At 45.8% G+C, this 72,089-nt stretch overlaps 4 long non-coding RNA genes across 4 annotated transcripts; 2 read left to right on the forward strand and 2 right to left on the reverse strand.

The window, feature by feature from the left end:
• The first annotated feature begins 13,278 nt into the window (after positions 1-13,278).
• LOC142923158 (uncharacterized) lies at positions 13,279-15,556 on the forward strand. Its single transcript, XR_012940565.1, has 2 exons — positions 13,279-13,412; positions 15,471-15,556. It is a non-coding gene; the product is annotated as an uncharacterized LOC142923158 (long non-coding RNA).
• A 58-nt stretch (positions 15,557-15,614) lies between these two features.
• On the forward strand, positions 15,615-21,947 carry LOC142923157 (uncharacterized). Its single transcript, XR_012940564.1, has 2 exons — positions 15,615-16,183; positions 21,351-21,947. It is a non-coding gene; the product is annotated as an uncharacterized LOC142923157 (long non-coding RNA).
• An 11,826-nt stretch (positions 21,948-33,773) lies between these two features.
• Positions 33,774-39,447, reverse strand: LOC142923168 (uncharacterized). The gene is made up of 2 exons (XR_012940569.1): positions 38,789-39,447; positions 33,774-36,565 (listed from the first exon to the last, which is right to left on the reverse strand). It is a non-coding gene; the product is annotated as an uncharacterized LOC142923168 (long non-coding RNA).
• Positions 39,448-47,643: 8,196 nt separating this feature from the next.
• Positions 47,644-51,403, reverse strand: LOC142923175 (uncharacterized). The gene is made up of 3 exons (XR_012940573.1): positions 51,314-51,403; positions 48,949-49,041; positions 47,644-48,084 (listed from the first exon to the last, which is right to left on the reverse strand). It is a non-coding gene; the product is annotated as an uncharacterized LOC142923175 (long non-coding RNA).
• Between the last annotated feature and the right edge of the window lie 20,686 nt (positions 51,404-72,089).

Genomic DNA, 72,089 nt, shown 5'->3' on the forward strand with positions numbered 1-72,089 from the left:
GGCAGTTGATGAAACGTTGGCCGCCAATATTATCTCACCGTCCACCAGCCCGTGGGGAGCCCCGATTGCTCTTGTTAAAAAGCAGGATGGTAGTTTGCACTTCTGTGTTGACTTCCGTAAGCTTAATAAGATCTCTGTAGCTGACCCGTACCCTCTTCCTCGGATGGACGATTCCCTGGACGCTCTCGCAGGGGCATATTATTTTTCGACTATTGACCTATCTTGATTTTCGCAGTTGCCCTTGAATGAATCCTCTAAACCTAAGACAGCTTTTTGCACATCAGAAGGCTTATTTGAATTAAATCAGCTTCCGATGGGTCTTCACTCCACTCGGCTACGTTCCAGCGATTGACGGAACTAGTTCTGGCAGGCCTTCAGTGGGACTCATGCCTAATATATCTGGACGATGTTATCATTTTTAGCCGTACGTTTAAAAAACATCTGGAATGGTTACGTGCTGTCTTTCTTAAAATGCCTGCGGCGAATCTCAAATTTAAACTGCAGAAGTTTCAACCTGCTCTAAAACTGGGTTCGGTATCTTGGCCACATAGTCAGTAAATCAGGGATAGCGATGGACCTGAACAAAACCACATGTGTCCGTACTTGGCTGACCCCCACGTCGGTGGGGAAGGAGGTGCAGAGTTTCAATGGATTTGCATCCTATTACCGCCGTTTTGTCACCGGGTTTGCCACGATCGCCAAACCTCTCCACGCCCTGACGGCAAAAGGTCAGAAGTTCCATTGGGGGGAGTAGGAGGAGGGCACATTTGTTGTGCTCTGGGATGGCTTGGTGAACGCCTCTCCCCTCCACTACCCCGACTTTTCCTTGCGGTTCATCCTTGATACGTATGCTAGCAACTCCGGAATTGGCGCTGTTCTGTCTCAAGTCGTTATGGCATGGAAAGTGTTGTAGTATATGGCAGCAGAGTGATGTCTCCGGCGGAACTTTTGGCAACTGTTTTTTTTATGCAACAGTATCGCGCCTATCTTTATGGCAGACGCTTTAAGATGCTCTCTGACCATGCAGCGCTACAGTACGCGCTGCATATTGAGCAACCATCTGACCAATTTTCATGTTGGTTGGAAGTCCTCCAGGACTATTCCTTTACTGTTTCCTTTTGTAAAGGTACCCAACACACGAACGCGGATGCCCTGTCGCGATTACCAACGAGCGACGGGTGAACGTGTTTCTCGGGCTGGGGCGCTGTAAGGCACCTGCTGAGGACTCGCCTCATCCCCTTCCGGCATTGGCTGAGGTTGACATCTCTGAGGAAAGCCGACGGTCCTGTGGCGCATGACGCCGTTATTGGCATGAACCATGCAGACTTCGGACCCCTTCAGGTGGAAGACGCTTCCCTGTTCAAGTTACAACGCCGTGTCAAGGAGGTGGACGGGGGTTGGAATCGATGGGGTGTAGCCTCTGTCATCCTCAGAGGCAGATTGCTCATGCATTGGAATGGAGGGTTGACACGTTACAACATTGTCGTGCCTACTGCCCTACGGAGTAAAGTCATCTGGGCTGTGCATGAGCGACTGTTGCACCTTGGGGTGCATAAGATGCTAGCCACACTTAAGCTCGACTTTTTCTCGCCTGGCATGGTGGAAGATGTCGCTATTGTATTCAAGGGGTGTGTGCAGTGTGCACGGCGGAAACCCCCGTCCAAACTCTGCTGTCCACCATTGCAATCCATTCAGGTTTCCCGCATAAATGAGCTGGTCGCTCTTGTTATCCTTGGTCCATTTCCTACCACCCCTCGTGGCAATAAGTATTTACTGGTGGGCATCGAATATTTTGGCCGATGGCTTGGCCGCCGCCCAACCAATCGGATGTGGCCATCACCGAGGCATTCCTTGATTGCTATGTGATGGACAAGGGGGGCCCTGAGCATCTTCTGACCGATCAGGGCAATGAATTTTCTTCAAAATTGCTGCGGGAGGTGTATGACTTGTTGGGAACAAATAAAATACGAACGTCACCATACCACCCTCAGACGGATGGAATGGTGGAGCGGCTGCAGAGGACTCTGACCTCCATGTTGAGCCATCAAGTCAGCGAGTCCCGGCTTGACTGGGACTTGCATGTTACCGGGGTCCTGGCTGCCTATAGAATGGCCCCTCACCCATCCACCGGCTTCCCACCATTTTTTTAATGTATGGAAGAGAACACGACCCCCAGATTTATGTCCAATTATGAGCCGAGCTAAACAAGGCTAAATATTAAAAATTTCGGAGTCCATGCGCTTTACTCTTCAGAGGCTTTCAGAAGCACGCGAGGCTTCCAGAGAAAATTCCAATTCATGCGAATTGTCAAATGAGCAGCTGAGGGGTCTCCATCTTTCCGGACATGAGTGGGCTTCAGGCGACAGAGCCTGGCTGCACTGTCCCCACATACTGGTGGGTACATCACCGAAATTGTTTAAACCCTGGAGGGGGCCGTTTGGCGTGATTTGGGTCGTTTGGCTCCAGTGTGAAAAAAATTTGCTTGGGTCGGCGGAGTTGGTTTGTACATCCCTCTCGCCTCAAGCCTTTCATCACGCTGCGTGAATTCATCCCATCTACACTACACAGGGGCCAAGTGTCATATGTGTCTGGCGAGCTGAGGTGTGTACCCACTGAGGTTGGTCCTCAGGGGAGTCATGTGATCCCATCCTCAGATGCCGCACGTTTAACATCCCCCAAGCCGCCACCTGCGCCGTCTTAACAAGCTTCGGGAGCGGAAGGCTCGTCTGCCCGGCCGACTGCTCTTTGCTCGATGGGACATTTTGAAATTCCCCCTGCGACCCGCGAGGAGAGTACGCCCACCTCTCCTGGGAGCCTGGCCACAAGGACTCGATAAAAGACTCATCGGTTTTTGTATATATTGTATATATTGTATAGATGGGTTGAAGTATTTATTTGTTGGTGCACACTAACGGGTTGTTTGTTTTGTTCTTTTATTTAAGGGCGAGTTGACAAAGGGGCCCCAAGTGAGGGCTAGGGAAGTCACGTGGTTGGGATCCAGATCCTGCTCGAGGATTCTGGAAGGTGGTCATGGCCAAGGGTGGAGGCAGCCACGCCACAGAGAATATAAGCCGGGTCCCGAGAGGGACCAGGGTTGTTGTTGTTGTTGTTGTTCATCCTGGAAGAAACATTCGTCGACGGTCTACGTTCTATGATCTACGTTCTCCGTTCAACGAGTCTCCAACACGTGTACCTGGACCCGAGCTGTTGGTCCCGGTCTGTAGTAGCTAGTTACGTTGTAATTAGTGTAGTTAGCCTGGTGGTCACCGCCATAGGTTGTTATTCTAAGGGGAAGTTACCCTGTGTGTTGGAGTTAAATAAATGTGTTGCCTCCAAGTCTACGTCTGCGACTCAGTTGAACTCACTACACATTTACAACTTAGAGCATTATTACTACGGCTATCAGTCAGCCCTGATGGTTTCCACCTTATCACTCCACAATTAGTTTGTCCCAATCTCGTCCACCTTGTTCTTTGTGCATCCCCGGGCAAGTGCGGAGATCGCGGGCCTCGCTCCCCTAATATACCCCCTTGGCCCCGCCCCTATCAGACAGTGCCCCCACTCCACTGTGGCAAGTGTATTGTTTATTGGATAATTTATCATCATCAATACAGTACCTTCCGGCCACCTGTTTCTAATTATCTCAACGTGTACGCTCTAGAACTTTCTCTTTACAGTCCCCTATACAAATACAATGTCACTGCTTATAGTCAACACATCTTCTATCCTCTCACATATATTCCTTCTGCATTCTCCAATCCGTACTCACCAGCAAGGTGAATTATGATGAAAAAGCAACAATCGACAACACACTTGGCATTGAAAAACCCTCTCCCAGCCTTGTTGTGATAAATTATTTCCCTGATCCTGTTCAGGTAATGCTATGAACAATTGTATATTTCTCTGTGCACTTGCACCATCCTGGATCCATGGTACCACCGTCAAATAATCATTGCAAATTCATCACCTTAATACAGCAGTGACATTTTTCCTACGGTGTTGAAGTAGACAGTGCCTCCAACTGATGAAGCAATTACATTCTGAGTATTCCAGATGTTGGCTCTACAGATATCCATAGATTATCAGACGTTCGGATTACGGAATTTCGCGTTCATGCAATTGACAAATGATGGACATTTTTCTATTTACGAAATCGAATTTCCATGTTAACGAAATTTTACACGGCACACGCAATGAAAGCATCAAAGAAGAAGCACCCAGGAGGATGCGTCATCCATCCGCGACACTGTCACAGTATATCCCTACAGCTCACCAGTAACGCCTCACATTGCCTTTCTAGGCATTCCAACATGCAGATCGTTTGGTGAGTTCCCTTAAAAGTATGTATCCTTGCAGTCGCGAAAGCTTGAAATCTAGAATTAATTATTCGTCTTAAATTAGTTATTATTCAATCTTATTAACATTTATGTACTTTCTTATTATTTCTGATTTGTCAATATGTGAACAATTTTTGGTTAGGAGTGGGGTGGAATGATTGCCTGAAATTCATCACTAATTTTTTGTATTGAATATAATGGGAAAAGATTTTCCGATAAAAAAATTGTGTTTGACTCAAGAACTCATCCATTTCTTAATTCGACGGATGCCAGTACTATGCATGGTGTTCTCAGGCTCATGTCTAATCTGACATTATCATGTTGGAGGACTTCTGACATCCGACTGACGACGTTCATGATGGTCATGGCCTTTCTTTTAGTGAACAGAAAAACACATTGTATCAGTTCAATACTGTAAAATACAGTAATTGAGAAAAAAAGGCAATCGGAGGGGTAACCATCTCGTAAATATTAAAAATGAAATATCTTTGTTTAAAAGAGCCTGCGGCAGTGGCACCAGGTCAATGGCAATTATGAATGCCTATCATAGTTGGCACTTTCCAAGGAATAGCTCATGTTAATGTCCCACAAAGAGGTACTCATCAACTCCAGAGGGATGAAAGGATGATTCAGTACCTTATCGAGATATTATCTTATGATCTTTAATGCTAGCTTTCTGTCTTATTGGACCCCTCACCCTCCAAAAACTATTGACAATGGCCATCAAAATCATTTGGAACAATATGACATGGTTCAAACGAATAACTGCCCACTGGAAGCATTTCTGAAGACAACAGATGAATAATTTAGAGAATGCAGAAATCTCGTGTCAACCTTAATTCACTGTGTTCCACTAAATCTTCTCATCTCAACTATTTTTTTTCATCTGCTTCCTTTTTCCCTTCCAGAATTTGGCCACCATTGCATTGTTAATGTTGACCTTACATCTGATGTGCTAGATAATCACCTGCCAACTCTAGTTGGCAGGTGATTATCTAGCTATATACAATTATCTCCTATATACAAAACTAGCTAGATAATCACCTGCCAACTCTAGTTGGCAGGTGATTATCTAGCTAGTTTTGTATATAGGATTTTTTACTGAAAAAACTTTTTTTGCCGTTGGTCAGTTCAATTCTTTGTCCAATTTTAGCTCAAAAGAGAATGCGTCTTGCCTTGAATCTCGTTGAAAATTTCACGCACAACGAGGCTGCTACAGAGAGCAATGCACATTATACCATCGGCAAGCCAATGTTTTATTCGTATATGTGACATTTAGTAAGATCAAGTGCAGATGCAAATGTAATTTCATTATTTGTGCAGTCATTGATGACCTGGCTGAGGCCATGAAATATCTGCACTAGAAAAGTCGCTCAATAACAGGAAGCTGTCTTGATTCAGATGAAGGATATTGGCAGTACCAGCATCACGCTCTGCCCTTGGAGCTGCCTGGCTACTGTTTTCATGCCTTCTTTACTGAGTGCATGACTGAAATATTAATGGGGATGATATACCGCTCTAACGTTGTTCACGTCTCACAGCCGGAATACTGCCGACTGCTTCGCTCCTGACAAAGCGCTGATACACCGCTGGATCGAGTAGGATGGTCCTTGTGGCGAGGCTCTCAAAGTGGAAGATACCAAATCAGCTTCAACCCAATGGTGGTGTTTAGGAGAGCATTTATCTATGAGTATATATAGGCTGGCTGACAGATATGAAGTTATTCCTTCGGTGGTAATAAACAACAATAATAATAATAATTGTTACCCTTTGTCATACCACTTATGGGTGAAGTCTTTCCATACTGGATAAGTCGTGGAGATTGTTTGACCATACTCCATCATGCTTGTCAACGTGGGTTGATGACGAGAAGGCGCAAAGGCCAGTTTGCTTGATGGTAACTATGACTGAGAATCAAACTAAAGTGGTCTGATTCATATTGCAATGGCCAACAATTGTGCCACCGTTACACTCGTATGCATAAGTTAACAGGGAAAAAAAACTATACCATTTTTCTTACTGTGAATAAAATGACAAAATAACATTGCCACTTTGGTCAACTCGTCGTCTTGAAATTACGGAATGTACAAATCTAAAGTCTTAGGTATAATTGAGAGAAGGGTTTTGCTAGTTGGGCGATCTCAGAATGGGTAGCAGGTGGCAATCCTAATCAAATGCCATTTTTCATATTTCGTGTGTTTAGGTCTGTTGTAGACAAAAAACGGCCTGCGATGAAACATGTCCTCTATTCCGACATGTGTAAAGAAGCTCATTCGCAGGGTACATTTTCATGATGATTTATTTCACGATAACATATTTACAGGCGAGAGTACGACTCACACGTTCCACAAGGCTATAACTACCGCAGTCCTGGTGGTTTCTAATAGAGTAATATCGAACAGTCTTTGTTAATGGTTTCCACCATGTAGATCTCCAACAGTCGGCCCCGATGTCGTCCACCTGCAGTTTTTCTTCAGTCCCCAAGGAATCAACCCATTTGCGGGCCTCGCTCCCCCTTATATACCCCTACGGCCACGCCCTGGTAACTTCCAGCACTTGCCACCGGTAGATTCTATCAGCAAACTCTATCGTCATCTGCTTCCCTTCTCTTCGATGGCAAAGGTTATAGTGGCGTCAGTGTTGATGGGTGGAGACAGGTACAGGGTACTTTACGGGGGAAGGCTCGTAAAAGTCGTATTCCTGCGTTGTAAATACTTTATCGTGAAATAAATCATCAAGAAATTGGAACCTGCAAAGGAGCTTCTTTACACATGTGAGTGTAAGCCTGAGTACAATCTCACGTGTTGTTGCTGTAGAGTATTTTCATTTTACCAGTGGGTCAATGAGATAAGGGGATGGTGATTAAGGTACTGAGTGATAGGATGGGTGGGTCATTCTTGAGAGCATGAAAAAGTGCGTGAATGAGGTTGACACAGTGAATGATCAGGTGATTGTGTGAATGATCAGGTAAATATATGACTCATGAGGAGGGAGAAGGAGCATTTATGTGGGTGAGTTCATAATGAGTTCATAATGGAGTGAGTGAGTACCAGTTTATTGAGTTGAACAAGGCGAGAACTAAAGCGACCAGGATGAGTCTCATTTGCAAGAGAGACCTGGATCACCCAAATGACCAAAGTTAAATAAAAACACAGAGTTACAGTAATGAAAACAAATATAAATAATACAAAACAACTGATGCGTCACATGGGAAATCGACGTAATGGAGTTAAGGGATGATAGAATATGTGAGTAAGGTGCGACACGGATGTCCTTTGGCCCTTTCACGACTTAACATTTTTTTTTGACTACGTAGTTTGAGACGATTTCCATGGATGTACCAGTACAATTTATATCTGGTATAGATATAATGGGAGGCTGATCGATGCCCCAGTCCGGTCATGGTATGGCTCTCTATTGTTAAACCATATTATGAATGCGGATGATCTGGTGATTACTTCCCACTCTAAGGAGAAGTTGGAGACACTACAGCTAAACATGGAGCATGCTCCTAAATTATGGGCCGTTACCATCAGCCTCACAAAAACAAATCACCTCCCTGGGTATTTTACTTCATCAAAATGCTCCCCTCCCTCAATTCCCCATGTATTTTGGGGCAGTTGTGGAGAGAGTGGAGATATTTCCGTACTTGGGCAGTGTGCTGATGACCAACTTTGTTTCAGTAGCCGAGGTCTCACTTCGAATCATTCGAGCGGCATTATATTTTCATCAGCTGCTGAACACTGTGTGGAAGCTACCTGGCATGTCACTCCATACAAACCTTCATGTCTTCTGGACCGCAGTTATGCCCTCCCGTATCTCTCTCGAAAGGAACATCTGCGCTGGTTTGAAACATTTTGGTTAGCCCACGATCTATCCAGGGTTTAACCAGACTGGACTCTGTGAGGAGCTCAGATTCCTGGAATATCTGGACAAATGCCCATCTGTGGGGCTCCTCCAGCAAGCGAGGCTGCGTTGGTTGTGTCATGCAGTCCGTATGCACAGCCACGGCATCCCCAAGCAGCTTCAATTTGGCTGGATAGATGGTGCTAAATGGGCGTGGTACGGGCTAGAGAAGAGATGGACTGATGTGGTACAGAAGGATGTGGAGCTGATTGGACTTATTGATGACTGGTATCAGCAGTGTCACGATCGGCTTCTGTGGAGGAGGTTCATGAAAAGCGCTTCCTGGGAGGTGGAGGCAGTTGCCCTCCAGCTACAGCATAGGGCAGAGGAGCGAGGCTCAAAACAACGAGCAGAGCGCCAAACAACTGACACAAATAAAGTTGGCACAGTGGGGAGCACGGCTGTTGCATCTGCCGATCATTTTCCTAAGTCAATCCATGGCACCTGTGTCTATTACATGACCTCCTGCCAGCCAGCCTTCGACACTTCACGTGGCCTCCAAATGCACCGAGCATGGCACAAGTGCTGTGGTGACACTCTTTGGTTCTATTGGATAAAGTCACGTAGGCAAAAAATAAAATAACAAAAATCACGACGTTTCGGCCACAACACAAGCGGCCTTCATCAGGTGAAGGGACGAGACTGTCTGGAGGACAGCGAAAGCTTTAAATCTGCTGTGGTGATGTCACCGCCACTTAGGGGTGAACGACAGTTGTTGCGTTGTTGTTGTGCGTGTGTGCACGGACGCATGTACGCCTGTGAGTATCGTGTATGGAGAGAGAAAGAGAGGCAGCCGTGCGTTGTGTTGGCCAGTGTGCCATTCTGAGCTTCATAGACGCTGCTCGCTAACAGCACTTGCCCCAACATTCTGGTAAGGCTATACGGCAAATGATTGTCGCTGTTGTGTGTGTGTGTGTATGGACGTTCACCCCCCTCCCACCGCCCCCGTGTGTGCAGTTTTAGGGACTCATTATGCCCCCTCCCGACAAGCAGGCCAGCATCCGAACTAAAGGTGACAATAAAAACAGATTTTTTTTCCATTTAAGTAACTTTGTTTTGCTCACAATACAGTATTTATTACATTGTTGCATGCAAATGTACGATATTTTGTCTTACATATGACTTTGACAATGTTTCTATGTTTTGCTGAACCGTGATAACATCTTAAAAAACTTACAGTATGTGGATTTCAATACAGTACACTATTGTATTCAGACTTATGAACCGTTCGACTTACGGACAGTTCTCAGGAATGGAACCGATAAGTTGTATTATTCGCTAACAGCACCTTCCATTGGTATGGTTGACTACATACGATGCAAAGAAAGTTAAATATAGATACATATATATTGTACAGCACTTTCCCCAATAGTATGTTGATGTTCTATGGGGTATGTTTGTCTTTCTGAGTAATGTTTTAATTGGGGCGGTGTCATTTTCACAATTTCCCCAATGTTTTTACATTGGCCGACTTGCGTGTCAGCAATTTTCGCACCCAATGGATAAATCTCTTCTTCTTCTTCTTGGGCTTGGTGGCGGTGGTGGCAGAAGTGGTGGTGGAAGCTGTGGCAGCGGCGGTGGAAGGGGCATCGGTGGCATCATGGTACATTTGAGACACGGTGCATTTCAATTCTTTCAGCTGGCTACTGAGATGAAGGTTCTCTTCATGCAGCCTCTTTTCCCCATGCCACATGTCCTCGTGACGCACCAGCTTCCCGCGTAGCCTAAACTGTTCCTGGCCTCTCTGCGGATCCAGGAATGTCAACTCCGTCAGGTGGGCGTGCAGCGACCTCCGGAGATCTTTGTTTTCACAGCGCAGCGACATTTGCCGCTGTGCTGCATTGCAGTCTCGGAGAAAATCCGCATGGAGAGACTTGCTCTCCCTGCAAGGCACTCTCGTGGACTCCAGCTCCAACTGGCACTCTTTAAGCTGTTGAACCAGGCTCCTGTTCTCTCTCTGGAGAGTCTCTCGGTTCTCCATGAACTCCTCCAGCTGATGCTGTAGCTCCAGACGGAGCATCTTGTTCTTCTGACAGAGCTCCACATTCTGCAGGCTCATCCTCTCCGTTTGCAGCGTCATGGTCTCGCGGTAAAAGTCTGAGATGGAAAGCGTAAAACGACGATAAATGAAGATCTCCATCCCAAGCATGGCCAAGACCAGAACGCCAACGATCAGCAGCACCATGCTCAGCTCGTGTTGACGGCACGCGGGACGGAAGGAAGTGTGAGACACGTCACGAAGGGGCGTGATATTTATACCAACGTCAATACCGGATGTGACGTACACTATGACGTAACAGCCATCCCTGCCCACTTATTGTCAATCATTGCTCACCACGTGTCTCCACGGCACCGCCCCTAACCGTGCAGCTCCTCCCCCATACTCCCCTTCCGCCTTCCCCACGTGACGCGAAGCGAGCCAATCACGCGAGAGGCGGCGCGCGGTCGGCCCCGCGTCCGCTTCCCGCCATTCTTGCAATGGGCGGCGGGGCCGCGCAGGGTGGGGGGCGGAGGGAGGCGGGGGGGAGGGGCCAGGATGGACGAGGGGGAGGGGCCAGGAGGGACGAGGGGGAGGGGCCAGGAGGGACGAGGGGGAGGGGCCAGGAGGGACGAGGGGGAGGGGCCAGGGGCAGGAGGGGGGGAGCCGTGGCGCCACTCTTGGGCCGCGAGGCCTCCCCCTGGGCCCGCGGTGCCACGCGGAGACCGCGACAGCAGCAGCAGGAGGTGGTGGTGGTGGTGGTGTTTGTGGTTGTAGGCACGGGAGAGGTGGTGGTGGTGTTTGTGGTTGTAGGCACGGGAGAGGTGGTGGTGGTGTTTGTGGTTGTAGGCACGGGAGAGGTGGTGGTGGTGTTTGTGGTTGTAGGCACGGGAGAGGTGGTGGTGGTGTTTGTGGTTGTAGGCACGGGAGAGGTGGTCACGGACAGGCGGTGAGTGCCGGGTGATGGAGGGGGGGTGAGGGAGTGGATTGCAGGGTGAGTGAGTTAATGAGGAGAATTAATAGGTGAGGAGGGTGAGTGAGTTGAAGGGTGAGGTGAGTGAGTGGGTGAGTGGTGAGTTCACGACAGGGAGATTGGGGCTGAGTGAGTGAACGCAGCGCACGGTAAAGATCCCCTGAGAGCATTCGCAAGAGTTGGACATTGAGTGCCGCTGTCAGGGTCCACACGCAAATTACTCACTTGGCATGATATACAAATTAACCATTTTAAACGATTATAACTTTTATAAAACGTACGCTATTTGCCAGAACTAATGCGATGTGCGTTTAGCATATTTGTAGCACGTTAACCAACGTCAACATCGTCATTTAGAGTAACCATTAGTCCATACGTGTCACTTGCTAATAGTCCCCGGGTCAATCACAACTTTGCCGTGCGTGCAGGCTTTGTCTCTGGCTGCTCGCTAGGGCTGCGATGCCTTTCCATGCCACAAGATGACGTTCATTGCTCCTTCCACACCGCGACAATATTTACTGCAGTGTTCTATAACGCGGTAGTTGCGTTGCTGAATAACACCGCGTTGTGTAAACTCCCTCGTTACAATGACTAATACAGGGTAAAGCACAGTCCGTGATAACAGCGTGAGATGCGTGTGTCGGCTGAACAAAGACTGAGGCGCGTGGGGAGCATCAGGAAGCATCCAGCAGCATCCCAATGCCTCGTGTGACGCTGTGCCCAGGCAGCCGAACAACCGCACATTCCTACTCGCGCGACGTGGTTCTGTTGACTCAATCGCGTTATATCCACTTAGCATCCGCGTTATAAAACGTGTTCCCTATTACATCCATCGTGCCATATCCAAATGGCGTTATGAAAACACGCGTTGAGGCAGAACGAACTCCATAAACTATTTTTATTTTACCAGGTGAGACCCACTGAGCTATGTGGCTGTTTTTCAGAAGCGACCTTTCCACAAATGATAGATCAGCGAAATGGCTAATCACATAGAAATGTGTAGCACCAGCCACAAATACTCTAGACATGGGATCCGCTTTGACAGGGTCAGTGTCTACTTAGATTCACTCACTCCGCCTATTGTCATGTGGCGTGTGCAGCTGCGTCGTGACACTTGGTAGAGTGCTGTCTTTGAGGCAGAGAACTTTAAAACCGTGTGCAGTGGTTAATTTGCTTAACAGCTTTACACTGAACTCCTTGCTTGTGGTAAAACATGTTTACGACTTTGCTGATCGAGAACTATGCAGATTTAGATTCATAGTAACATGTACTTGGTGTGAGATGAACTTCCAAACAATTTCCTTTGCTCAACATCTTGGAATTAATGTCTTTTTAAATGGTCAGCTTAAGTGATTCCGTGATGTTTATGTAACTTGACCATTAAGATAATCTATGAAGCACAATTATTTCAATATTATTTGTCATAATTAAACTTTAAAATGAACCCATATGTGATATTATATTGCCTGATTATTTTATTTTTTAACGTAGTCTACATGCTCTTCTGGGGATATTACCCCACATTTACCATTCATTGATGTTCCCTTTGACATTGGTAATTGGCATTGTCATACCATAGTAATTCATGGGCAATTATGTTATTCTCTCTGTGTCTATCTGTCTCTGCATCTGTCTGTGTGGGTGTCTCTCTCTGCCGGTGTGTTTTTCTCTATATGCATCTCTCGTGTGTCTCTTTGTGTGTGCCTCTCTCTGTGTGTGGATCTCTCGGTGTCTGTGTCTCTCTTTCCTTTTCCACGATGTGGTGTTGTATTTACATGCAAATTCTACCTCTAGCCCCGCCCACTTACCCTTGGGCTGAGCTTATCTCAAGCCAATATAACTTCGTGTTTCAGCAGCTTTCTCGCTATATTTTTTCACCTGATGATGGTTGCTTGTGTTGCGATCGAAACGTCGTGATCTATTATTTTTTTCTACCTACGTGACTTTACCGAAAGAACCAAAGAGTATTGTGGTTGTGATTTTGATAGTGATCGTTGTGGTGGAGGTGGTGATATTGATGGTGGTGTTAATGATAGCGGTGATTTTGGTGGTTGTAATGGTGGTATTGATGGTGGTAATGGTGGTTGACTATTACCCCTCTCGTGTCCTTACTTCCACCACCAGGTTTAAGAATCTGCCGGTGTCTGTGCTGGAGGTGGACGTCTGGATATCTGTGCGGTCTGGAGCGGTGGACAATAGACTCCTGCAGCTCAACCAGGTGGACGCACTGGGCAGGGAGCAAGATGGTGGTGGCCTTAGAGACCCACTTACTCCCACAGAGAGCCATAGACTCACTCAGAGAGAGCACTCACACAGAGAGCCAAAGTCTCACTGACACAGAGCCATAGACTGACTCACATGGAGACACATAGACTCACTCAAACAGAGAACCATTGATTAACCCACACAGAGAACCACAGAGTCACTCGCACAGACTCACACAGAGAGACATAGACTCACTGATGTAGAGGACTATATGCAGTACATCCTCGTCTTTTATGTAATGTGTTTCGCTTAGCGCACACCACACCCACTATAACTCGAGTAGCACATGACGGACTGCTCTTATGAGTGGTGTGGGTGTTGGCAGCGTTGTTCTGTATTGCTGGGAGCTGTTGCTGTACCGGTGCGCACTGTGTTACGTGGCGTGTCATCCTCTTCCTCAGCCTTTGTTCCAGCATCTGTGTGTAGTGTCATCTCACTCACTCCCTTATAGTTTTTACTCATCATATCTCCATTTCATGTCCTTTGTATGTATATTGATGAATGTAACATTTTTTTATTATTATTTGGCTGCTATAAATTTCCACGTCATAAGCTACTTCATTCATCTATAATTTGTGGCAAGTTCGCTTCTGAAATAGAAGCTAATAGCTTAGAGGGCTTTACTAGGTAAGATAAAAATAGTTTATTTTTATTTTTTTGTGATTTGCTTACCTTTCCTATACTTTTCACTTCTATTGTGTTTTTGCATCGTTTGTTCTTGTAACTTTCTGTACCACCCCAACTGGAAATCTGTGAAAAAGGGCTTTTTAGATTCCTCCAGTATAAATAAAGATTATAATATAGATCTTCTACATATACACAACACATTTAAAATAAACATAGAAAACAGTGTACTGTACTCTCAATTAAAAATAATAATAAAAGTTATATTGTGCTAAAACGGAGTCTCCCCCTTTACCGTTTTTCCTTGTAGAAAAGTTTTCTGCTTGACGTAAAATAGCTTTAAGCAGCAATTTTCGACAACGCAACCCCCGCGTTAAGCAAGGATATGTTGTACTCACTTACACAGAGAGACATAGTCTCCAACTTGATTTGGCACTTTCGTGACTGCAGGAATTACTCTTTGGTTATTTCGGTAAAGTCACGTAGACATAGACTCGCACAGAAAGCCACAAACTCACTCGAACAGAGAGACTTGGAGTCAATCACACAGAGCCATCGACTCATTCAAACACAGATGATGATAACAGATACCCATGAACTCACATTGAGACCCATGGACTCACACAGAGACCAGTAAACTTACCAGACCCGTAGACTCACAGAGACGCATAGACTTACAGAGAGGTATAGACTTACACAGAGACCCATAGACTTACAGAGAGGTAAAGACTTACACAGAGACCCATAGACTGGTGAACGAGATTTGAACTCGGATCACCAGATTTGTAGCACAGCACATTCGCCGATACACTACCGTTCACCTTACACACTCACACACGCACTCACATGCTCACTCATTCACGCAACCAGACGCTCACTTACACATTCAATCAATCACTCAATCACTCACACACTCGCGTTTTATTGCATGTAGCAATATCTTCAGGAGCTAAATGTCAATTATTGAGGTCTGTTAAGATAAGCGAGTGTGTGGGTGTGTGGATGACATAGCAATAGTGGGTGAGTAGGTGAGTGAAGAGGTGAGCTCAGTAGCATGTTGCAGGTCTTCCCCAGGACAAGGCGGGTCATATTTAGGGTGTGTAACATGTTGATTGACTGGGTTGAGTGTTGTGTTTGTGAGCGAGTAGGTGAGCTCACTCGAATGTCGCAGGTCTCGCCCAGCGTTTTCCAATCAAAGATTAAACAGATGAATGAGTGTTGGGATTTTTGTTATTGTTTTCAGGTGAGCAGCACCACCTTAACACAAATATCTGTATTACACCTTCATCCATGTAATAGCTGTGTCCGTCTTACACCTCCATTTTCTTAGAAGCCTCTGGATTTGACATAGGGCATCTTTTTCTGTGTGTGTGTCTGTGTGACCCAGTCCTGAACCTTCCCTCGGTCGACTCACCCTCTAAAGAGTACCTGGTGCAGTGTCTATAATAAACATCAGCAATTTGGAGAGACAAAGGTGGCCGCGTGCATGGTGTTGGCCACATCACATTCCCACAGCGAATTTTGTCGAACCATCGAACAAAGGCGGTCGCTGCATCGCACTTTCAGAAGCGCTTCTGCGGCCGTCTCGAACGCTCTTCCTTCTGATATTAGAAGCCACTGGAGCTGTGCACTTTTACATCTAGATTGACAACTCATTTCTTTAGAACTACTTTTTGTGCTTACTTTGTTGCCCTTCCCCTGCACCTCCGATTAGCACGGTTGGCTACGTACCGTGCAAAAGAAGTTCAACATACAAAATACATACCACCCCCTCGTGTGTTCCACAGCACAAGGCTCCACAACTTGCCCTAACATGTCTATTGAGGCTACTTTGGTGACCTGTGTGTGTGTGCATAATTAATTATCATTATTTTATTAAATGGCCTTCATCAACAAAGGACATGAGTCCATTGAGGGACGGGGACAGCGTGGGACCCTTCGTGGAGCCGATTCTCGCAATGGCGGAGGAAGAGTTGGAGGGATGCAGCAGAGGAGGGGGTGGCACCGCACGATGTTCGTGCTGAGAGTGAACGTGGCACTGGGGGAGGCTCCGGAGTTGGGCCTCTTCAGGGCGACTGGCGATAGAGTGGAGAAGTCGAGGTGAGAGTGACTCGGGGAATGGGGGTGAGGTGAGTGGAGGGGTGACTCGGGGAGTGAGATTAGTGGAGGGGTGACTAGGGGAGTGGACGTGCACCTGATTATGCACGAATGTGAGTGGACTGCCCATGCATTCATTATCATTATGGGCATCATCACCAGTGGTAAATCCACTGTTTGATGAAGGCCTCCCCAAACCAACGTCACTTCTCGTGACGCCTGCGCTGTGACAATCGGCCCCAGCACCTCCTGTGCATGAGCTTCCCACCTCCTCCCCTCCAAGTTACTCTTGATCATCAGCCATCGTCACTTCCAGAAACGTTTTCATCTGCGTGTTGCTCTTTCCTTCTCATCATGGTCAACATGAGGAGGGATCCTACCTCTGTGTATGTTCTCTCATCTGCGCGTTCCTCTGTCTTGGTGTGATTTCGAGCACGCGTCTCTGCATGCTTCTCTGCGCAGGGTTTGTTCTGTACGTGTTTTTTGAGCTGGTGGCCGCGTCTGAACCGTGTCGTACCCGTCAGGATGCCACTCAATACAAAACAAATGGAAGGAGTGAAATTATCTTGGGACCACAGCCTTGTCTCAATTCTTCACCCCTGGTGTACAAGTCAGCAGCTGGGACCATCACTGCTATCCATTAACATGTACGGGCTGCTAAGGATTCTCTTCATCTCTGGGTCTCTACCTCTAAATGATGACTCTGAGTATTGACCGCAGTGCGTTTCTCAGCTCTATCGAGTACCCGGTAAGATCGAGAAACTCTCAGCTCACACGGTGGCTTCGGGTGATCAGCCAATGAATACATCAGGATGTGCACCCTCATGAATAACAAACGTGCATTGCGGAAGGTGCCGACTGACTGCCATGCTGCATACTGCTGTATAAATAACCCACCCACACATGCACAAGCCTGTGTGGGTATGCGTATTATCCGGTAATTGTATAGTGTTTCGCGTATTGCGCGATGAACTTGGCAACACCAGTACCGATGAACTAAAGTGGTTTTGGGCTAACCCGATGTCGACTCAGCCTCCAATGAGTACCTGGTGCGGTGTGTAAACATCACTACTCGGGAGATAAAGGCGGCCAGGCATGGTGCTGGCCACCCTCCCCATTGTGTACCATGCTGGCTTTCATAGTTGCTCGCTAAAAGCACTTGCCTCAAGAGTCCGTTGAGGTTATACAGACAACCTTTGTGTTTGTGTTTAATGTTTTAATTGGTGGCGGTGTAATTTTAAATGTAAATTTTTTTCATGGCCGACTTGCACTTTGGCCACTTCCAGACCCAACAAATAAATCTGTTCCTTTTCTTGGTGGCGGTGGTGACGGTGGTGGCGGTGGTGGCTTTGGTGTATATTTATAGAGTGCCTTCTCTCTTGACATAACAAGCACAAGGCGGTGACAGAATGGAATGATTTAGATGGCAGGGGTGTACAAAGTTTGAGGAATAAGTGACAGCGATAGACAGTAATGGGATCGGAGAAGAGTAGGGACGAGAAGGAGTGGAGGCTTAAGGGGAGAGAAGAGGTAGAGAATGGGCAATGGAGAGGAGGTGGGGCTTTATGGGAGGAATGGAAGAAGGTTAAGTAGAGGGACCATAAATGAGGTTTGGCACAAAGAGGAGGGACAGAGACAGAAGATTGGGAACAAAGAGGACGAGAGAGGACATGGAAGGAGATGAAAGAGGCAAAATTATGTAGGGCAAGTCCATGGAGAGGTTTAAAGACCAGCGACAGGTATTTTAAAAGACAGCGGTAGTGAACGAGAAGCCATTGGAGTTGAAGGAGGAGAGGCAAAGTGTGAGAATTAAAGGGGAGATTGAAAATAACTCGTGCAGAATAATTTTTTATTTGGTGGAGGGGAATGAGGGCAGATGCGGGGAAATCAAGAAGAAAATTACATTTGTAATTAGAGGTAGCTCTGTTATATCAACTTCTGTGGGTGACTGTCTAATACATATGTGGTTCATAAAGCAGTGCACCAACCACAAATAACTCTGTCCGCGTGTGATTTTTTCTCACAATTTAAAGGATTTCAACTGCACGGCAGTGCGTACAGCTATAGACCCCTAAGTCGTATGCGCTGTGCAACTTTTAGGCCTTGTAAATATTCCCACACACATCTTCTTAATGCGATGTTTTTTTCAATTGTAGAGGATTATCATCGTTAAAATGTTTACTCAGGCACGTGTATATGCATAAACACGATTTGATCAAGACTTGTCACACTAGACTTTCGCGACTACAAAGTAGAGCAGTAATGCATGGTGCTGTTTTTGTTTTATTTTAATTACTTAGATTCACTCGGGGAGGGTACATGCGGAGTGTTTTTGTATCTGAACGTGTAAACGTGACTTTACCGTAAAAAAAAAGTATACTATTTTCACTGATACCATTGTGAAATCTATTGTTTCCAGCCTGCATAATTTATATTTGTTGTGATTGGTTTTCTCATCATTTACAGATTTGATTACTGTTACCTTTAGACAACTGTGTATGGGGTCACCATAGTGTAAAGGTCATCTCCATATATGGGGCTGCCAGAGGCATATGGCAAGAGAAAGTATTGATTACCGTCCTGCACTAATGAGTCCTAATTAGACGAAACCGGTCCACAGTTGTCTTTGTCTCACTGCTGCCTGTTGCTGGGATGGCCACGTGTTCTCAACGCTTTGAGTCTGTGGTCTAAACCAGGGGTCCCCAACCCCCGGGCCGCGGACCGGTACCGGTCAGTGGCCTGTTAGGAACCGGGCCGCACAGCAGGAGGCGAGCGGTGGGTGAGCGAGTGAAGCTTCATCTGTATTTACAGCCGCTCCCCATCGCTTGCATTACCGTCTGAGATCCGCCTCCTGTCAGATCAGCGGCGGCATTAGATTCTCATAGGAGCGCGAACCCTACTGTCAACTGCGCATGCCAGGGATCTAGGTTGCGCGCTCCTTATGAGAAGTCGGAATCCGTAACTTATTTTAGTCTGCGCGTGGCCTGCCCATTATTGTATTTACCACTTCCGTCCGCGCCTTTTTCCCGCACTGCGCACTTGTCTCAGTCACAGTTTTGGTATAAAGCCCACAAGCTAACCCTCGCCAAAATGAGCAAAAAAGAAACGTCGCTGGAGAGCTTCTTTGAAAAGGGGGAAAGGCCCAATGATGACCACCCCCCCAGTCCGTGAAAAAAATGTCTTCCACGAAACTGGTCCCTGGTGCCAAAAAGGTTGGGGACCGCCGGTCTAAACGACAACTTGGTCACAAATTCAGTTTTTCTGAGCTGTTGGTCTAGATAAGTTGGAGAGGGTGGGTGCATGCATGCTGCACACCTATGTATGGTTTTTCATCTAAGATGACTCCCTGTCCCTTCAAATGCCGTGAATCCTACACGTGGAGGGTGATGGTGGTAACGATGGTGTGGGTGGTGACGTTGGTTACGGTGGTAATGATGGTGAAAGTGGTGACGGTGGTAACAATGGTGTGGGTGGTGATGATAGTGACGGTGGTGACGATGGTGACGGTGGTGATGGTGGTGACGGTGGTGACAGCGCTGACACTGGGACGCCTGCACGGCGCGACTGCCTCTCAAGGGCAAAGCTGGGCCACGTGGTTTGCGAGGAATGCAATCCCCTTTGCACTTCTAAAGGGCACCCCCAGTGGCAACTTTTTTTTAACAATAAGAGGGCGACTCAGCATTTCACCTGCAAGCGGCTTTGCTCTGTACGTAGGGGTGCTGATTGCTCGATGTAAAATACAATTGAGTAATGTCCGATTATCACGGTTGGCTAAGCACGGTGCAACAGAAGGTCGACATACATACAAGGATCTTATTGCAGCCTCGTAATTTAATAACACACTGATCCACATTCGCGCACTTAGCCACAAACACACGCGCAGTTGAGCACACCCACAGCTAGACGATAACGCGTGCTTCTCTCGTTATCTGCTGTCATCTGGCTCTCGTGATCGCCGGCCTTGCCTCGCCACAGCTGCTGTGGAGTCGCCTTTGTGCAGAATATAAATTACAACGTAGAAACGCATACAGCCCCTGTCTACTGATCTATTTTATCATCTGTAAAACAAGTAATCCTGATTTGTTTACAGATGTTTTACTAACTAAAAGTCTATCCTCCCTTGAGCGGGTGAGTGAGCAGATGGGTGTGGGTGGGTGAGCGGATGAATGTGTGGATGGGTGAGCGGGTGAATGTGTGGATGGATGGGTGGGTGAGCAGGTGGGTGTGGGTGGGTGGTGAGTGGGTGGGTGGTGAGTGGGTGGATGAATGGGTGGGTGGTGAGTGGTTGGGTGGATGTGTGAGTGAGTGGGTGAGCGAATGGGTGAGTGGGTGGGTGGTTGAGCAGGTGGCAGGTGTGTGAGTGGGTGGGTGAGTGAGCAGGTGGGTGGTTGAGCACTTGGGTTGGTGAGCGGGTATGGTTGGTGAGTGGGTGGGCGGGTGGGCAGGAGGGTGGTGAGTGAGTGGGTAAGCGATTGGGTGAGTGGATGGGTGGGTAAGCAGATGGTGGGTGTGTGAGTAGGTGAATGAGTGAGTGAGCGGGTGGGTGGACGAGCGGGTGGGTGGGTGGATAAGCAGATGGCAGGTGTGTGAATGGGTGAGTGAGCGGGTAAGTGAGCGGGTGGGTGGGTGAGTGGGTGGGTAGGTGAGCGGGTGGGTTGGTGAGTGGATGGGCGGGTGAGTAGGTGGTTGGTGAGTGTGTGAAGGAATGGGTGGATGGTGAGTGAGTGGTTGAGAGCGTGGGTGAGCGAGTGAGTGGGTGGACGAGTTGGTGGACGAGTGAGTGGTGAGCAAATCGGCGAGCGAGTTGGTGAACCGGTGGTGAGTGGGTGAGCGAGCAAGCGGGTAGGTGTATGAGTGGTGGATGGGTTAGGAGGTGAGCGGCTGGGTGAGCGAGTGGGTGAGCAGGCGGTTTGAGTGGGTGGGTGGTGAAGGGGTAGGTGAATTGCTGGATGGTGAATGGGTAACTGGCTGGTGGGTGAGTGGGAGGGTGAGTGAGTGGGTGAGCGAGTTGTGAGCGAGTGGCAGCGCTGCTCGTGAAGCTGTGAGTCTGTGTGAGTCTCTGTTTAAGCCTCCGTGTCTCTGTGCGAGTCTGTGAATCATGAGGTGAGTTTATTTGCGAGTCTTAGCGTGCGTCTTTGTGCGAGTTCATGAGTCTCCGTGTCTCTCTCAGGACCCCCTGGATGCGTTGAGGCAGCTCTGATCGCGTAACTGTGAATCTCTCAAGGCGGAGTTCTCCAGTGGAGAGTCTCGCGTCTTGTCCTGGACTCGCACCCAGGAGTCCTTCGCCCAGGAGCGCCTGGATCTGCTCCACTGCCAGGACCACTGCGTGCATCTCCACGGCAACCGCCGTAGCAATCGCGGCAACCAACATCACCACGATGGTCACCGTAGAGACCGCCATGATTATAGCAACTTCCATCGCCATAGCAGCAACCACCATCACCACAGTAATCACCGTAGTTACCACCATCACTGTCAGCAACCATAGCGTAGCAACCACAATCAGTCTAGCAACAACCACCATCACCACAGCCACCAATATGGCAACGACAACACAGCAATCACCATCAACATAGTTGCAATCACAGCATAGAAACCACATTCACTCTAGCAGCAAACCACCATCACTACAGCAATCATCGTAGTAACCACCGTCACCAAAGCAACCACCATAACTGGAACCCAATAGGAATGAGTCATTATGTTGATGATGTTGACGATGATGTTTTTGTTGCTGCAAGTTGCAAATCAACTTGTTTCCAAAGTCCGTGTCTCCGCGATCTCTCTCCCTGCTATACTAAGGTTTTTAATTTTTGCCCCCCTGATTCTGCTGAAGATTTCCTCTTCATACTTCCTCGTCTCCTTGTTCTCGAGTGCCTCCTCCTCTTCTCATTGTGTTCTGGATGTCCGTTTTAGTTTTAGTCGTAGGTTGCATAGTACCAACCACTGAGGCATGGACAGTCCTAAACATGGGATTGGAAACTGCAAAACAGGGAGTGGCTCTTCTTTTGAATAAAACAATGAATGCGGTGTGGGAAGCTGCGAATCTCAAGTAACGGTGGGCTCACCTCCCCATTATCGGGAGTCAGGTAATGGTGGCTTGGTCACAGGAAGATGCGCTTGAGAGTCTTCCACTCTGGTGGTGGGTGTCCATCTCGGACCCCATTAAAACCGACAGTGGCCTGGTTTCAGCCAGCTGATGAAAGTTGTAATAAATAATTTAATAATCACTTGCAGTTGGGGTTGGCATCGCCCCCCTCTCCTACTTATGCCCATCCATCCTTGGTTTAACCAGGCTGGATTGTGAGCTCACATCACGTGAGCTCTTCCGACGGGCAATGCTTGAGTTGACTGGGTCATCTAGCCAACATACCCAGCCACCACATGCTCAAGTAGCTTATGTTGGGGCAGATAGAGGGTTATAAACGGACATCACACAGGCTGGAAAAGAGATGGACTGATGCAGTAAAGGAGAATGTGGAGCCGAGTGTATTTGCTGAAGACGGCGCTCAGGGGAGAGCTGCATTTTGGGGACATGGGTGTTACGAGATAAGAAATAGGCTGAGCCATTGTCCCAAAGAGCACTTGACTCTAGAGCCTGTATGGCTATTAGGGGTTCTTTGTCTTAGCTTTTTGTGTGGAGGAGAGGGAAAGAGTGCTCCTAGCATAGAGAGAGGGAGAATTACAAATATAATGATAATAACAATGTTGTCCATCTATCTACGAAAACATCACCGGCATCCCAAAACTAATTTTTTAAGAAATTCCTGCCCTGGGACGGCTGACCATTTCCATGAAACAGGTGTTTGGCTTTGTGTGGGAGGGAACCAGAGTACCGGGAGAAACTCCACGTTGCACATGAGAGGATAACACAGTTCTGCAACAGATGGAATTCACAGACCCGCTTGCTGTACTGTTGGATAAAGGCCTTCCTACATATTATCTGTAGTAATGCTTTCTTGCTATATTTCACCATTACGCCCATTATGGGTTGGTGAAGCGAGGGGGGCAGGACCGATTCTTCTGTCACTCGACTGATTTCAGGCCATGGGTTTCTAGTGCCGGTGCTCTAAGCACTGCAGCTGCTCCACCCGATATTCCTGTGCAACGTTGCACGTAAGATATTCTATCGCAATGGATTTTCCAGATGAAATATTTTCTGAAATGAAAAATGCAATGCAGGAAAAATAGAAAAACTGCCACGACACGGTGGGCAGGTGTGAGATAGAATGGATTAAAATGATCACGACTGAACACCCATCCCGAGCACACCGTAGTGGTGTTCACTTCATCTGGTGGCGAGATGTTAACGAACACCTTGTGAAAGGCCCAAGGCAGATCCCTGGGTTTGATCTTCCAAGAAGCTCATGGTCCACCCTAAACCGCATCCACTGCACAAACCATGGCAGATGCAGATACCTGATGCACAAATGGAAAATTAAAAACTCTCCAGTGTTCAACTGTGGTCATCCAGAACAGACCAATCAACATACAATGAAGCAATGTCCGATCCACATGACAATGACACACTGCGCTACTCTTGACGTGGTTATCTGGCTTGACCACCTGAATGTGAAATTGTAGTTGTTACTCTGCATCTACATCAGCCATCTGAAAACAGAAGACAAAATGATAGGGGAGGTAGAGAATGGGAAATGGAGAAGCGGTGAGGCTTTAAGAGAGGAACAGAATGAGGTTAAGGAGGGGGACTACTTAATGTGCTGGGGAAGATTATTCCAGTGTAGGTGTGCAGGGAGAAGATTTGGACGCAGGGAGATGGAGGAACAGAGAATATTGGGAACGGAGAGGACGAGAGGGGACATGGAAGGAGATGAGAGGCAAGAGAAGGTGGGGCAAGGCCATAGAGAGATTTGAAGATGAGCATCAGACATTTGAAAAGACAATGGTCGTGAACGGGAAGCCAGTAAAGTTGATGGAGGAGAGGCAAAGTGTGAGAATAAATGGGAGATTGAAAATAACTTGTGGGAAGTCTTTTTTATTTGTTGGAGGGGAGTGAGGGCTGATGCAGGGAGACCAAGACGACGAGAATTGGTGGTCCAGACGGTTAAAAATGAGAAAATGAACTAGCAGTGGGATAATAGTGGGAGGTATTAGTGATATAGTGGACGTGGCAAGTTATTAATTTGGCGGATCTAAATGGTAGTGGGCTGGGTTAGTGGTGGAGTGGGGGCTACGACTGGAGTGGGCAAGGCTAGTGGTGAAGTGGGTTGGACTAATTGAGGAAGTGGGCGGGCCTCGTCGCGGAGTGTGCGGGTCTAGTCGGGAATGGGCATCTCTAGTGGTAGAGTGGCCGGGGCTAGTGGGGGAGTGGCTCTGTGTACGAGTCTGGACGTTTTCGTGAGTCTGTAGCTTTGAGTTGATATACGAGCCTCTTTGTGAGTGTGTTTGTCGAAGCGAGACTGTCTGTGTGCCTCTGTGCGAGTCTATACACATGGCCTGGCACAAGCGTCGTGGTGATGTCACCGCCACTTAGTGGCGAATGGCGGTTGTTATTGAGTCTATGCAACCCTGTACGTCTAGCTCAGTGGGAGTACATTTCGCTGTTTGTCTTTTTCTATCAACATGCGTCTTTATATATCAATGTGAGTGTGTGGATCTCTGTGAGTTTATGGGTCTGTCTGAAACTGAGTGTCAGTGGAAGGCATTTGACTGGTAAGCCCTGTGATATCCACTTTTGTGGGCCACTTTCTAACACAAATGCTTGCACTGCATCATGAGATATCCAAACAGATTATATTATTAGTCTCGTGACACCATTAGTAGGTCGATGAAAGTATTGGGTACAATATCAAAAATATGCAATAATATTGAAACCTTTAAATGGCAACGCCGCATGAGTAAACAGGAGAGTCCTCTTGTGAGTTACACCGAGTTTGTATTCTCCAGCACGTAGTCCATGCGAGAAGTTTGAATGCTTGACAAGCAAGAGAAGGAAGTGGAGTGAGCCATATGGAAATTTACTAAACCTCCTGCTCCAAAAGCTCAATGCGCTGAAACTGAGAGCGCAGGAGTGGGGGTCACTGGGAGTCTCTTCTCTGTTTCCGTGTTTCATCATCACCACCTACATCACGGCTACCCCCAGACACAAATACAACACAAATCCCCCATATACGGTACACACACACAAGGAAACCATACACAGATCCCTCATGTAGTCTACACAGGCTGTTGGGGAAAGTGCAGTTAGTGAGCACCTATTTAGGCTGACATGGCACACGAGGGTGTGGTGTGGCCAGTGCCATGCTCGGCCACCTTTGTCTCCGCACTGCTGATGTTTACACACTGCGATGGGTACTCGGTTAAGGCTGAATATACAAATACAAATCTACACCGAATAGCAGAATCTGAATATTTATACTGGAGTAATCCAATGAGTGGAGTCAAGACAGGACAGGAAGTTACAACAACCAATATAAATACGATAAGAGTGCAAACTATAGTAAAGGTGAACAAATCACTTAAAAATATGGAAACAAAATAAACTCTGTTTTATCATACCAGGTAAGGCCCAGAGCTATTATCTTGTTTTTCAGAAGCGACCTAGCCACATATAATAGCTCGAGGAAGTGGATTACCACTTGAAAATTTATAGTAGCAAAATAATCTAAACGGATGTTTCTAAATGTGGAGGGAAAAACTGGAGGACCCAGAGAAAATCTCCATGTGTCCACGGAGAGAACTTGAACACTCCACATGTACAGCAGGTATCAGGGTCGGACCCCCAAACTCCTGCATACCAGCCGAGGAAGATAGCATCACACCACCGTGGCGTCACTTAATAATACATAATAGCATGCAAGTTCAAATTACATCAGATCCCAAGCTTTGGAAAGGCAGTAAAACAACAGCAATACACATTTCCAGACCACACCGAGACAATGACAGTCTCCCAATAAAATTGTACATTTAAATTTAATTATTGATACATTTTCTGGGTTCTTTCGGTAAAGTCACGTAGAATGGAAATAAAAAAATAAACATAAAACAATAAAATAAAATTCTCCCTCAACGTTTCGGCCACAACACAAGTAGCCTTCTTCAGGTGAAGAAACAGAACTGTCGGGACAACAGCGCTTCAATGAACACTGCTAAGCTTGGCAGCGTCTTTAGGAAAGCTACCCATATGGATGCTTACTTAAAACCGGATTCCCACCACCATCCATCCCAGAAGAATTCCCTCATCAAGACTCTATACCATGAAGCCCAATGCATTTCCGACCAGGAACACATTGCCAGTGAACGAGCACGTACACCAAGCTCTCAAGACTAATGGTTACTCCGACTACACAATCCACAAAGCCATCACTCCAACCAAGAAGAAGGATCCTCTTGAGGAGCCATTCAAAACCATCACCTTACCCTACATTGCGGGGGTCACAAAAAAGATCTCCAAAATCCTGAATAAACACAAGATCCAGGTCCGATTCAACACAGTACATAAAATCCGTGATCTGGTTCCATCTGTAAAAGATGTGGTTCCAGACATACGGTACCCGGGCGTCTACTAAGTTGCCTCTGTGGTAGCAGCTACATTGGAGAAACCAAACGACATATCTCGGACCGCATTCGTGAACATAAAGCAGACTTGAAGCACGGTAGGACGAATACCTCAGCCGTGGCAGATCACTGTTATAATTCAGTGGGCTCACATGACATTGACTTCTCCAAGACAGAGGTTCTCTGCAAGCCATCCGGCTACCATGAGAGATTCGTTCATGATATTGTAGTTATCTCAGCTGACAAAGGCAATGCTACTGTCATCATGGATAAAATAGAATACAACAACAAAATTAAAGAAATACTCGACGATGGTAGTTATACAAAAATAAAAAGAGATCCCACCAACAGCCTCGTCACACAAACCAACAAAATAATTTCTGATTCAACCGCATTAATTGATCAATCTAAACAGTTTTCGTTGAAACCTTCTGCTGCCAGGCCACCAAGATTATACGGCTTACCAAAAATACATAAAGTTGATACACCTCTTCGTCCCATAGTCTCTACTATCAGCTCCCCCACCTACAAACTAGCTCGTTTTTTGTCTGAAATCCTGCGTCCTTTCACTGGAAAGACCACCTCTGCGGTACAAAATTCTACTCACCTGGTATCAACAATCAAGGGTATTTCCCTGTCCCCAGACGACCTGCTTGTCAGTTTTGATGTAGTTTCCTTATTCACCAAGGTTCCTGTACCTGACACCATTGCAATCATTGAAGACTTGGTTCATCAAGGACTAAACACTGAGGTACCCCCCCTGGTGAGACACTGTTTAACCAATACATACTTCACTTGGAATGGAACTTTCTACAAACAAACTGAGGGCACCCCAATGGGCTCCCCCCTTTCTCCAGTTATAGCTAACATTTTCATGGAGAAATTTGAGACTGACGCCATCCAGACTGCCACTCTGCGCCCAACCTTATGGAAGAGGTACGTGGATGACACTTTTGTCATCTGGCCACATGGCCGGCCTGCTCTAGACCAATTCTTCGACCACATCAATTCCATACACCCAGCCATCAGATTTACCATGGAAGTCGAAATAGATGGCAAGATACCTTTTTTGGATGTCCTAATTAAAAAGAGACCTGATGGTTCAATGAGCCACTCTGTCTACAGGAAAGCTACCCATACGGATGCTTATCTGAAACCGGATTCCCACCACCATCCATCACAGAAAAATTCTCTCATCAAGACTCTGTATCATAGAGCCCAATGCATATCCGACCAGGAACACATAAGCAGTGAACTCAAGCACGTACACCAAGCTCTTAGGGCTAATGGTTACTCCGACTATACAATCCGCAAAGCTATCACTCAAACCATGAAGAAGAACCCTCTTGAGGAGCCTTTCAAAACCATCACTTTACCCTACATTGCTGGGATCACAAAAAAGATCTCCAAAATCTTGAATAAACACAAGATCCAGGTCCGTTTCAACACATTACATAAAATCCGTGATCTGGTTCCGTCTGTAAAAGATGTGATTCCGGACATACAATACCCTGGTGTCTACAAACTAAGTTGCCTCTGTGGTAGTAGTTACATTGGAGAAACCAAACGCCATATCTCGGACCGCATTCGTGAACATAAAGCAGACTTTAAACACGGTAGGACCAACACCTCGGCCGTAGCAGATCATTGTTCTAATTCAGTAGGCTCACATGCCATTGACTTTTCCAAGACGGAGGTTCTTTGTAAGCCATCTGGCTTCCATGAGAGATTCGTTCATGAGGCTATCCACATATACAAACACAGAGACAATTTCAACCGAGAAGATGGATTCTATCTTAGCAATCATTGGAAAGATTTGATAAATCATTTCAGTTCTTGATTGATTGTTCACGCTTACAGTGGCTTTCAGACAGCATACATAAAAACAAATTTCGTCTCCCCCCTCCTCTTTTCAAAAAATAGATGGACTAGTCCTGGCAAACTGCCAATCGTTGCGCGTGACGCAAACGTTATTTTTTATATATAAATAAATAAATATGCCGTTTTCTAAATAAATTTATGCAAACCGACACACCTGATGATGACCGTTTGAGTTATGGTCGAAACGTCGTGAGAATTTTTTTATTGTTTTATATATATTTTGTTATTTTGTTGTTTCTCTTCAACGTGACTTTACCGAAAAAACTAAGAATATGAATTACTGCAGTCACGAAAGCTTTAAATCAAAATTTAATCGCCTCTACGGGGAGGGTTTTCACATAACTTTAAGATCCTTCAACAAACTCCGGGATAAGAAAGCTCAGCTGATCGAGTCTCTCACCTTCCTGAAGAGATGCCGCGACTCTGGGGTAATACCAATCGCATTTACACTCACCTCTGCTACTGTAACTTCTTCTAATGCGAAACGAATTCTTTTCAAAACTAGCTTAGCTCTTATCTCAGAAAAAATCAGACTTATACGCACAGAACTAGATCAGTTAGACAAGACACTCTACAAATCACACTTATCATTGACGGCAATAATGTCCACATCGGATTGGGAACATGTAGACAATATGACTGCCTCTTCAGCTGCTACTATGTCGACCAAATGTAAGGAAAACCTGATTTCCAAATTTAACCTCCTCTTCAACAAAAGACCGGACCCACACACCAAAAAGTTAGACGTTAATAAAGTCGTAATTAATCGCAGTAACAGTTCTATTTCCGATGGTCTGAAATCCGTTTTAGCTAAAGGTCTAAACTTTGCAGTCACACCTAAACACATACCAGTTAATGATATAATTGCCCAAGTAGACGTTGCTCTCAGGGGCCTGGGTCACATCGCTGCAGACGTAGCAAGATCTGAAATCGCTGCAACCCTCAAAAACGCTAAGATGCCAGCTAGCAACCTCAGCAAAGATGAGCGTTTTGAATTATATAAATTAAAAAAGAGGAATGATATTGTAGTTCTCTCAGCTGACAAAGGCAATGCTACTGTCATCATGGATAAAATAGAATACAACAACAAAATTAAAGAATTACTCGACGATGGTAGTTATACAAAAATAAAAAGAGATCCCACCAACAGCCTCGTCACACAAACCAACAAAATAATTTCTGATTCAACCGCATTAATTGATCAATCTAAACAGTTTTCGTTGAAACCTTCTGCTGCCAGGCCACCAAGATTATACGGCTTACCAAAAATACATAAAGTTGATACACCTCTTCGTCCCATAGTCTCTACTATCAGCTCCCCCACCTACAAACTAGCTCGTTTTTTGTCTGAAATCCTGCGTCCTTTCACTGGAAAGACCACCTCTGCGGTACAAAATTCTACTCACCTGGTATCAACAATCAAGGGTATTTCCCTGTCCCCAGACGACCTGCTTGTCAGTTTTGATGTAGTTTCCTTATTCACCAAGGTTCCTGTACCTGACACCATTGCAATCATTGAAGACTTGGTTCATCAAGGACTAAACACTGAGGTACCCCCCCTGGTGAGACACTGTTTAACCAATACATACTTCACTTGGAATGGAACTTTCTACAAACAAACTGAGGGCACCCCAATGGGCTCCCCCCTTTCTCCAGTTATAGCTAACATTTTCATGGAGAAATTTGAGACTGACGCCATCCAGACTGCCACTCTGCGCCCAACCTTATGGAAGAGGTACGTGGATGACACTTTTGTCATCTGGCCACATGGCCGGCCTGCTCTAGACCAATTCTTCGACCACATCAATTCCATACACCCAGCCATCAGATTTACCATGGAAGTCGAAATAGATGGCAAGATACCTTTTTTGGATGTCCTAATTAAAAAGAGACCTGATGGTTCAATGAGCCACTCTGTCTACAGGAAAGCTACCCATACGGATGCTTATCTGAAACCGGATTCCCACCACCATCCATCACAGAAGAATTCTCTCATCAAGACTCTGTATCATAGAGCCCAATGCATATCCGACCAGGAACACATAAGCAGTGAACTCAAGCACGTACACCAAGCTCTTAGGGCTAATGGTTACTCCGACTATACAATCCGCAAAGCTATCACTCAAACCATGAAGAAGAACCCTCTTGAGGAGCCTTTCAAAACCATCACTTTACCCTACATTGCTGGGATCACAAAAAAGATCTCCAAAATCTTGAATAAACACAAGATCCAGGTCCGTTTCAACACATTACATAAAATCCGTGATCTGGTTCCGTCTGTAAAAGATGTGATTCCGGACATACAATACCCTGGTGTCTACAAACTAAGTTGCCTCTGTGGTAGTAGTTACATTGGAGAAACCAAACGCCATATCTCGGACCGCATTCATGAACATAAAGCAGACCTTAAACACGGTAGGACCAACACCTCGGCCGTAGCAGATCATTGTTCTAATTCAGTAGGCTCACATGCCATTGACTTTTCCAAGACGGAGGTTCTTTGTAAGCCATCTGGCTTCCATGAGAGATTCGTTCATGAGGCTATCCACATATACAAACACAGAGACAATTTCAACCGAGAAGATGGATTCTATCTTAGCAATCATTGGAAAGATTTGATAAATCATTTCAGTTCTTGATTGATTGTTCACGCTTACAGTGGCTTTCAGACAGCATACATAAAAACAAATTTCGTCTCCCCCCTCCTCTTTTCAAAAAATAGATGGACTAGTCCTGGCAAACTGCCAATCGTTGCGCGTGACGCAAACGAAATTTTTTATATATATAAATAAATATGCCGTTTTCAAAATAAATTTATGCAAACCGACACACCTGATGATGACCGTTTGAGTTATGGTCGAAACGTCGTGAGAATTTTTTTATTGTTTTATATATATTTTGTTATTTTGTTGTTTCTCTTCAACGTGACTTTACCGAAAAAACTAAGAATATACATTGGAAAGACGTTATAAACCATTTCGGTTCTTGATTGATTGTATTTTACGGTGACTTTCAGACCGCAGTCCATTCGCTCGCACTGCCTCTTAGTACCTTTCACACGACGGTCAATGGTATGGTTTTTAGCATGTTGTATAATAATAAATAGTATAACAGTGTAATGTTTAACATAATTCATAAGGCAATATATAGTATCGTAATTGTATAGTGAATATACAGCAGTGTTGTATACAGTAGGGTTGGTAGAATAATACATAGTGTAATATTACAAGTCTAATATTTTATAGTCTAAAGTATAGGGTAGTGTATAGTAATGCATTGTATAATTCAATGGTGGGGTTTGTCTATGGCAGTGTATATTACGGTGTATAGTCGTGTAATATATAAAAAAGTTTAATTGGAGGCATATTAATATAATGCATAATGTTAGAGCTTACATTGGGCTGTATATACGATATTATACAATGTAGTTTAGATTGGAAGGTTGTAATGTATAGTAGTCTAGTTTATAGCATAGTTGTAATGCAACACAGGATAGAGCAGCGCATCATGGCTGTTTCTCTTTCTCCCCCCTCCTCCGTTCCGAGCATAGTTGGACTCGTCCGTCTGAACAAAGCTTGTCGCTTTCCGTGGTGCTAACATTGAAAAGAAACCGCTACTTTTTTCGTCATAGAATTGTAATGTATAGTAACTCATTGCTAGTAGCTCAGCTGATTGGATAGTATATTGAGTTTATTGATGTTGATGTATACTCTTTGGTTCTATTTGGTAAAGTCACGTAGGTAAAAATAAAATAACAAAAATCACGACGTTTTGGCCACAACATAAGTGGCCTTCATCAGGTGAAGGGACCGGACTGTCCAGAGGACAGCATTGGAGTGAAGACAGCCAAGCCCAGGTCGCGTCCTTTAAGCTGTGTGGGAGGAAACAAAAGACGCCTTGACAAAGGAATTAGCATAAAATGATGTACTGGACCGGCAAGGTTGGGGGGGGGGGGGGGGGGGGGGAATTTTACATAATGTTGGTGTTAAGGGAAATAAGCTGCTATTAAAGTTTGGGATACCACTACTTGAAAACATATACTGTACCATTGAAAATTAGTTTAATGTTTGGTTTGATTTAGAACATTTTTACAATGATTGCTTAATTTGAAACCATCCTCTCGGTTGAAATTGTGTCTGTGTTTGTAAATCTGAATTGCCTCGTGGACAAATCTCTGATTAAACAACGTGGGTTTGCAGAGAACCTTGGTATCGGAGAAAACAATATCGTGATCACCTACAGCGTTGTAACAGTGATCAGCTACGGCAGAAGAATTCGTTCTGCCGTGTTTCAAATCTGATTTGTGCTCGCGAATTCGGTCAGAGACATGTCGTTTCGTCTCCCCGATATAGCAGTCACCACAGGTGCAGCTCACAGCTTAAAGGACGCGACCTGGGCTTGGCTGTATTCACTCCAACGCTGTCCTCTGGACAGTACGGTCCCTTCACCTGATGAAAGCCACTTGTGTTGTGGCCGAAACGTCGTGATTTTTGTTATTTTATTTTTACCTACGTGACTTTACCGAATAGAACCAGAGTATGGATCCTTGCAGTCACGAAAGCTTCAAATCTAGAATATTGATGTAGTTTATATTTTAGTTTTTTTTATCAGTTTACTATTTGGTATTCATTATATAGTGTAGTGCATACCCAGTTACTTTACGTAATAGCTCAACTTATTGAAGAATATATTGAGTACATTTATTATATTGATGTAGTTTATTCTTAGTTCTTTCACATCGGCTTATTGTACGACAGTTGGGTAGTTGCAGTTCTTTACCGTCAATATACTAAATGCCTCTGTTGATATGTAAACTCTGACTTTAACATAGCTACTTCCGTGACCAGTTACATGCTAACCTCCCAGTTACATGCTAATTTCTGACTTTAACACTCTGCTAATCCAACACATTAACACAGCTACATCAATTATAAATTATTCTGTTGATATGTAAACTCCTTTGTCAAGGCGCTCTGCTCCTCCCACCCAGCTTAAAAGACGCCGCCAAGCTTAGCAGTGTTCATTGAAGCGCTGTCGTCCTGACAGTTCTGTTTCTTCAACTGAAGTAGGCTACTTGTGTTGTGGCCGAAACGTCGTGAGAATTTTATTTTATTATGTTTTATTTTTATTATTTTTTTCCATTCTACGTGACTTTACCGAAAGAACCAAGAAGATGAATCCCTGCAGTCACAAAAGCTTTAAATCGAAATTTATTGATACATTGTTAAGCATTCCGAGGCTGTTGAAGTGCTGTTATTCGGTATATAGATATATGTTGACATAGAAATTTGAAATATCAGGTGTATTTTTTAACCTGTTTTTTTTACCTGGATAGCCTAATTTGCAAGTGTGACCTGACACCAAAAAATAAAACTAATAAATTAGAGCAATGAAGCAAAGAGAAATCAGAGCAAAAACAACTTTAATGCAAGAAATGAACATTCCACAATCATTAAATTTCGATTTAAAACTTTCGTGACTGCAGGGATTCATATTCTTGGTTATTTCGGGAAAATTCTCACGACGAAATGTCGGAGGAATTTAATTGTTTTATTTTTATTATTTTATTATTTCCCTTCTACGTGACTTTACCGAAAGAACCAAGAATATGAAACAATCATTAATTAAACAAAATAAATCACGTTACGGTTGCAACACAAGCGCCCGTCTTCAGGTGACAATCGCGATAGCCGCGATGTCTGCTGCGAGCAGCACGATGTCTGCAGCAGACACACCAATTGAAAGTTAAAATACATACATTTTAAACAGATATAGGGTGACTATCGAAGTCATACGTAAAGAGGCTAGGATATGTGCATGTTGTGTGATACACACCTCTATGTACGCACCAGTGATGTGCGGTGAGGTCAATGGCTGGGGAGGCACTGGCTAGTGTCAGAGCCAGATTCACGTAGAGGGCGTGGCCTCACGGAGGGGGGCGTGGCCTCACTGAGGGGGGCGTGTTAGACACGTCCTCCTCAGTGATAGCTGCCTCCTCTGGTGCTTTTTCATTGCAATTTCATGACGAGACCAGCGAGCCTAAATATATTTATACACATACGTGAAATAAGTTACCTCGAGTATGGAAGGCGAGGACATGAAATGAAGGGGTCTACAAAGATTACACACACGAACATATGCACACACAATTTGTGAAGTAGTGAATGCGAGGTGTGCAAGTCTTACACTAGCTCTTTACATCTGTGCAGTCCAGGCTGAAGCCTCTTCATTTCCTCGGTGCCAATGCCGCAGTCAAACAGGTTGAGTGTCTCAATAGGTTCCTCTCGATGCAGCAGGATCGAGGTGATGGCAGCGCAGTCTGGCAGAGACAGCCTTGTGAATGACAGGTCTATCTCAGTCATGGACCGAGTGGCATCACTCATGGACTTGCGGTCGTGCAGCTCGTGCACACAGTGCAGGAGACTGATGAGCCTGTGTTTGTCAACCTTCTGATTGTCCATGCTGTGATTGAGCCACTCGATTATTTCCTTTTGAGAATCTGCAGATGGAGGATCCAAGATACCCTCAAAGAACGTCCATGGAGTGCTTGATGCTAGTCCACAAAAAACATCTGAAACACATCAAACCTCCCATCTTTGCTGTCCTCAATAGCTTTGATTATGTCACTCACTGGCCGTGTTGAATGTGTCAAATGCATGTCTATTGCTGCAAAAAATTCCTGTATTGTTAAGTGTGAAAAAGAATAACAACTCCCTTATTCTTAGTTCTTTCGGTAAAGTCACGTTGAAGGGAAACAACAAAATAATAAAACGTGACTTTACCGAAAGAACTAAGAATATGAATTACTGCAGTCACGAAAGCTTTAAATCAAAACAACTCCCTTGTTTAATGCCCTCACATGTGAACACTTTGTTGATGAATGTACTTCCTAGTTCAGAAGAACTAACAACACACTCTTCTAGACCTTTTTGGCTGAACACCTGGATGTTTTGCTGAACCCCTTTCAGAGCCATATTTGCAAGAGACAATAAAATTTCCTTGGCTCCGTGGCTGCCACGTCCATGGTGTTCTATGAGCCCAAACACGTATTGTGTGAAGAGGTCGGTCATTGATTTGAGGATAATCTCAGAATGATCAGACTTTTGTAAATGTTCCTTCAGTGTAATGGCTGCTATATGGCAGAACAAAGGGTTCTGGGACAATGTATTCACTGTTTAATTTTCCTGCAGGAGCTTGAGTGCTCTTTCTGCTAGATTCCTATCTTTGTAAAAATTGCGTAAAAATGCTATTTTATCTTCATTGGAAAACCCAGCAATTTCAACAGCTCGATCAACATTCACTCCACTCAGCTGCGCCATGGCAATAGGTCTGGTCGTTATCAAGACCGAGGCCTTGGGCAAGAGGTTTCCATTCACTAGTGCAGCAATGATGCCTTCTACTGTTGCCGTCTTACGTGGATCAGTGCAAGCATTGGCATAGTGAAGGCACTTTCCAAACTCATCCAACCCATCCATAACAAAAAGGGTTATCTCTTGGTTTGCGTAAACCTCATCCGCTTTTTTTCCAAACATGAGTGCAGCACAGAAAACAGCTCTGCGAGTGACACCTCTCCAACATCATTTATCTCCCTGAACGTGATGAGCACGATGTGCTCAAAGCGTCGTGCAAACACTCTCTCACCTGACAGCAGGCTGTGCACAATGAATTTGCTCAACATGGTTTTACCGCTGCCTGGAGTCCCAACTACAATAACCAGTCGGGGGTGTGTTTCTTTTCCAATGAGATCAAAGAGATTATTGTAAGTCATCCCTTCTCTCTGTGCACTCTTCATCAGCTCCTCGTGCTGTTTGCCTCTCGCTAGTAACTCGTGCTGCTTGGTTTCTTGATGGCGGTAGTAGAGAACCAGAATTGGCTTCACCATTCTCTCCAGCAAAAATACTGCAGGTTCTCCAGGTCGTGCGTTGTAGTCTCGTGTTAATGATGTCAGCTTCAGCAAGAATTGTCTGTAATCATCACCAGGGTTATCTAAATTAAACAAATCATTTAAAAAACAAATAAGTTTCATTTACACTAAAAAAACATTCCTATAGCAGACAAATATGTTTAAAATAAACTACGTAAAAAAAAGCATAGCGAATTCGTTCATCATGGAAAATGTATCGCCATCATGTACATCACAAATTATTGTGTGGACATTTTCCCGATGTGTATTCTACATATCTTAACAAAAATTTACCACCACTTGTCTTGTTTGTTTTGCATGTGAAACAAGATAGTACCACCACATTTGAAATTACGATGTACATCAGCATAATCCCAACCTAATGCTATCAATTTGTGTCTAAAATGCACTGCTGCCTTGTCCTACAATTATTATTTTTTGTTGTTTAGGATGTTGAATTTTACTTTTTATATTTCACTGGTATTGGGGTTGTGTTTCCTTTTCCATTTCAAGCTGGTCTACATCACCTAGCAAGGGGGCTACACTGTGGTTGAGTGCAGTACACCAGGCACGGTCCTAGCAGCAGAGAAGATGAAGTGCTTTCACCTCCACAACAGCCACATGAATTACAGAATTCGTAGCATCCCACGTGTTGCATCGTAGGTTCACTTAAACTTCAAATAATCTGGTTACTGCATCATCAGCAAGCACTGTGGCATCCACTACATTGGGGAGAGTGTCGATTTCCAATAGCAAATTTGCTCAACAACTTCCATCTGCTTTCCAAGTAAACACTGAACCCAGAGGCGCACCACTTGGGCAATGTTGACCATAATAACCGTGATACCTCTGTATCTGATGTTATTTTAATCTCTCGGGAATCATATATTCAGTCATTTAATCACGTCGACTTTTTTTCTAAATGAGAGGGATACAAATTTGACGTTTAATCTGGAGTGAATTATAACCAATCCAGTTTCAGTTTCATTTATTTTGTATAGCCCTGTGAGCCATTCGGCTCTTGAATCGGGTGCAACCGCAACAAATAAAAACAGGAAAAAGAAACATCTTAAAGTGGCTACGCGCAAACAGAAAAATCCATGAAAAAACAGCAAAGTCTTCCAGAAAAAAGCACTGTATATCAATGCTGTGTGCAAAAATCCCAGTGGGATGCAAGTCAAACAATAACAACCATAAGACAATTTAGATTAAAGTTATCAGTCTAACTCTGTACTACAACAAACAAATATGGCTAAACCAAAACGTTTTCGAAATCACCAAAAGAAAGCTATAAAAGCAATGGAACAGTGATCATAAGAACTGATTGAAATTTTACAATAAACGATATAAATAACATGTACTACCAAACTTTGCAGCCATAGCTGGCTGCATGAGTCACTCCATAACAGCAGGAGTATCAGTAGGAGTGTCAACATTTTTAAAGAGTTAAGAGGATAGAGTAGGTTCCGTTTCATGAGTCAATGGCAATAAAAGGCTGGGTGTCCTTAGAAATAGCAGTGATAGCTAGTCAATATAAAACAATTAGGAGTAAAAAATGTCCACAAAGGAGGAGACAGTACTGAGAAGAGCAGATAGCCAAGGACGGAGCCATGTGGAACACCATAGAATGGGGGCTTCTGAACGGAAGGCAGTCATTGCTTGGAAAAAATAGGGCTCACTTTTAGAGGGTGAAGCAGAAGCAGTGGGGAAGTGTGTGAGAGATGCCTGCGTAGCAATGCCGATTCAAGAGGATGGAGTAGAAGCAGCTTCCATAATTTAAGAAAGGTGGTCATTCACCCTGCAGTTTCAACGACATGGCCTTGGTGGAATCCAGATTGTACCAAGTCATGGAGACCATGGCAGCAGATGGGTTTGCTGCCATGGCCAAACATCTTGGGCTTGACACTTGAAAGAGCTTCATAGCTCATTACATTCTTCCAGCTGAAATAAAATGTCTGTGTCTGAAGAGGTGAGAGAAAATCACCATGTTTAAGTCTTTTGCAAGGAAAATGAGGTGTAGGATAGGACAGAAATTCAGGAATGTTGGGGTCCAGTGTGGATGTAATGTTTTGATACTGACACACATTTCCATTATCCATCCATCCTTTCCTCCAAGTTGCTGATTCCTTGTACATACCCTGCTATGGAATGGAATATTAATGTCCTCCTTCTGAGAGGAATGTTGTCATGCAAATGTGGTGCAGTTTGCTAATATTAAATGACAATTCATATCAGTTCAAAGCAATTATTTCACTTAAATCTGCCAGAGACATGCAAATGAATATGTGAAGTTTAGCATCACTTACGAGAAGCTGCTCCAGGGATGGCTTTACCCGCAGTTCAGCTCAGATCGACACCCATCACGTTGAGCTGCTGCTCATGCTGTGATATCCACTGATCCAAGAGAGGGATCTCGGATCTCAGCGGCACCAGCACGGCTTCAATGAATCTCATGCACACTTCTTCTCCCTTGCCGAGCACCAGGTCAACCAGGTGCCGTGTTCGCACAATGGGGTCATTCTCGCTTTTGAGGGACGCGTATTCGCCGTACAGGTCTATCTCTGTTTGACAGGAATGATCAAGCACTTCTGAAGACTTCGCCTGGAGGTATTCCTGCAGTTTCACTTTGTTGGTTCTAATAATCTCATATGCAGGATCATTTGATGCCATCACGACAAATGCATCGAGTCACCTGAAGAAAATGAAAACAAACCACGTGTCACCTGTAAGCATAGTCATGTAATTTTAGCCAGGTAAAAGAAATAATAATTATAAAAATAAAATGTTGCTACTAAATTCTAAGAGGTATCGGTTAGGTACAATTGTGACTCTAGCTATTTGATCGTGAATACATTGGGTTATTTAAATTGTAATAAAAGCTTAAAATTGTTATTGGAATATATAGAAATACGTAAAATTGCATCGAAACACTTTAGGCATCTCAAAACACTCTTCAGTGCAAGCATTTGAACATTCACATGAACACAACACTACGATAAAAAAAGTAAAATGTAAACCTAATTCAAAACACCACACAGGTTTAGCAGATTAAGCAGCTGTGTGACACCACGTGCTCACTGCCTCGACCATCGTGATGCCACGCAGACGGCAAATTGCGTTGTAATGTGCAATGATCGGGATAGCGTCACCTCTAGTTGAGTGACGATTAGAGGGTGGGAGCCAGGTTTGATCTTGGGTAGTCCCTAAGTAGTGGGCACTCCCATGCTCTCAATGTATGAGTAGAGGGTGCTCTGAGGTTGTTTAGAAGTGGTATGACGTCACATACCGCGTTCCCAGCAACGGCTGGCGGGGCCGTTTGTGAGGGGGCCGGGGGAGCTGACGGAGGGAGCCGACGGGGCCGGGGGGGGGGCGACGGAGCCGGGGGGCGACGGAGCCGGGGGGGGGCGACGGAGCTGGGGGGGGCAATGAAGCCGGGGGGGGCGACGGAGCCAGGGGGGGGGGGGCGTGGGCGACGGAGCCGGGGGGGGGCAATGGAGCCAGGGGGGGGCGATGGAGCCAGGGGGGGGCGATGGAGCCAGGGGGGGTTCGACGGAGCTGGGAGGGGGGGGCGACGGAGCCAGGGGGGGGGCCGACGGAGCTAGGAGGAGGGGGCGACGGAGCCGGGGGGGCGGGGGGCCGGACGGAGCCAGGGGGGGCCGACGGAGCTGGGGGGGCGACGGAGCCGGGGGGGGGGGCGACGGAGCCGAGGGGGGGGGGCGATGGCGCGAGCAGAGGGAGCCGACACTGACTTTCTCATACATTATGCACTGACTCACTCACACATCATGCACTGACTCGCTCATCATGCACTGACTCGCTCATCAGGCGCTGACTCGCTCATCATGCGCTGACTCACTCACACATCATACACTCGCACAACCACTGACCCATTCACTCATCATACACAGGTTCACTCATCGTGTGCTGGCTCACTCGCACATCATACACTCACTCTGCCGCTGACTCACTCACACATCATACACTGACTCACTCATCATGCGCTGACTAACACGTCATACACTCACTCAACCTAATACTAACTCACTCATCATACGCTGACTCGTACATCATACACTCACTCAACCTAATACTGACTCAATCATCATATGCTGACTCGCACATCATACACTCACTCACGCTGCTGCTGACTCACTCACACATCATACACTGGGAGTGTCGTGCTGCCAGCTATGGCTGCAGGTTTTGTCGTACGTGTTATGTATATTGTTGTTAAATTTAAAATCACAGTTCTTATGATTACTGTTGTTACATTGTTTTTTTAGCTTTATTTTGGTCTGGTTGTGGTGTAATAGTTTTCTGCAATGTAGATTCATATTTTGTTTGTTGCGGTTGCACCCGACTTAAGAGCCGCATGGCTCACAGGGCTATACCTAATAAATGAAACTTGAATACGCTTCACGGAAATGAGTAAACATGACCTTTTGTGGAGGTAGTGTTTGTGTGGGAAAGCCAAAACTTAAAGTACACACATGAGGCAGCGTCAATGTTACTGTAATGTTCATTATGTTAAATAAATCACTTATACAGGACAGCAGTGGTCCATGCGTCTGTGCAGCCACCTTCCTACGTCTTTGAATCTCCACCTACATTGTCTCTTAGGAATCCTTCAAAATGAGCGGCACGTTACATCATCATCAGCAGCCATTGTCTCTCTACCGCTGAATGAACGCCTCCCTATATTTGTTTAACGTGAGAAATTAATGAAAAAAATTCTTAATTTAACATTTTTTATTAGTATCAATAATAACGAAGCATCTGGTCAGTGAGTATGCACCACGTGCATTTACAACAGCATGCAGAGCATGAGACTATAACGAGTTTTGTACATCATGTTTGTAAACCCAAGTAATCCATTCTTTAGTATGAGATATTTATACATTTAACTCTTTGTGTATTGAGCTGTGTGTATTGCATTGCTGCAAACTAAATATCTATACTGTACATATACAGGCCGGTCTGACTTAACCAGCGTTCTTTTTACAAGAATGTGCTATAACAAGCAATATTAATTTATCCCTGGGGTGTCACTATATACGTATGATTTTATGAGTAGTCAAAGAGTACGAGGAGATAATGTAATAGGGAGAAGGGGGTGAGGGCGTGGGCTTAGTCGCTTTTTCTCTCATAAAGCACACATCTCCACAGGAAATGAAAAAAATAACACCTGGCAAATGGACATACATTGATGTTTACGCCCAAGGCGCAACAACTCTATTGGTTTCACTATCGTACAGCTCCACGCTACACACAGAAGACGCGTGCTCCCTACAGAGGATAAACTGTCGAGCGTCTTCTACGCCGACAGCACGAGCTTCAACACAAACATCCCCCATGTAGCTCCACAGACTGGTGGGTCAAGTGCTGTTAGTGAGCCCCTTTGAAGACCCGCACGCAAAGTGGGGTAGAAATGGCCAGCACCACACCTGGCCACGTTTGTCTCATAGGTTATACTGATTACCCATTGTACCAGGCACTCATTTAATGCAGACTCAACCTAGAGGACCCAAAACCAGTGTAGATATCACGTGCTATTGATAACTGTGGCTGAGTTTGTTGTGCAGCATGGCTCGCCACAAACACACATAGGCGATGTACACAAACATACAAGATACAAATGAGAAAAATCTCCCATATCGTTTTTTACATTATTGGGATTAGTTCTGCTAGCGAGCACCTAAGAAGGCCAGTACGGCACATGAAGGGGTGGGTACATAAACACAATAACAATAAAAGCCATTCGCCACTCAAAATTGGTGACGTCAACAAAGTGTTTGTGCCAGGCTAAGTGCACATTGAGGTCATGTGGACTGTCGAAGGCTCATAGGCAGGAGGTTACAGGATAGATAAAGGTGTCATGGGTTGAGTGACAGGGATGACTGGCAGATCTACCACCTGTGCTCCCTACTGTTCCACCTTGCTGCATTTTACTCATTCTGCACTCCGCTCGTTGTTGTGAGCATCACTCCTCCGCCCTCCGTTATTGCTGGAGGCGGACATCCTTCACAAAACTCCTCCAGAGACGCTGATCTTGAAACCACTGGTCGAGCTGTTGGCAAGCCCAAACAGCTCCACCATCCTTCTGTTACACAGCAGTCAAACTCTTGCCTATAGCGATAAGCCCCTTATATCTGGACAAACAGAAGCTGTTTGGGTACACAGTGACTGGGCATTTGGGCTACATGACTCAGCCAATGCTGCCTCACCTGCCTTAGTATCTCACTGATGGGCATTTGTCCAGATCATTCAAGGATCTAAGCTGCTCACATAATCTAGTTTGTTAAGCCCACGGTGGATCGTAGACAACTTGAATATGCAAAACCAGTGTGGATGTTCCTTTAAAAGGGATCCAAATTTCTCAAATGTAGAGAAGGGAGGGAATATCTGGCTGAGAAGACCCAGAGCTTTACATGGAGCGACAGGCAATGCAGCATTCACAGTGTGTTACGCAGCTGAGATAATTATGTTCAACCGATTCGGAGCATGACCTCTGCTGCCAAACTGGAGCTAGTCACATGCACCCTTTCCAGGTATGGAAAATTGTTCTGCTCTGTCAAAAACTGCCCCACTGCTCATGGGGAGTGGAGGGATGGGAGAATACGATGACACAGAATACCCAGGCAGGTGCTTTGTTTTATGTGGGGATGAACGTAAACCCCATTTCTTAGAAGTACTCTCGAAGTTCAACAAAAGCTTCTCCAGCTCATACTGGATATAATTCTTATGGTGGGGATGGTTGTAATGTGGAGGTGGGCAGTGGTAATGCACACTCCTGTCTAATGAGGAACCAACAGTTTGGGACAATTTCAAGATTATGTAAACAACGCCGCCAAGACCTGCCCAACAACCTGTTGCAATATTGGAAATGAATGGATTAGTGATTAAACGTGGTGTTTAATTGAAAAAAGAACGTAAAAACTGCTACAAGGGCCTAAGAAGGCAATGCAAAACTCAGATCTGGCATGAACAGAGGGGGCCTGATGGAAAAGCTGCAGCAGTTGAACAATAACTCTCAGCCAAATAAAGGATGACTTTGCAAACTTCAGTCAGCTGAGGATGCCTGGCATGGCTGAGGATGCTGCCAATTTGTTGAAGGGGTGTGTGCAGTGCACGTGGTAGAAGCCGCTTGTGGGAATAAATATTTTCTGGTGGGAGTCGAGTATTTCTCATGATGGCCTGTGGCCTGGCCGCTTCCCAAACAGTTGGCGGCAAAGATCACTGAGGCATTCCTCAATGGCTACGTAATTGTAGTGGCATGGTTGAACATGATCGCCACTAATCATAGCCGTCAGTACTAGCTTGTGTCAGTAGGGAGCAGAGGGGAGGCTGAACCTGCTGGATTAATGATGACGGGCCGTTGGCCAAGGCAATCCCTGGGGGAGCATCGTGACCAACGGTCGGGACCCCAGATCCCGGGAAGGGGGCTGGGGAGATGATGTCATTCTCCAGACCCTCGGAGACGGTCCTAGAAGGAAGGCGTGGCCAGGGGCGGAGTGAGCCAGGAGCCTATATATGTCAGGTCCCTGAGCGGTCCCAGCAGTTGTTGTCCGGCCGAAGACTGAAGAGCATCCTGGAGCCCTGAAGAGAAGAGCCCAATGGGCAGAGCAGAACCCCTGGCTAGGGTCGGCTCGAGCTTGTACCAGTGAAAGCTCCAGCTGATAACCCGTGAAGACTCAAGGGAAGACTCAAGCCCCAGCAGTATAGATGCCGTGATAGCCAGTGAGAGGCAAGCTAGTCTGGAGGGACTACCTCCATAGAGTATCGGGTGAAAGGGGCCATTACCCCATTGTGTAATAACCTGTTAATGTTATAATAAATGTGTTGCCTCAGAGTAAGCTTCCTCCAGTTTATTACCCACTACATTATGGACAAGAGTGCTCCCGAACGTCTTCTGAACAATCAGGGCAAAACATTTTCTTCAAAATTATTGCAAGAGGTGTGCGTTAGTTGTGAACCAAGAAAGTACGCATGTCACCGCACAATCCGCAGACGGATGGTATGGTTGAGGTGGCTGCACAGGACTCTGACCTCCATGTTGAGTCATCAGGTCAGCGAGAACACGACCCCCTGATTCATGTTCAGTTACAAGCCGCACCCAACAAGGCAAAATCTTAAATCTCTGACTCCGTGTGCTGTGAAGTGCGGGAGACTTCCAGGGTAAATTCTGATTTGTGCCGATTGGCCAATGAATGGATGAGGGGCTTCCGTACTTCAGTGCAACCAAGCTCTGGGGACAGAGCTTGGTTGCACTGTCCACAGGTACCGTTGGGTACATCGCCCAATTTGCTCAAACCCTGGAGAGGGCTGGTTGATGTGATTCGGGTCATTCGACTGCAGTGTGTCCAGATCCGCTTGGGGCGGCGGAGTTGGTTTGTACACTCCTCTTGCCCTAAGCCCTTTATTGCTCCCTGTGAGTTTGTTCCATCTCCACACTGTGGGCGCCGAGGGACAGATGTATCCGGCGAGCTGGCATGTGTGCACGTTGAGGTTGGTCCTCAGCGGAGTCGTGTGCTTCCTCCCTCAGGTGCCGCGCGCCTGATGTCCCCCAAGCCGCCACCTGCGCTGTCTTCACTTGATTCGGGAGAGGAAAACCCGTCGACCCGGCCTACTGCTCTTCGACTGGACAGTTGCATATTCCCCCTGGGACCTCCAGAGAGAGTGAGCCCACCTCCACTGGAGGCCCAGCCACGAGGACTCGCTCAAAAACTCTTCGGATTTTGTGACACCCATGCACACACACTCCCACACCATCAGTTGCTTGTCACACTCAGTAGGCCATATCGGTTATTGGCTGAACCTAGCCTTTGTTGTGCTTATGGGTATTGTTACACAGTGAGGATGGGAGTTGTTGGTGATGGAGGGGATTCCGTGCATTCGCGTTTTATACTTTCTCGTGTTGTTCTGTACATTTGTAGCTAGTGTATATATTGTATAGGTGGGCTTGGGTATTTATATGCTATTTGTTATTGTTAATTATTGAGGCACACATAGCGTTTAGTCACTTTTACTCGCTTTTTATCACCTTATTCACTTAAGCAACCATTGGAAAGATGTTCTAAATCATACCAAACATTTTCAATGGTATTTATCCAAATAGTGATATACCAAACTTTCATAGAAGCTTATTTCACTTCACACCTACATTTGTAAACTCCCGCCCCGTGCCGGTCCTCTACGTTCCACTTAACACCCCCTCCCCCCCCCGTGCCGGTCCTCTTGTGTGTTACGGTCATTTTATGCTAATTCCTTTGTCAAAGTATTTTGTTTCCTCCCACACAGCTTAAAAGGACGCGACCTGGGCTGGACTGTCTTCACTCCAACGCTGTCCTCATGACAGTACGGTCCCCTTCACCTGATGAAGGCCACTTGTGTTGTGGCCGAAACGTCATTAATTTTGTTGTTTTATTTTTTACCTACGTGACTTTACCGAATAGAACCAAAGAGTATGGATCCTTGCAGTCACGAAAGCTTCAAATCTAGAACTTATTCACTTGGTTAGTTTTAAGGGGGAGTTGACAGCCAGGACGGCTGAATGCTACGAATGGGGGGGGAGGGGGGTAATGTAGTGACATCGGGAATGCCACTGTGTAGTGCCGGCCTGAGAGGCACGGCGTGCGATGTAGTTACATCACCGACACCCCATATATGTGGGTGTAGTACCAGCCTTAGTGGGGCTTGGTGAGCGCGGAGTCATGGCGCTGAGTGGCACCACGTGTGGCGTGCAGTGCTGTTCTCTATAGGAGGGGTGTGAAAGTGTCAGCCATGAATGAGGTTAATGTGGGCCATTGCACTTTGTTTGACCCTGGAAGGTACATGACGAGTAAATTCTACACAGGGGCCACAAGTTGGGGTTAGTGGGTAGTCACGTGTCAGGGCGAGATCTTGCAGTAGGAATCGAGAAGGTAGTCGTGGCCAAGGGCGGAGCCGGCCACGACTGGTAAGCATATAAACCGGGTCCCCAGAGGGACCGGGGTTCAGCTTTGCTGTTGTCTTCTGAAAGATCTACATTCAACGTCCGTGAAGAGTCACCAACACATGGGCAGGACTCAAGCTGGAGTCCTGCTCGTTGTAGCTATCCCAGAGTGTTAGCGCAGATAGCCTGGTGGTCCACCACCATAGGTTATCTGGTAAAAGGGAAGTTACCCCTTCGTGTTGGTATAAATAAATTTGTTGCCTCCAAAGAGTATGTCTGCGACTCAATTGAACCGACTACACAATGGTGCAAAGGTCAGTAAAGTGACCGAGGCCACCAGGTGCTGTACCAGTATACCACATCAGATTAACAAGGGGCTCAGTGGTGGCAACAAGTTATCCCCTTCACCTGGAATGCAGGAGGTCGTGGGTTCGATTCCAACCCCAACGCCTGGATATTTGGAGTTTGCATATTCTCCCCGTGGTGGCGTGGGTTTTTCTCTGGATCCTCGAGTTTTTTTCCCTCCACATTTAGAAATATGCGTTTACAGTATTTGGCTGCTACAAATTTCCACGTGATAAGCCACTTCGTTGAGCTATGATTTGTGGCCAGGTTGCTTTTGAAAAACAGCTATATAGCTCAGTGGTCCTTACTTGGTACAATAAAATAAAAATCTGCCGATTCCTGGAGTTATACTATAGGAAGGCCTGGGTACCCAAGGGACCAGGTTACACCATTTGTCAGTTCAATGAAAAATCGACAAACAATAAATCCAACAAACACACCCAGTGCTGAAATGCACTGAAAAACAGTAAATGTACCAGAATGAAGCAGTACACATCTTGTCAAGTTGTATTTATACAACAAAGATAACTAAAGAAAAATAACCAAATCCACAATTAGATGTGGATGTGATAATAATGTAAAGCCCTTCTGGATAATGGGCACCCTATGCCCTGTCGGTCGTGTTGATTTTTTACCATATTTCACCACGCCGACTAGTGCGGGTTGGTGAAGCGAGGGGGGCAGAACTGATTCATTTGTCACTCGCCTCTGGATTTAGTCCATGGGTGTGTAGTGATGTGCGCTAAACACTGTGCAATTGGACGACCCCACATGCCCTGGGCACCCTTTCGCATGAGATATTCAAACTCAATCTATTTTGCAGGTGAAATATTTCTGAAATAAAAATGCAATGAAGGAAAACAGAGAAACTGCCATGACACGGTGCACAGGTGTGAATTAATATATTATAATAATCAGTCACACGACTGACCATACAAGGCAAGCACACCATGGTGGTGCTCGCTTCATCCACCCAGCAACACACTTCAGCGCAATTGTTTCCCAGCGCCTATCTCGTGACTCGGTATGGGAATCGCTGCGGCGGTGTCCGCTCGTGCAGCTCCATGCGACCCACAGCAGACGAGCGCTCCCTATAGAGGATCCACGGTCGCGCGTCGTCTATGCCTACAGCACGAGCTCCGACACAAACATCCCCCATGGAGCTCCACAGACTGGTGGGGCAAGTGCTGTTATTGAGCTCCTATGAATGAAGCAGTACACATCTATGAAGGCCGCTGTGAAGTGTCGAGTCGCCCCGCGTCTCTCGCCCCTGACGCGGCCCAGTTCCCCGTGTAGCCTCCTCTGCTGTGCTCTCAGCCTCTGGCCCTTACGCAGCAGAAAGGAGAGGGGTGGAGGGGTGACGGGAGGAGTGAAAGGAGCGTTGAGGGGAGGGTTGGGGGGAGGATCGGTGGGAGGGGTGGGAGGGGTGGGGTGGGGTGGGTGGGGTGGGTGGGTGAGTGGGGTGGGTGGGTGGGGTGGGTGGGGTGGGGTGCCCCTTGCTTTCTTCGGCCCCTCCCCCCACCTCTACTACTTATTTTAAGCCTCTGTCTGTTCATCCATCCGGCCCCTTTTTTCTTGCTTCTCTGTCCGTCTTTCCTCTTCTTACCTCTTGTGTCCCTGTATATGTATTTCTGCTATCTTATACCTCGTATTTGTTCACTCTGTCTATGCTGGTATGTTCAACCCAGAGGATGAACACGAAATTTAGCACTCTTCTGAAATTCGTGGTCTGCCAGGCAAGTGTCTAACTGTGTCGTTGGCCGACTGGTATTGCATCACGTAAAATTTTCTTAGGTTTTTTGAATTCTCGTCTCTCATCTTCGTGTTGTATTTACCTCCGTGCAGTTTAACACTCTCTATGTGTTGCGTTGATGTCACCTTATGTGCTATTTGTTTTTACACCTGATGAAGATCGCTTGTGTTGCGGTCGAAACGTCGTGCTTGATTTATGTGAATATAATTTTATGGTATTTCTACATATGTGACTTTACCGAAAAAAACAATGAGTTAATCAATGGTTCTCTGTGTGAGTGAGTCTATGTGTCTCCATGTGAGTGAGCCTATGGCTCTGTGTCAGTGAGACTTTGGCTCTCTGTGTGAGTGCACTCTGTGAGTGAGTCTATGGCTCTCTGTGGGAGTAAGTGGGTCTCTAAGGCCACCACCATCTTGCTCCCTGCCCAGTGCGTCCACCTGGTTGAGCTGCAGAAGTCTATTGTCCACCACTCCAGACTGCACAGATATCCGACGTCCACCTCCAGCACAGACACCAGCAGATTCTTAAACCTGGTGGTGGAAGGACACGAGAGGGGTAATAGTCAACCACCATTACCACCATCAATACCACCATTACAACCACCAAAATCACCGCTATCGTTAACACCACCATCAATATCACCACCTCCACCACAACAATCACAATCAAAATTACAATCATAATACTCTTTGGTTCTTTCGGTAAAGTCACGTAGGTAGAAAAAATAATAGATCACGACGTTTCGATCGCAACACAAGCAACCATCATCAGGTGAAAAAATATAGCGAGAAAGCTGCTGAAACACGAAGTTATATTGGCTTGAGATAAGCTCAGCCCAAGAGTAAGTGGGCGGGGCTAGAGGTAGAATTTGCATGTAAATACAACACCACATCGTGGAAGAGGAAAGAGAGACACAGACACCGAGAGACATCCACACACAGAGAGAGGAATACACAAAGAGACACACGAAAGACGCATACAAAGAAAAACACACCGGCAGAGAGAGACACCCACACAGACAGATGCAGAGAGAGATAGACAGAGAGAATTACATAATTGCCCATGAATTACTATGGTGTGACAATGCCAATTACCAATGTCAAAGGGAACATCAATGAATGGTAAATGTGGGGTAATATCCCCAGAAGAGCATGTAGACTACATTAGAAAATAAAATAATCAATCAATATAATATCACATATGGGTTCAGTTTAAAGTTTACTTATGAAAAATAATACTGAAATAATTGTGCTCCATAGGTTATCTTAATGGTAAAGTTACATAAACATCACGGAATCACTTAAACTGACCATTTAAAAAGACATTAATTGCAAGATGTTGAGCAAAGGAAATTATTTGGAAGTTCATCTCACACCAAGTACATGTTACTATAAATCTAAATCTGCATAGTTCTCGATCAGCAAAGTCGTAAACATGTTTTACCACAAGCAAGGAGTTCGGTGTAAAGCTGTTAAGCAAATTAACCACTGCACACGGTTGTAAAGCTCTCTGCCTCAAAGACAGCACTCTACCAAGTGTCACGACGCAGCTGCACACGCCGCATGACAATAGGCGGAGTGAGTGAATCTAAGTAGACACTGACCCTGTCAAAGGGGATCCATGTCTAGAGTATTTGTGGCTGGTGCTACACATTTCTAACGTGATTAGCCATTTAGCTGATCTATCATTTGTGGACAGGTTGCTTCTGGAAAACAGCCACATAGCTCAGTGGGTCTCATCTGGTAAAATAAAAATAGTTTATAGAGTTCGTTCTGCCTCAACGCGTGTTTTCATAACGCCAATTGGATATAGCACGATGAATGTATTAGGGAACACGTTTTATGACACGGATGCTAAGTGGATATAACGCGATTGAGTCAACAGAACCACGTCGCGCGAGTAGGAATGTGCGGTTGTACGGCTGCCTGGGCACAGCGTCACACGAGGCATTGGGATGCTGCTGGATGCTTCCTGATGCTCCCCACGCGCCTCGGTCTTTGTTCAGCCGACACACGCATCTCACGCTGTTATCACGGACTGTGCTTTACCCTGTATTAGTCATTGTAACGAGGGAGTTTACACAACGCGGTGTTCTTCAGCAACGCAACTACCGCGTTATAGAACACTGCAGTAAATATTGTCGCGGTGTGGAAGGAGCAATGAACGTCATCTTGTGGCATGGAAAGGCATCGCAGCCCTAGCGAGCAGCCAGAGACAAAGCCTGCACGCACGGCAAAGTTGTGATTGACCCGGGGACTATTAGCAAGTGACACGTATGGACTAATGGTTACTCTAAATGACGATGTTGACGATGGTTATAACGTGCTACAAATATGCTGAACGCACATCGCATTAGTTCTGACAAATAGCGGACTTTTTAAAAAGTTATCGTTTACAATGGTTAATTTGTATATCATGCCAAGTGAGTAATTTGCGTGTGGACCCTGACAGCGGCACTCAATGTCCAACTCTTGCGAATGCTCTCAGGGGATCTTTACCGTGCGCTGCGTTCACTCACTCAGCCCCAATCTCCCTGTCGTGAACTCACCACTCACCCACTCACTCACCTCACCCTTCAACTCACTCACCCTCCTCACCTATTAATTCTCCTCATTAACTCACTCACCCTGCAATCCACTCCCTCACCCCCCCCGCTCCATCACCCGGCACTCACCGCCTGTCCGTGACCACCTCTCCCGTGCCTACAACCACAAACACCACCACCACCTCTCCCGTGCCTACAACCACAAACACCACCACCACCTCTCCCGTGCCTACAACCACAAACACCACCACCACCACCTGCTGCTGCTGTCGCGGTCTCCGCGTGGCGCCGCGGGCCCAGGGGGAGGCCTCGCGGCCCAAGAGCGGCGCCACGGCTCCCCCCTCCCGCTCCTGGCCCCTCCCCCTCGTCCCTCCTGGCCCCTCCCCCTCGTCCCTCCTGGCCCCTCCCCCTCGTCCCTGCTGGCCCCTCCCCCTAGTCCCTCCTCCTCCCGCTCGCGACGTGGAGTGATCTCGCCCCCCCATCGCCCATTGCAAGCATGGCGGGAAGCGGACGCGGGGCCTACCGAGCGCCGCCTCTCGCGTGATTGGCTCGCTTCGCGTCACGTGGGGAAGGCGGAAAAGGAGTATGGGGGAGGAGCTGCGCGTTTAGGGGCGGGGCTGTAGAGTCACGTGATGGGCAATGATTGCCAATAAGTGGGCAGGGATGGCTGTTACGTCATAGCGTACGTCACATCCGGTAATGACGTTGCGATAAATAACACGCCCCTTCGTGACGCGTCTCACACTTCCTTCCGTCCCGCGTGCCGTCAACACGAGGTGAGCATGGTGCTGCTGATCGTTGACGTTCTGGTCTTGGCCATGCTTGGGATGGGGATCTTCATTTATCTTCTTTTTACGCTATCCATTTCAGACTTTGACCATGAGGTCACGACGCTGTCTACGGAGAGGATGAGCCTGCAGAATGTGGAGCTCTGTCAGAAGAACAAGATGCTCCGTCTGGAGCTACAGCAGCAGCAGGAGGAGTTGATGGAGAACCGAGAGACTCTCCAGAGAGAGAACAGGAGCCTGGTTCAACAGCTTAAAGAGTGCCAGTTGGAGCTGGAGTCCACGAGAGTGCCTTGCAGGGAGAGCAAGTCTCTCCATGCGGATTTTCTCCGAGACTGCAATGCAGCACAGCGGCAAATGTCGCTGCGCTGTGAAAACAAAGATCTCCGGAGGTCGCTGCACGCCCACCTGACGGAGTTGAACTTCCTGGATCCGCAGAGAGGCCAGGAACAGTTTAGGCTACGTGGGAAGCTGGTGCGTCACGAGGACATGTGGCATGGGGAAGAGAGGCTGCATGAAGAGAACCTTCATCTCAGTAGCCAGCTGAAAGAATTGAAATGCGCCGTGTCTCAAATGTACCATGATGCCACCGATGCCCCTTCCACCGCCGCTGCCACAGCTTCCACCACCACTTCTGCCACCACCAAGCCCAAGAAGAAGAAGAAGAGATTTATCCATTGGGTGCGAAAATTGCTGACGCGCAAGTCGGCCAATGTAAAAACATTGGGGAAATTGTGAAAATGACACCGCCCCAATTAAAACATTACTCAGAAAGACAAACATACCCCATAGAACATCAACATACTATTGGGGAAAGTGCTGTACAATATATATGTATCTATATTTAACTTTCTTTGCATCGTATGTAGTCAACCATACCAATGGAAGGTGCTGTTAGCGAATAAGACAACTTATCGGTTCCATTCCTGAGAACTGTCCGTAAGTCGAATGGTTCATAAGTCTGAATACAATAGTGTACTGTATTTAAATCCACATACTGTAAGTTTTTTAAGATGTTATCACGGTTCAGCAAAACATGGAAACATTGTCAAAGTCATATGTAAGACAAAATATCGTACATTTGCATGCAACAATGTAATAAATACTGTATTGTGAGCAAAACATAAAGTTAATTAAATGGAATAAAAATATCTGTTTTTATTGTCACTTACCTTTAGTTCGGATGCCGGTCTGCTTGTCGGGAGGGGGCGTAATGAGTCCCTAAAACTGCACACACGGGGGCGGTGGGAGGGGGGTGAACGTCCATACACACACACACAACAGCGACAATCATTCGCCGTATAGCCTTACCAGAATGTTGGGGCAAGCGCTGTTAGCGAGCAGCGCCTATGAAGCTCAGAATGGCACACGGGCCAGCACAACGCACGGCTGGCTCTCTTTCTCTCTCAATACACGAGACTCACAGGCGTACATGCGTCCGTGCACACACGCACAACAACAACGCAACAACCGTCGTTCACCCCTAAGTGGCGGTGACATCACCACAGCAGTTTTAAAGCTTTCGCTGTCTCCAGACAGTCTCGTCCCTTCACCTGATGAAGGTCGCTTGTGTTGTGGCCGAAACGTCGTGATTTTTGTTATTTTATTTTTGACCTACGTGACTTTATCCAATAAAACCAAAGAGTGTCACCACAGCACTTGTGTCATGCTCGGTGCATTTTGAGGCCACGTGAAGTGTCGAAGGCTGGCTGGCAGGAGGTCATGTAATAGACACAGGTGCCATGGATTGACTTAGGAAAATGATCGGCAGATGCAACAGCCGTGCTCCCCACTGTGCCAACTTTATTTGTGTCAGTTGTTTGGCGCTCTGCTCGTTGTTTTGAGCCTCGCTCCTCTGCCCTATGCTGTTGCTGGAGGGCGACTGCCTCCACCTCCCCAGCAGCGCTTTTCATGAATCTCCTCCACAGAAGCCGATCGTGACACTGCTGATACCAGTCATCAATAAGTTCATTCAGCTCCACATCCTTCTGTACCACATCAGTCCATCTCTTCTCTAGCCCGTACCACGCCAATTTAGCACCATCTATCCAGCCAAATTGAAGCTGCTTGGGGATGTCGTGGCTGTGCATACGGACTGCATGACACAACCAACGCAGCCTCGCTTGCTGGAGGAGCCCACAGATGGGTATTTGTCCAGATATTCCAGGAATCTGAGCTCCTCACAAAGTCCAGTCTGGTTAAACCCTGGATAGATCGTGGGCTAACCAAAATGTTTCAAACCAGCGCAGATGTTCCTTTCGAGAGAGATACGGGAGGGCATAACTGTGGTCCAGAAGACATGAAGGTTTGTATGGAGTAACAGATCAGGTAGCTTCCATACAATGTTACGCAGCTGATGAAAATATAATGCCGCTCGAATGATTCGAAGTGAGACCTCGGCTACTGAAACAGAGTTGGTCATCAGCACACTGCCCAAGTACGGAAATATCTCCACTCTCTCTACAACTGCCCCAAAATACATGGGGAATTGAGGGAGGGGAGCATTTTGATGATGTAAAATACCCAGGGAGGTGATTTGTTTTTGTGAGGCTGATGGTAACGGCCCATAATTTAGGAGCATGCTCCATGTTTAGCTGTAGTGTCTCCAACTTCTCCTTAGAGTGGGAAGTAATCACCAGATCATCCGCATTCATAATATGGTTTAACAATAGAGAGCCATACCATGACCGGACTGGGGCATCGATCAGCCTCCCATTATATCTATACCAGATATAAATTCTACTAGTACATCCATGGAAATCGTCTCAAACTACGTAGTCAAAAAAAATGTTAAGTCGTGAAAGGGCCAGAGGACATCCGTGTCGCACCTTACTCACATATTCTATCATCCCTTAACTCCATTACGTCGATTTCCCATGTGACGCATCAGTTTTGTATTATTTATATTTGCTTTCATTACTCTAACTCTGTGTTTTTATTTAGCTTTGGTCATTTGGGTGATCCAGGTCTCTCTTCAAATGAGACTCATCCTGGTCGCTTTAGTTCTCGCCTTGTTCAACTAAATAAACTGGTACTCACTCACTCCATTATGAACTCACCCACTTCCCTTACTCTATGACTTACATAAATGCTCCCTCTCCCTCCTCATGAGTCATATATTTACCCGATCATTCACACAATCACCTGATCATTCACTGTGTCAACCTCACTCACGCACTTTTTCATGCTCTCAAGAATGACCCACCCATCCTATCACTCACTACCTTAATCACCATCCCCTTATCTCATTGACCCACTGGTAAAATGAAAATACTCTACAGCAACAACACGTGAGATTGTACTCAGGCTTACACTCACATGTGTAAAGAAGCTCCTTTGCAGGTTCCAATTTATTGATGATTTATTTCACGATAAAGTATTTACAACGCAGGAGTACGACTTTTACGAGCCTTCCCCCGTAAAGTACCCTGTACCTGTCTCCACCCATCAACACTGACACCACTATAACCTTTGCCATCGAAGAGAAGGGAAGTAGATGACGATAGAGTTTGCTGATAGAATCTACCGGGGGCAAGTGCTGGAAGTTACCAGGGCGTGGCCGTAGGGGTATATAAGGGGGAGCGAGGCCTGCAAATGGGTTGATTCCTTGGGGACTGAAGAACAACTGCAGGTGGACGACATCGAGGCCAACTGTTGGAGATCTACATGGTGGAAACCATCAACAAAGACTGTTCGATATTACTCTATTAGAAACCACCAGGACTGCGGTAGTTATAGCCTTGTGAAACGTGTGAGTCGTACTCTCGCCTGTAAATGTTATCGTGAAATAAATCATCATGAAAATGTACCCTGCGAATGAGCTTCTATACACATGTCGGAATAGAGGACATGTTTCATCGCAGGCCGTTTTTTTGTCTACAACAGACCTAAACACACTAAATATGAAAAATGGCATTTGATTAGGATTGCCACCTGCTACCCATTCTGAGATCGCCCAACTAGCAAAACCCTTCTCTCCATTATACCTAAGACTTTAGATTTGTTTATTCCGTAATTTCAAGACGACGAGTTGACCAAAGTGGCAATGTTATTTTGTCATTTTATTCACAGTAACAAAAATGGTATAGTTTTTTTTCCCTGTTAACTTATGCATACGAGTGTAACGGTGGCACAATGGTTGGCCATTGCAATATGAATCAGACCACTTAGTTTGATTCTCAGTCATAGTTACCATCAAGCAAACTGGCCTTGAGCCTTCTCGTCATCAACCCACGTTGACAAGCATGATGGAGTATGGTCAAACAATCTCCACGACTTATCCAGTATGGAAAGACTTCACCCATAAGTGGTATGACAAAGGGTAACAATTATTATTATTGTTGTTGTTTATTACCACCGAAGGAATAACTTCACATCTGTCAGCCAGCCTATATATACTCATAGATAAATGCTCTCCTAAACACCACCATTGGGTTGAAGCTGATTTGGTATCTTCCACTTTGAGAGCCTCGCCACAAGGACCATCCTACTCGATCCAGCGGTGTATCAGCGCTTTGTCAGGAGCGAAGCAGTCGGCAGTATTCTGGCTGTGAGACGTGAACAACGTTAGAGCGTTATATCATCCCCATTAATATTTCAGTCATGCTATCAGTCAAGAAGGCATGAAAACAGTAGCCAGGCAGCTCCAAGGGAAGAGCGCGATGCTGGTACTGCCAATATCCTTCATCTGAATCAAGCCAGCTTCCTGTTATTGAGCGACTTCTCTAGTGCAGATATTTCATGGCCTCAGCCAGGTCATCAATGACTGCACAAATAATGAAATTACATTTGCATCTGCACTTGATCTTACTAAATGTCACATATACGAATAAAACATTGGCTTGCCGATGGTATAATGTGCATTGCTCTCTGTAGCAGCCTGGTTGTGCGTGAAATTTTCAACGAGATTCAAGGCAAGACGCATGCTCTTTTGAGCTAAAATTGGACAAAGAATGGAACTGACCAACAGCAAAAAAAGTTTTTTCAGTAACAAAAATCCTATAAATAAAACTAGCTAGATAATCACCTGCCAACTAGAGTTGTCAGGTGATTATCTAGCACATCAGATGTAAGGTCAACATTAACAATGCAATGGTGGCCAAATTATGGAAGGGAAACAGGAAGCAGATGAAAAAATTAGTTGAGATGAGAAGATTTAGTGGAACACAGTGAATTAAGGTTGACAAGAGATTTCTGCATTCTCTAAATTATTCATCTGTTGTCTTCAGAAATGCTTCCAGTGGGCAGTTATTCGTTTGAACCATGTCATATTGTTCCAAATGATTTTGATGGCCATTGTCAATAGTTTTTGGAGGGTGAGGGGTCCAATAAACAGAAAGCTGGCATTAAAGATCATAATATCTCGATAAGGTACTGAATCATCCTTTCATCCCTCTGGAGTTGATGAGTACCTCTTTGTGGGACATTAACATGAGCTATTCCTTGGAAAGTGCCAACTATGATAGGCATTCATAATTGCCATTGTCCTGGTGCCACTGCCGCAGGCTCTTTTAAACAAAGACATTTAATTTTTAATATTTACGAGATGGTTACCCCTCCGATTGCCTTTTTTTTCTCAATTACTGTATTTTACAGTATTGAACTGATACAACGTGTTTTTCTGTTCACTAAAAGAAAGGCCATGACCATCATGAACGTCTTCAGTCGGATGTCAGAAGTCCTCCAACATGATAATGTCAGATTAGACATGAGCCTGAGAACACCATGCATAGTACTGGCTTCCCTCTACTGTAGAAATGGATGAGTTCTGGAAAAAAACACGAGTCAAACAAAATTTCGTGATCAGAAAATATTTTCCCATTATATTCAACACAAAAAATTAGGGATGAGTTTCAGACAATCATTCCACCCCACTCCTAACCAAAAATTGTTCACATATTGACAAATTAGAAATAATAAGAAAGTACATAAATGTTAAGAAGATTGAATAATAACTAATTTAAGACGAATAATTAATTCTAGATTTCAAGCTTTCGCGACTGCAAGGATCCATACTTTTAAGGGAACTCACCAAACGATCTGCATGTTGGAATGCCTAGAAAGGCGATGTGAGGCGTTACTGGTGAGCTGTAGGGATATACTGACTGTGTCGCGGATGGATGACGCATCCTCCTGGGTGCTTCTTCTTTGATGCTTTCATGGCATGTGCCGTGTAAAATTTCGTTAACATGGAAATTCGATTTCGTAAATAGAAAAATGTCCATAATTTGTCAAATTGCATGAACGCGAAATTCCGTAATCCGAACGTCTGTAAATCTATGGATATCTGTAGAGCCAACATCTGGAATACTCAGAATTTAATTGCTTCATCAGTTGGAGGCACGGTCTTCTTCAACACCGTAGGAAAAATGTCACTGCTGTATTAAGGTGATGAATTTGCAATGATTATTTGACGGTGGTACCATGGATCCAGGTTGGTGCAAGTGCACAGAGAAATATACAATTGTTCATAGCATTACGTGAACAGGATCAGGAAAATAATTTATCACAACAAGGCTGGGAGAGGGTTTTTCAATGCCAAGTGAGTTGTCGATTGTTGCTTTTTCATCATAATTCACGTTGCTGGTGAGTACGGATTGGAGAATGCAGAAGGAATATATGTGAGAGGATAGAATATGTGTTGACTATAAGCAGTGACATTGTATTTGTGTAGGGGACTGTAAAGAGAAAGTGCTAGAGCGTACACGTTGAGATAATTAGAAACAGGTGGCCGGAAGGTACTGTATTGATGATAATACATTATCCAATAAACAATACACTTGCCACAGTGGAGTGGGGGCACTGTCTGATAGGGGCGGGGCCAAGGGGGTATATTAGGGGAGCGAGGCCCGCGATCTCCGCACTTGCCCGGGGATGCACAAAGAACAAGGGACGAGATTGGGACAGACTAATTGTGGAGCGATAAGGTGGGAACCATCAGGGCTGACTGATAGCCGTAGTAATAACGCTCTAAGTTGTAAATGTGCAGTAAGTTCAACTGAGTCGCAGACGTAGACTTGGAGGCAACACATTTATTTAACTCCAACACACAGGGTAACTTGCCCTTAGAATAACAACCTATGGTGGTGACCACCAGGCTAACTACACTAATTACAACGTAACTAGCTACTACAGACCGGGACCAACAGCTCGGGTCCAGGTACGCGTGTTGGAGACTCGTTGAACGGAGAACGGAGATCATAGAACGTAGACCGTTGACGAATGTTTCTTCCAGGATGAACAATAACAACAACAACAACCACAACAACCCTGGTCCCTCTCGGGACCCGGCTTATATTCTCTGCAGCGTGGCTGGCTCCACCCTTGGTCACGACCACCTTACAGAATCCTCGAGCAGGATCTGGATCCCAACCACGTGACCCCCCTAGCCCTCACTTGGGACCCCTTTGTCAACTCCCCCTTCAATAAAAGAACAAAACGAACAACCTGTTAGTGTGCACCAACAAATAAATACTTCAACCCATCTATACAATATATATAATATATACAAAAACCGAAGAGTCTTTGATCGACTCCTTGTGGCCAGGCTCCCAGGAGAGGTGGGCGTACTCTCCTCGCGGGTCGCAGGGGGAATTTCAAAAGGTCCCATCGAGCAAAGAGCAGTCGGCCGGGCAGACGGGCCTATCGCTCCCGAAGCTTGTGAAGACGGCGCAGGTGGCGGCTTGGGGGATGTTAAACGTGCGGCATCTGAGGATGGGATCACATGACTCCCCTGAGGACCATCCTCAGTGGGTACACACCTCAGCTCGCCAGACACATCTGACACTTGGCCCCTGTGTAGTGTAGATGGGATGAATTCACGCAGCGTGATGAAAGGCTTGAGGCGAGAGGGATGTACAAACCAACTCCGCCGACCCAAGCACATTTTTTTCACACTGGAGCCAAACAACCCGAATCACGCCAAATGGCCCCCTCCAGGGTTTAAACAATTTGGGTGAAGTACCCACCAGTATGTGGGGACAGTGCAGCCAGGCTCTGTCGCCTGAAGCCCACTCATGTCCGGAAAGATGGAGACCCCTCAGCTGCTAATTTGACAATTGGCACGAATTGTAATTCTCTCTGGAAGCCTTGCATGCTTCTGAAAGCCTCTGAAGGGTAAAGCGCATGGATTCCGAAATTTTAGATTTAGCCTTGTTTGGCTCGGCTCATAATTGGACATCAATCTGGGGGTCGTGTTCTCTTCCATACATTAAAAAAATGGTGAGAAGCCGGTGGATGGGTGAGGGACCATTCTATAGGCAGCAAGGACCCCGGTAACATGCAAGTCCCAGTCAAGCTGGGACTCGCTGACCTGATGGCTCAACATGGAGGTCAGAGTCCTCTGCAGCCGCTCTACAATTCCATCCGTCTGGGGGTGGTATGGTGACGTGCATATTTTATTTGTTCCCAACAAGTCGTACACCTCCCGCAGCAATTTTGAAGAAAATTCCTTGCCCTGATCGGTCAGAAGATGCTCAGGGCCCCCCTTGTCCATCACATAGCAATCAAGGAATGCCTCGGTGATGGCCACATCCGAATGGTTGGGCGGCAGCCAAGCCATCAGCCAAAATATTCGACGCCCACCAATAAATACTTTTTGCCACGAGGGGTGGTAGGAAATGGACCAAGGATAACAAGAGCAACCAGCTCATTTATGCGGGAAACCTGAATGGATTGCAATGATGGACAGCTGAGTTTGGACGGGGGTTTCCGCCGTACACACTGCACACACCCCTTGAATACAATAGCGACATCTTCCACCATGCCAGGCCAGAAGAAGTCGAGCTTAATGTGGCTAGCATCTTATGCACCCCAAGGTGCAACAGTCGCTCATGCACAGCCCAGATGACTTTACTCCGTAGGGCAGTAGGCACGACAATGTTGTAACGTGTCAACCCTCCATTCCAATGCATGAGCAATCTGCCTCTGAGGATGACAGAGGCTACACCCCGTCGATTCCCACCCCCGTTCACCTCCTTGACACGGCGTTGTAACTTGAACAGGGAAGCGTCTTCCACCTGAAGGCGTCCGAAGTCTGCATGGTTCATGCCAATAACGGCGTCATGCGCCACAGGACCGTCGGCTTTCCTTAGAGATGTCAACCTCAGCCAATGCCGGAAGGGGACGAGGCGAGTCCTCAGCAGGTGCCTTACAGCACCCCGGCCCGAGAAACACGTTCACCCGTCGCTCGTTGGTAATCGCGAAAGGGCATCCGCGTTCGTGTGTTGGGTACCTTTACAAAAGGAAACAGTAAAGGAATAGTCCTGGAGGACTTCCAACCAACATGAAAATTGGTCAGATGGTTGATCAATATGCAGCGTGTACTGTAGCGCTGCATGGTCAGAGAGAATCTCAAAGCGTCTGCCATAAAGATAGGCGCGATACTGTTGCACAAAAAAAACAGTTGCCAAAAGTTCCGCCGGAGACATCACTCTGCTGCCATATGCTACAACACTTTCCATGCCATAACGACTTGAGACAGAACAGCGCCAATTCCGGTGTTGCTAGCATACGTATCAAGGATGAACGGCAAGGAAAAGTCGGGGTAGTGGAGGGGAGGGGCGTTCACCAAGCCATCCCAGAGCACAACAAATGTGGCCTCCTCCTACTGCCCCCAATGTAACTTCTGACCTTTTGCCATCAGGACGTGGAGAGGTTTGGCGATCGTGGCAAACCGGGTGACAAAACGGCGGTAATAGGATGCAAATCCAATGAAACTCCGCACCTCCTTCCCCACCGACGTGGGGGTCAGCCAAGTACGGACACATGTGGTGTTGTTCAGGTCCATCGCTATCCCTGATTTACTGACTATGTGGCCAAGATACCGAACCCATTTTTGGAGCAGGTTGACACTTCTGCAGTTTAAATTTGAGATTCGCCGCAGGCATGTTAAGAAAAACAGCACGTAACCATTCCAGATGTTTTTTAAACGTACGGCTAAAAACGATAACATCGTCCAGATATATTAGGCATGAGTCCCACTGAAGGCCTGCCAGAACTAGTTCCTTCAATCGCTGGAACGTAGCCGAGTGGAGTGAAGACCCATCGTAAGCTGATTTAATTCAAATAAGCCTTGTGATGTGCGAAAAGCTGTCCTCGGTTTAGAGGATTCATCCAAGGGCAACTGCGAAAATCAAGATAGGTCAAGAGTCGAAAAATAATATGCCCCTGCGAGAGCGTCCAAGGAATCGTCCATCCGAGGAAGAGGGTACGGGTCAGCTACAGATATCTTATTAAGCTTACAGAAGTCAACACAGAAGTGCAAACCACCATGCTGCTTTTTAACAAGAGCAATCGGGGCTCCCCACGGGCTGGTGGACGGTGAGATAATATCGGCGGCCAACGTTTCATCAACTGCCAGCTGTACGTGTTCTTTTTCCGTAGGGCTCAGCCGGTAGGGGTTCTGCTGGATGGGAGCAGCGTCGCCCATATCGATGTGGTGACTCTGGGACTCGATCAATTCCGAATTTTCGGAACAAAGCATATCCATCCACTTTTCATCAGAAACCTGTTGCGGCTTCGTATTCAACGTGACCCCCACACCGCCAACGATGTTTCCCTTGTGAAGCATGGACGACACGTAAGCTAGCACGGTGCCCTCCTGAATGACAAACATGTCCAACCCTACATTCAGGACTTGAATGAGCGATTCCTGGTAATTGGATAGATAGTTTGGGCCCCCACCAACGGCAAACCACGAATGTCTTTGTTTGAGGATCCTAGAAAAATTCCCCCCTCTGTCGCCTCCTGGTCTAGCGGCTTGCGCAATCGTAAAGGAACTAACTTTGTGTGCCGGGGGGAATCTTTACGGTCTTACTCACAAGCGCTTGTACAGTAGTGTTGGCAAAGAACAATTGAGTGGGAGAAGGCAAAAGGCCATTCGATGGGCCAATGGTAACTCAAGGGAACCTTGATCGATCAAAATTTTCAGGGGCATCTTCCTCAAGAAGTCAGTCCTGAGCAAGCAAGGAACAGCAAGGGATGTTGATAAAAGAACTGGCCCCGTCAATTTGATATCTCCAATAAACACCTCCGCTGTTATTTTCCCAGTGAGGCCCAATGAGCAGCCATTTGCATAAAAGCACGGAACTCTGACGGGACATAGGGTACGACATTTAGGGGGCAGAATGTTAAAAATCAACTTGGAAATGATAGTCGCGGATGCACCAGTATCGACGAACATTCTGATTTCAACCCCCGCTATCAATCCGATAATAGCGGATGAACCTGCGGTCACAGCAATCGCTCTATGGACCAACTCCGATCACCGACCCGGTCGGAGCGGCCAGTCAGCCTTAGCAAAATCTAAACCCTCATGCACCGACACACGACGGGAATGAAAACCGACCGAACGTGATGAGTGAGGTGGATTCGGGAGCCGAAGGCGACTCGCCTTCGGGTGCAGTGGAGTGGTGGACAGTCAGGCGGATGACTGTGGTGCCCGCTCTCAGGATGAGGAGAGGTATCTTGCCGTCGAAGTTGTTCATCCTGTCACACCATGCCATCCCCCCCGCCAGCCTCCGCCTTGGGTTGAAGCACAGGCTTGGATGGGCTCCACATCTTCGGGTGTATCATGCATCTCACTAGGCGCAGTATACACCGCCAACCCCTCATGTCGTTGCAAGAGCAGGTGCGCCTGGATGCATATTGCAACTTTGAGAGAAGACAAGTCGTCTTTGTCGACGGATGGCAGGACGATGTGGAGGTTGTTGTATATGTGGGCTTTGAAAATTTGATGAAAATATTACCATTAAATGAAGTTAGAAATGTGCATAATTTATCTGCAATTATGTTAATTTGGGTAATCATGCGTATAAATTATGCTAATGTCGTATTAATTTCTCTTCTTTGGTTCTTTCGGTAAAGTCACGTAGAATGATAATAAAATAATAAATTGATAAAATAAAATAACACAATAATATTCTCACGACGTTTCGGCCACAACACAAGCGGCCTTCATCAGGTGAAGGGGGCGAGACTGTCTGGTAGGACAGCGCTGGAGTGAAAGAGCCACGTTCAGATACGGCCTTTAAGCTGTGTGAGAGGAACAAAGCGCCTTGACAAAGGAATTAGCATATAATTTAGCATTGAAATGGCTGAATGATTAGCTTGTGACTGGTCACAGAAATAGCTATGTTAAAAGTTAAAGCATACACACCCGCAGAGGCACCCATTGTTAAGGGGATTAGCATAGAATTTAGCATTGAAATAGCTAAGTTAAGGCATACACATCTTGACAATGGAATTAGCATAGAATTTAGCATTGAGATAGCTGAGTGATTAGCTTGTACCTGCTGCAGAAATAGAGCTTGTACCTGCTGCAGAAATAGCTACGTTAAAGTCAGAGCATACACATTCACCGAGGCCCTTAGTACAAATCAAACAGGAGAATTTAGCATTGAAATAACTAGGCGAATCCAGCATTGAAACAACTGAGTGATTAGCTAGTGACTGGTCACAGAAATGACTACACATCTGAGCTATTCACAGTACTATATAGTGAACCAATAAAAACTAAAATATAAATTACCTTCATGTTATCAATAAACTCTACATTCTCCAATCAGCTAAGCTACCAACAATAAGTCGTTATATATCACAATGCTATATGGCGAAAGAATGGGTGGATTCTTACCCTCAAATTTCAGCACCACGGATAGCTACGGGCCCCGTTCAGACGGACGAGTTCGTCCATGGTCGGAACAGAGGAGGGGGAGAGAGACAGCTGCGAGGCCCTAGTATGCTCCATATTGTAAAACTATACCATTAACCGTGGTGTGAGAAGTATTAAGAGGCAATGCTGGCGAAAGAGCTGCGGTCTGAAGGTCATCGTAAAAATACAATTAATTAAGAACAGAAATGATTTAAAACATCTTTCCAGTGGTTACTAAGCCTGAATCCATCTTCTCGGTTGAAATTGTCTCTGTGCTTGTATATGTGAATGGCCTCATGAACGAATCTCTCATGGTAGCCGGTTGGTTTGCAAAGAACCTCCGTCTTGGAGAAGTCAATTTCATGTGAGCCCACTGAATTATAACAGTGATCTGCCACGGCAGAGGAGTTCGTCCTACCGTGTTTCAAGTCTGCTTTGTGTTCGCGGATGCGGTCCGAGATATGTCTTTTGGTTTCTCCAATGTAGCTACTACCACAGAGGCACTTTAGTTTGTAAACGCCCGGGTACTGTATGTCTGGAACAGCATCTTTTACAGATGGAACTAAATCACGGATTTTATGTACTGTGTTGAATCGGACCTGGATCTTGTGTTTGTTCAGGATTTTGGAGATCTTTTTAGTGACCCCTGCAATGTAGGGTAAGGTGATGGTTTTGAGTGGCTCCACAAGAGGATCCTTCTTCATGACTGGAGTGATGGCTTTGCGGATTGTGTAGTCGGAGTAGCCATTAGCCCTGAGAGCCTGGTGTACGTGCTTGAGTTCACTGGTAATGTGTTCCTGGTCGGAAATGCATTGGGCTCTATGGTATAGAGTCTTGATGAGGGAGTTCTTCTGGGATGGATGGTGGTGGGAATCCGGTTTCAAGTAAGCATCTGTATGGGTAGCTTTCCTGTAGACAGAGTGGCTCATTGAACCATCATGTCTTCTTTTAATTAAGACATCCAAAAAGGGTAGTTTGCCATCTTTTTCGACCTCCATGGTAAATCTGATGGCTGGGGGTATGGAATTGATGTGGTCGCGGAATTGGTCTAGAGCAGGCTGGCCATGTGGCCAGATGACAAAGGTGTCATCAACGTACCTCTTCCATAAGGTCGGGCGTAGAGTGGCAGTCTGGATGGCGTCAGTTTCAAATTTGTCCATGAATACGTTGGCTACAACCGGAGATAAGGGGGAGCCCATTGGGGTGCCCTCAGTTTGTTTGTAGAAAGTTCCATTCCAGGTGAAGTAAGTGTTGGTTAAGCAATGTCTCACCAGGGGGGGGTACATCAGTATGCAGTCCTTGATGAACCAGGTCTTCAATGATAGCGATGGTGTCAGGTACCGGGACTTTGGTGAACAAGGACACCACATCAAAACTGACAAGCAGGTCGTTTGGGGACAGGGAAATGCCTTTGATTGTCGATACCAGGTGAGTAGAATTTAGTACCGCAGAGGTGGTTTTTCCAGTGAAAGGTCGCAGTATATCAGCAAGAAAACGTGCCAGTTTGTAGGTGGGGGAGCTGATAGTAGAGACGATGGGACGAAGGGGTGTATCTTCTTTGTGTATCTTTGGAAGGCCATATAATCTTGGTGGTCTGGCAGCAGAGGGCTTCAACGAGAACTGTTTGATCTCATCAATTAATGCTGTTGAATCAGAGATTATTTTGTTCGTTTTGGTGACCAGGCTGTTGGTGGGATCTCTTTTTATTTTTGGTGTAGCTGCCATCGTTGAGTAGTTCTTGAATTTTGTTGTTATATTCTGTTTTGTCCATGATGACAGTGGCATTGCCTTTGTCGGCTGAGAGGACGACAATATCATCCCTATTTTTTAATTGAGATAATTCAAAACGTTCGTCTTTGCTGATGTTGCTGGGTGGCAACTTAGCGTGTTTGAGGGTTGCAGCGATTTCAGATCTTGCTACGTCTGCAGAGATGTGACTCAAGCCCTTGAGTGCAACTTCGACATGGGCAATGATATAATTAACCGGTAAGTGTCTCGGTGTGACAGCAAAGTTTAGACCTTTAGCTAAAACGGATTTCAGACCATCAGAAATGGAACTGTTACTGCGATTAATTACGACTTTGTTGACGTCTATCTTTTCGGTGTGTGGATCCGATTTTTTGCTGGAGAGGTGATTGAATTTGGAAATCAAATTGTCCCTACATTTGTTCGACATAGTGGCAGCCGAAGAGGTAGTCATATTGTCTACATGTTCCCAATCCGATGTAGACATTGTTGCTGTCAATTTTAAGTGTGATTTGTAGAGTGTCTTGTCTAACTGATCGAGTTCGGTGCGTGTAAGTCTGATTTTTTCCGAGATAAGAGCGAAGCTAGTTCTAGCTAGAATTCGTTTTGCATTGAGAGAAGTTGCAACAGCAGAGGTTAGTGTAAATGCGGTTGGTATTACCTTAGAGTCGCGGCATCTCTTCAGAAAGGTGAGAGACTCGATTAGTTGAGCCTTCTTATCCCGAAGTCTGTTGAATGATCTTAAGGATGTGTGGAATCCCTCCCCGTAGAGGCGGTTAAATTTCGATTTAAAGCTTTCGTGACTGCAATGATTCATCTTCTTTGGTTCTTTCGGTAAAGTCACGTAGAATGATAATAAAATAATTAATTGATAAAATAAAATAACACAATAATATTCTCACGACGTTTCGGCCACAACACAAGCGGCCTTCATCAGGTGAAGGGGGCGAGACTGTCTGGTAGGACAGCGCTGGAGTGAAAGAGCCACGTTCAGATACGGCCTTTAAGCTGTGTGAGAGGAACAAAGCGCCTTGACAAAGGAATTAGCATATAATTTAGCATTGAAATGGCTGAATGATTAGCTTGTGACTGGTCACAGAAATAGCTATGTTAAAAGTTAAAGCATACACACCCGCAGAGGCACCCATTGTTAAAGGGATTAGCATAGAATTTAGCATTGAAATAGCTAAGTTAAGGCATACACATCTTGACAATGGAATTAGCATAGAATTTAGCATTGAGATAGCTGAGTGATTAGCTTGTACCTGCTGCAGAAATAGAGCTTGTACCTGCTGCAGAAATAGCTACGTTAAAGTCAGAGCATACACATTCACCGAGGCCCTTAGTACAAATCAAACAGGAGAATTTAGCATTGAAATAACTAGGCGAATCCAGCATTGAAACAACTGAGTGATTAGCTAGTGATTGGTCACAGAAATGACTACACATATGAGCTATTCACAGTACTATATAGTGAACCAATAAAAACTAAAATATAAATTACCTTCATGTTATCAATAAACTCTATATTCTCCAATCAGCTAAGCTACCAACAATAAGTCGTTATATATCAAAATGCTATATGCGGAAAAAATGGGTGGATTCTTACCCTCAAATTTCAGCACCACGGATAGCTACGGGCCCCGTTCAGACGGACGAGTTCGTCCATGGTCGGAACAGAGGAGGGGGAGAGAGACAGCTGCGAGGCCCTAGTATGCTCCATATTGTAAAACTATACCATTAACCGTGGTGTGAGAGGTATTAAGAGGCAATGCTGGCGAAAGAGCTTTGGTCTGAAGGTCATCGTAAAAATACAATTAATTAAGAACAGAAATGATTTAAAACATCTTTCCAGTGGTTACTAAGCCTGAATCCATCTTCTCGGTTGAAATTGTCTCTGTGCTTGTATATGTGAATGGCCTCATGAACGAATCTCTCATGGTAGCCGGTTGGTTTGCAAAGAACCTCCGTCTTGGAGAAGTCAATGTCATGTGAGCCCACTGAATTATAACAGTGATCTGCCACGGCAGAGGAGTTCGTCCTACCGTGTTTCAAGTCTGCTTTGTGTTCGCGGATGCGGTCCGAGATATGTCTTTTGGTTTCTCCAATGCAGCTACTACCACAGAGGCACTTTAGTTTGTAAACGCCTGGGTACTGTATGTCTGGAACAGCATCTTTTACATCTTTTACAGATGGAACTAAATCACGGATTTTATGTACTGTGTTGAATCGGACCTGGATCTTGTGTTTGTTCAGGATTTTGGAGATCTTTTTAGTGACCCCTGCAATGTAGGGTAAGGTGATGGTTTTGAGTGGCTCCACAAGAGGATCCTTCTTCATGACTGGAGTGATGGCTTTGCGGATTGTGTAGTCGGAGTAGCCATTAGCCCTGAGAGCCTGGTGTACGTGCTTGAGTTCACTGGTAATGTGTTCCTGGTCGGAAATGCATTGGGCTCTATGGTATAGAGTCTTGATGAGGGAGTTCTTCTGGGATGGATGGTGGTGGGAATCCGGTTTCAAGTAAGCATCTGTATGGGTAGCTTTCCTGTAGACAGAGTGGCTCATTGAACCATCATGTCTTCTTTTAATTAAGACATCCAAAAAGGGTAGTTTGCCATCTTTTTCGACCTCCATGGTAAATCTGATGGCTGGGGGTATGGAATTGATGTGGTCGCGGAATTGGTCTAGAGCAGGCTGGCCATGTGGCCAGATGACAAAGGTGTCATCAACGTACCTCTTCCATAAGGTCGGGCGTAGAGTGGCAGTCTGGATGGCGTCAGTTTCAAATTTGTCCATGAATACGTTGGCTACAACCGGAGATAAGGGGGAGCCCATTGGGGTGCCCTCAGTTTGTTTGTAGAAAGTTCCATTCCAGGTGAAGTAAGTGTTGGTTAAGCAATGTCTCACCAGGGGGGGGTACATCAGTATGCAGTCCTTGATGAACCAGGTCTTCAATGATAGCGATGGTGTCAGGTACCGGGACTTTGGTGAACAAGGACACCACATCAAAACTGACAAGCAGGTCGTTTGGGGACAGGGAAATGCCTTTGATTGTCGATACCAGGTGAGTAGAATTTAGTACCGCAGAGGTGGTTTTTCCAGTGAAAGGTCGCAGTATATCAGCAAGAAAACGTGCCAGTTTGTAGGTGGGGGAGCTGATAGTAGAGACGATGGGACGAAGGGGTGTATCTTCTTTGTGTATCTTTGGAAGGCCATATAATCTTGGTGGTCTGGCAGCAGAGGGCTTCAACGAGAACTGTTTGATCTCATCAATTAATGCTGTTGAATCAGAGATTATTTTGTTCGTTTTGGTGACCAGGCTGTTGGTGGGATCTCTTTTTATTTTTGGTGTAGCTGCCATCGTTGAGTAGTTCTTGAATTTTGTTGTTATATTCTGTTTTGTCCATGATGACAGTGGCATTGCCTTTGTCGGCTGAGAGGACGACAATATCATCCCTATTTTTTAATTGAGATAATTCAAAACGTTCGTCTTTGCTGATGTTGCTGGGTGGCAACTTAGCGTGTTTGAGGGTTGCAGCGATTTCAGATCTTGCTACGTCTGCAGAGATGTGACTCAAGCCCTTGAGTGCAACTTCGACATGGGCAATGATATAATTAACCGGTAAGTGTCTCGGTGTGACAGCAAAGTTTAGACCTTTAGCTAAAACGGATTTCAGACCATCAGAAATGGAACTGTTACTGCGATTAATTACGACTTTGTTGACGTCTATCTTTTCGGTGTGTGGATCCGATTTTTTGCTGGAGAGGTGATTGAATTTGGAAATCAAATTGTCCCTACATTTGTTCGACATAGTGGCAGCCGAAGAGGTAGTCATATTGTCTACATGTTCCCAATCCGATGTAGACATTGTTGCTGTCAATTTTAAGTGTGATTTGTAGAGTGTCTTGTCTAACTGATCGAGTTCGGTGCGTGTAAGTCTGATTTTTTCCGAGATAAGAGCGAAGCTAGTTCTAGCTAGAATTCGTTTTGCATTGAGAGAAGTTGCAACAGCAGAGGTTAGTGTAAATGCGGTTGGTATTACCTTAGAGTCGCGGCATCTCTTCAGAAAGGTGAGAGACTCGATTAGTTGAGCCTTCTTATCCCGAAGTCTGTTGAATGATCTTAAGGATGTGTGGAATCCCTCCCCGTAGAGGCGGTTAAATTTCGATTTAAAGCTTTCGTGACTGCAATGATTCATCTTCTTTGGTTCTTTCGGTAAAGTCACGTAGAATGATAATAAAATAATAAATTGATAAAATAAAATAGCACAATAATATTCTCACGACGTTTCGGCCACAACACAAGCGGCCTTCATCAGGTGAAGGGGGCGAGACTGTCTGGTAGGACAGCGCTGGAGTGAAAGAGCCACGTTCAGATACGGCCTTTAAGCTGTGTGAGAGGAACAAAGCGCCTTGACAAAGGAATTAGCATATAATTTAGCATTGAAATGGCTGAATGATTAGCTTGTGACTGGTCACAGAAATAGCTATGTTAAAAGTTAAAGCATACACACCCGCAGAGGCACCCATTGTTAAAGGGATTAGCATAGAATTTAGCATTGAAATAGCTAAGTTAAGGCATACACATCTTGACAATGGAATTAGCATAGAATTTAGCATTGAGATAGCTGAGTGATTAGCTTGTACCTGCTGCAGAAATAGAACTTGTACCTGCTGCAGAAATAGCTACGTTAAAGTCAGAGCATACACATTCACCGAGGCCCTTAGTACAAATCAAACAGGAGAATTTAGCATTGAAATAACTAGGCGAATCCAGCATTGAAACAACTGAGTGATTAGCTAGTGATTGGTCACAGAAATGACTACACATATGAGCTATTCACAGTACTATATAGTGAACCAATAAAAACTAAAATATAAATTACCTTCATGTTATCAATAAACTCTATATTCTCCAATCAGCTAAGCTACCAACAATAAGTCGTTATATATCAAAATGCTATATGCGGAAAAAATGGGTGGATTCTTACCCTCAAATTTCAGCACCACGGATAGCTACGGGCCCCGTTCAGACGGACGAGTTCGTCCATGGTCGGAACAGAGGAGGGGGAGAGAGACAGCTGCGAGGCCCTAGTATGCTCCATATTGTAAAACTATACCATTAACCGTGGTGTGAGAGGTATTAAGAGGCAATGCTGGCGAAAGAGCTGCGGTCTGAAGGTCATCGTAAAAATACAATTAATTAAGAACAGAAATGATTTAAAACATCTTTCCAGTGGTTACTAAGCCTGAATCCATCTTCTCGGTTGAAATTGTCTCTGTGCTTGTATATGTGAATGGCCTCATGAACGAATCTCTCATGGTAGCCGGTTGGTTTGCAAAGAACCTCCGTCTTGGAGAAGTCAATGTCATGTGAGCCCACTGAATTATAACAGTGATCTGCCACGGCAGAGGAGTTCGTCCTACCGTGTTTCAAGTCTGCTTTGTGTTCGCGGATGCGGTCCGAGATATGTCTTTTGGTTTCTCCAATGCAGCTACTACCACAGAGGCACTTTAGTTTGTAAACGCCCGGGTACTGTATGTCTGGAACAGCATCTTTTACATCTTTTACAGATGGAACTAAATCACGGATTTTATGTACTGTGTTGAATCGGACCTGGATCTTGTGTTTGTTCAGGATTTTGGAGATCTTTTTAGTGACCCCTGCAATGTAGGGTAAGGTGATGGTTTTGAGTGGCTCCACAAGAGGATCCTTCTTCATGACTGGAGTGATGGCTTTGCGGATTGTGTAGTCGGAGTAGCCATTAGCCCTGAGAGCCTGGTGTACGTGCTTGAGTTCACTGGTAATGTGTTCCTGGTCGGAAATGCATTGGGCTCTATGGTATAGAG

This window comes from Petromyzon marinus, unplaced genomic scaffold (genome assembly GCF_048934315.1).
Source record: "Petromyzon marinus isolate PM22_M1 ecotype Great Lakes invasive population unplaced genomic scaffold, UKy_Petmar_22M1.pri1.0 PM_Scaffold_31, whole genome shotgun sequence".
In the NCBI taxonomy this organism is placed as follows: domain Eukaryota; kingdom Metazoa; phylum Chordata; class Hyperoartia; order Petromyzontiformes; family Petromyzontidae; genus Petromyzon; species Petromyzon marinus.